At 39.0% G+C, this 69738-nt stretch overlaps 9 protein-coding genes across 17 annotated transcripts; 3 read left to right on the plus strand and 6 right to left on the minus strand.

Moving 5' to 3' along the window:
- Positions 1-8341: 8341 nt before the first annotated feature.
- On the minus strand, positions 8342-9534 carry LOC116256995 (uncharacterized). Its single transcript, XM_031633564.2, has one exon. It carries the CDS (start codon positions 9375-9377, stop codon positions 8592-8594), a length of 786 nt encoding a protein of 261 aa, XP_031489424.1. The 5' UTR covers positions 9378-9534; the 3' UTR covers positions 8342-8591.
- Positions 9535-9619: 85 nt separating this feature from the next.
- Positions 9620-11090, plus strand: LOC116256996 (uncharacterized). The gene is made up of 2 exons (XM_031633566.2): positions 9620-9749; positions 10640-11090. Exons 1-2 carry the CDS (start codon positions 9647-9649, stop codon positions 10927-10929), a joined length of 393 nt encoding a protein of 130 aa, XP_031489426.1. The 5' UTR covers positions 9620-9646; the 3' UTR covers positions 10930-11090.
- A 4108-nt stretch (positions 11091-15198) lies between these two features.
- On the minus strand, positions 15199-17464 carry LOC116257056 (uncharacterized). The gene is made up of 2 exons (XM_031633669.2): positions 16661-17464; positions 15199-15787 (listed from the first exon to the last, which is right to left on the minus strand). The coding sequence occupies exons 1-2, from the start codon at positions 17237-17239 to the stop codon at positions 15575-15577; spliced, it is 792 nt and encodes a 263-aa protein (XP_031489529.1). The 5' UTR covers positions 17240-17464; the 3' UTR covers positions 15199-15574.
- A 1242-nt stretch (positions 17465-18706) lies between these two features.
- On the minus strand, positions 18707-20460 carry LOC116257055 (glucuronoxylan 4-O-methyltransferase 1). Its single transcript, XM_031633668.2, has one exon. The coding sequence runs from the start codon at positions 19773-19775 to the stop codon at positions 18876-18878; it is 900 nt and encodes a 299-aa protein (XP_031489528.1). The 5' UTR covers positions 19776-20460; the 3' UTR covers positions 18707-18875.
- Positions 20461-20468: 8 nt separating this feature from the next.
- Positions 20469-29028, plus strand: LOC116257987 (alpha-ketoglutarate-dependent dioxygenase alkB). The gene is made up of 7 exons (XM_031635032.2): positions 20469-20603; positions 20686-20852; positions 22168-22529; positions 24964-25099; positions 25251-25317; positions 25402-25523; positions 28520-29028. Exons 1-7 carry the CDS (start codon positions 20494-20496, stop codon positions 28657-28659), a joined length of 1104 nt encoding a protein of 367 aa, XP_031490892.1. The 5' UTR covers positions 20469-20493; the 3' UTR covers positions 28660-29028.
- LOC116257988 (uncharacterized) lies at positions 28964-30225 on the minus strand. The gene has a single exon (XM_031635033.2). It carries the CDS (start codon positions 29648-29650, stop codon positions 29105-29107), a length of 546 nt encoding a protein of 181 aa, XP_031490893.1. The 5' UTR covers positions 29651-30225; the 3' UTR covers positions 28964-29104.
- A 5038-nt stretch (positions 30226-35263) lies between these two features.
- LOC116257869 (uncharacterized) lies at positions 35264-36114 on the plus strand. The gene has a single exon (XM_031634875.2). The coding sequence runs from the start codon at positions 35550-35552 to the stop codon at positions 35847-35849; it is 300 nt and encodes a 99-aa protein (XP_031490735.1). The 5' UTR covers positions 35264-35549; the 3' UTR covers positions 35850-36114.
- Positions 36115-39049: 2935 nt separating this feature from the next.
- LOC116257098 (chlorophyll a-b binding protein, chloroplastic) lies at positions 39050-40951 on the minus strand. The gene is made up of 4 exons (XM_050078941.1): positions 40791-40951; positions 40500-40682; positions 40178-40215; positions 39050-40057 (listed from the first exon to the last, which is right to left on the minus strand). Exons 1-4 carry the CDS (start codon positions 40844-40846, stop codon positions 39462-39464), a joined length of 873 nt encoding a protein of 290 aa, XP_049934898.1. The 5' UTR covers positions 40847-40951; the 3' UTR covers positions 39050-39461.
- A 1938-nt stretch (positions 40952-42889) lies between these two features.
- LOC116257275 (uncharacterized) lies at positions 42890-53011 on the minus strand. 9 transcript variants are annotated; one of them, XM_050078575.1, is made up of 13 exons: positions 52583-53011; positions 51007-51148; positions 50790-50901; positions 49810-50011; positions 49480-49718; positions 48164-48275; positions 47903-48041; positions 46424-46569; positions 45667-45830; positions 45184-45498; positions 45016-45071; positions 44628-44830; positions 42890-44550 (listed from the first exon to the last, which is right to left on the minus strand). In XM_050078575.1, the coding sequence occupies exons 5-13, from the start codon at positions 49621-49623 to the stop codon at positions 43199-43201; spliced, it is 2631 nt and encodes an 876-aa protein (XP_049934532.1). In that variant the 5' UTR covers positions 49624-49718; positions 49810-50011; positions 50790-50901; positions 51007-51148; positions 52583-53011; the 3' UTR covers positions 42890-43198. The 9 variants fall into 9 exon arrangements, with proteins under 9 accessions (XP_049934532.1, XP_049934531.1, XP_049934530.1 ...); XM_050078574.1 differs by having other exon boundaries at positions 49480-49714; positions 50766-50901; XM_050078573.1 differs by having other exon boundaries at positions 50766-50901.
- Positions 53012-69738: the final 16727 nt, after the last annotated feature.

The following is a 69738-nucleotide window of genomic DNA, read 5'->3' on the forward strand; positions in this document are numbered from 1 at the left end:
CTCTTGAATTTATAGTATATAATTGAATTATATATCACATCAAAAATATTCTAGGTTCTTTCTCAAGATTTATGCTACATTTGAGATCCAAAATCTATGTTGGTACAATTGCATGCTAATAAGAATGTAAATCTATGTAGTTAAGATCCAAAATGTATGTTGGTAAAATTGCATGCTAATAAGGATGTAAATCTACAATAGTTCTCATGATGGTTCGTGGCTTTGATCGCCACCTACCTCCATCTAATGAGGATGTAAATGTATCAGATTTTCTTGAACACGATTTAAATGGATCTGGTAAAGAAATTCATGTCTGATTACTAGTCAGATTTTAACATGATATGCAGTTCCCGTTTCATCTATCGATAGAGATCCGACCTAATTTTATATCAATTCAGATCTTATGCGAGTCTAATAATCTGAATCCAGTTTAAAAAGCAGAGTTTGAATTTCTGAACCCTTGCCCGTAATAATTTGAGACAATTTAAATGGATCTGTTAAAGAAATTCATGTCCTTTTAACAAATCAGATTTCAGATATGATAAGCAGCTCCTTAAGTACTGAATCCGGGAATGATATATGTTCATCATTCAATAAATGGTCAAACTTTTGCTTGAGGACATAAATTAGCTTGTATTTTCCCACTCTAATTACTCTCTCTCTCTCTCTCTCTCTCTGAGTTACAGTCAAGGACAGAGAAGTGGATTAACTCAGTAAAAGAATCAGCTTATGCAGCCAAGGACAAGAACTGTGAGGCTGCACAGCAAGGTGCCCAACAGCGTGCAGGATGTCTCCAACAGGTCCATCTCTCCCTAGCTCCTCTCCGGCTTCTTCCCTTTGTCATTCACCCCTTTAAAAACGATGCACGCTTCATGGGGCGTAGCGTATCTGATTGGGTACACGGTTCTATACAAAGTGCATCGTTGGTTCGATTTTCATGGGTACCGTTCCCCTATAAATGTTAGGATCACGACACTTTAGTTGATCAACTGTGTATCGTACTCTACCCAGGTTCTAACGCAGCCCAACACTCTGGGGGCAAGAGGAAGAGGGGGTCCTTCAGACCTCTTTTCTTGACAGTGGGTTGTTAACCTTCTAGTCACCGAGAAAACTGTATGTAGACTTAGACTTCTAATCTACCTCATTTTTTCAATAACCTAACCGTATAGATATGATTTTAAGAATGATTTAATTACAAACTTATATTAAGTTAATCAATTTTTTATTTTAATTGTGTTTTTGTATTAGTCAAAACATTAATGAATCTTATAACATTAAAATTTCAATTTTTTCGCGCAATTGGTGCTCTTGGCACAATAACTAGTGCACCATTGTATATTTGTGTTCACCTTTCTCTCTTTAATGAATGAAATTTAGTATGCACAAGAGGGGAGTGGTAGCAAGATAGTTAAGGTTGTCAGATTTGTCAAGATATAATTTCCTTACATGTGCGTGCATGGGTTGTATGTTCAATACTTTAACTATGTCATGATATTTGATATCATTCAGTCTGCAACTTCAGTGTGGAATCATTTACACTTTTCATTTTCTCTTTTTGTACATAAATTTACAGACTGGGGAACATACTGGCAACATGCCACAGGAGACCAGTAGCGGGTTGAAGACTCCGAGTTTATTTGACATGTAGAGGGAGCCGTCCATATCAGATTGCTCTCCATTCCTTTCTTTTTTTTTTTTTCTTTCTTGTAGGGTCCGAGGCTGCATTGGAAGCTTGAAATAGAGACAATGCACCATCAACTTGGTGGGTGGGCCTCACCTTCATAATGCCCCTCATTTTGTTTTCTTTCACTAGATATTTAAAGGTGCTTAAGAGACAAGAACTCTCTTCTTTCTTCTTCTATTTCTTTGTACTTTTAGCAAATAAAAAATGTAGCTAAAGTCATGAATCAATTCGCTCATTATAAATCAGTCAATTAATATATATCTCTCTCTCACACACACACACACATATGCACGCATAAGAAATTACTTAGTTGGTCATATCAGATGCCTGGTCACTAGTTTGAGAATTCAACTTTGTTTGTCTGCCTAATAGGTAGAGACTGGTAGGCGGTTAGTTTCTGTCTCAAGTATCAAAAGTGTCAACATCAAGTGCTCGAGAAAGGAAATCATTGATATGCAGGGCCGAGCCAAGGGGGGCCTGCATGGGCTTGGCTCCACCTCAAAACTTATTAAAAAAGAAAATTTACATATAAATTGAAAATGATATTTCGACCCATGCCAAAATTTAAGAACTTTATTTTGGCCCCCTTATGAGAAAATGTCTGGCTCAGCCCCCGTTAATGTGTAAGTTGAGAAATGCAATGAAGAACTGTGAGACAACAAAAGTATAACATATACCTTTTGAGAACAATGGGTTGGATGAGAGTTTCGGCTCTTTACAAGACGGGAGGTCTTCCCTGGTCACCAAAAAAACCATACTCAAAATATAAAACAATGTTTAAAACCACACAATATATGCAAAGGAAGAGGGAGAGAATAAAAGAAATTAGATTGAAAAAAATATATATTATTCAAGGCACGGTCTCTCTTCATGAATGCTGGCTACTGACCGTTCAATGAAAAATGAACAAATTAAATTAGTTTAGTTGACTACGAAATTAACTTCTGATCAGTCCTCTTATCAAGCTCTCAATGATGTATTGAGATGCTTGGTGGGGGCTCCATTGCCATCCACTCTGATAGGACTTCTTCATAGAGAGCTGAAATTTTTGTCAATGCACCTTTTCTCCATTGCACTCAAGTTGGAGAAAAATATCTTCCGATTCCACACATACCCATCGCCGACAGGAGTACTGTGTGAAGAAACACAAGGAAGAATTCAAAGGAATAATAAAGAAAAGAAAAGATCTCTAGACCAACTTGGGGATTTCAAATTCTGCTGCACCATGAGCAAAAAGAAGCTAGGAAACAAGAATGGAAACATTATTCAAGACGTGGGTGAGCATCTTAAGGATACAAAGGCGATCCCAATGTTGGAAAGATGCCAATGGTTTCTTCTTTCCTCCCTCTGAAGTTATGACACCATTAATGTTTTACTTGAGAATGTCTAAGCACGAGCAAACAGGAGGTAGAATTTCGAACTCCCAGGAAAACATTAACCAGCAGAAACGCTAGAATCGATGGTTGTGTTTCCGATAACGATCTACCAAGATCTTGGAAAGGATTCAGAATGAAGAGAAAGAACTGAGCAATCTTTCAACAGGATCATCAACTGTTTTGTATGCGAAACACGACCAACGTCAAGATCTCCCGGCGAGAGTTCAGGAACTTGACCACGTCTTTCCGTGGCGTCCAAACATGTGATTAAGAACAAGAAGTTGACGACGATGCCGGAGATAGGAAGGAATGTTCTTTTTTATAAAAGAGGGCCCTGAGAGAACCTTTCTTTTTATGGAGTTGGGCAATTCAAGATTCTAACTGTTGAGCCTTTCTGCCGCTCGCTTTTGAGGGGATGATTAGAATTGCTTCAGATTGGGCTGCTCAGTGGAAATATCGTTCCGTCCATATCACCACCACCACCCAAATGCAAATAATGATTCCCTTTGTTTCAGTATCAATAAGAAAAGAAATGAAGATATATAAGTCAGCATGCCCCACATGAGATTCTTCCATAATTTGAGTCCTCCCAACTTCAAAATATTTAGTATTTATTTGCTATATATATATATATATATATATATATATATATATATATATGAAGAGAGAGAGAGAGAAAGAGAGGAGGTCAAAGCCTTCAACCATAAGATTTTTTCCCCATCACTACTACCCAATGTCATCAGTCAAATATCCTACCTCGCCTAGAAATTTTTCATTGCAGGGGTCAAACTATAGTTTCAAAATTTTAACAAAAACCGAAATATTAATTTATATAAGTTAAACTAATTTTTTAAAATTTTACATGTAAAATTTTGAATTTATATACGTGTATGTGTTGGGGCTGCGATTTGTTGATTTTTGCATCCGAGTTTAGATAGGAAAATCTTTTGGCCTCTTACAAGAAACTATGTATTTAATCACTATATATATGAGGAGAGAGAGTGACAGGCAGACTGAAATCCTACAGTGAGGAATTTTTTTGAACCTTTTTCTCTCTCATTCTCTCACCTATTTTTCTCTCTTCATCTTCTTGTTTGATTTTTTTCTTTTCTTTTCACAATTAACGTCTTCACTCTAAGATCAGTGGATTCTTAAGAGTTGAAAGGAACTTGAAAAGTCTGTCCCATTTGAGAGATAAAAGTATGATAACTATGTACAATGCTTATGAGCCTTCCGAATAATTTGATTGATAACTCATAAACTTTATTATGTAAAACTATTCCGGCAAAGTTAAGACAACGATTATCATTCGCATTTTTAAAAAGTAAACTTTACAAATAGCAGTACGTTGTTCATTGGCTCGCTCCCCATATGTACAGTTCACAAAATTTAAAAAAAAGAATTACGCATTTTAAAAATATAAATTAATGGAACAATTCACAAGTGTTTTTGGATGTATTGAACTTTCCAATTGAATCCACCAAAGAGAACCTTTTGGTATGATAGGGCCTTGGTTATATTGACATTAATATAAACTTGTACAGGTTCTAGAAAGGGCGGCGGAGCTGCAAAATAAATTATGCGTGTGGGCAACTGCCCACATAAGCCAACAAATGGCTGCCTAAATATTGCCTCTTTTCTATATTGCTTTGTATATGGGTTGTATGCAGAATAGATGTGTTAGTTGTGCGTGCACTAACACACACTAGTCAAGAAGCTCATTTGAACAGCCACAGCTTCTTCATGCTGGGCTCACTAATCCAAGCAAGCCGGCTCATGTTTAGATCATTAACTTGTTGGACCAAGTTGAGACATGGACTAAACCGGTCTAGGATATTAGCCACCTGCTTCAATTCTCAGCTCTACTTATAGACTCAAAATCTTGTTAAACCTGTGCAGCTGAACGTTATCCTATGGTTTAGTGAGTTATTAATTTTTTTCTTAATTTTATACTAGTTGTTATATTGATAGGTTGCATATATATATTTTCTTTGTCAATAATATGACTTATACATATATATTATGAAAATTGAAATATGGCTGCTTCTGGATCTTGCTGGAGATTTAAAAAGTCGTGGCTAAATTGTTATTAAAAAACACTATAAAACATCGTTATACCATAAACCTTCGGTAGTGCTTTTAGTGACGGTTTATAAATATTTTGTGATGGTTTATAAACCATAAATTCTCTCTCTCTCTATACCACATTGTTATACCATAAACCTTTGCTTTGCTAGTGCTTTTAGTGACGGTTTATAAACCATAAATTCTCTCTCTCTCTCTTTCTCTTTCTCTCTCTTAGGGGACTTCTTGTCCCCAAATTTTGCTATATATTTCCATTTTATCGGTTCTCTCTCTCTCTCTCTCTCTCTCTATATATATATATATATATATATGTATATATATATATATATATATATATATATATGTGTGTGTGTGTGTGTGTGTGTGTGTGTGTAGAGATCCCGGACCGTTAAGTCAGGGATAAAAACCAATTGTTTAAAGTTTTTGTTGAAAATTAAATTTTAAACAAAATCAAACACCCTTTTATGATTACACAAATTAATTTGATATCAAACATGCTTTAGTTTAAGTTGTTTTTATGAAGGATGTGGATTTCTCTATCTTCACACTAATTATAAAAATACAATTAAATTTTTAAAAATGATAAAAATTTAATATATGTTTCTTTATCAACTTATTCTTAAGATCATATATGTAAGGTTAGATTGCAAAAAATACTAAGCATAAACCATTATTTTCCATTGTCCCTATTGGTAATGTGAAAACATAAACATTTGCAGAGAGCAGTACAGTCCTTACAAGTCCAGGGGACCCCCGAGATAAGGTTGATATTAATGCTTGGACCAGGTAATAATGCAAGCCTTTAATGTGAAAGCCTCATTGCATGAAACCATTGTTGTCTATGTCAGTGAAACCATGAAACCATTTTGTTGCAAAAAAAAAAAAAAAAAAACATTTTTCCTCCTTCTGGTTTTATTTTATTAGAGGCATCATAACTTGTCGAGCGCACGCAAAGCCACGTGGCGCTGAATTTTAAATTCGCATCCGAATCGATCTGAATCTGACTTTTAAATTCACAATCAAATCCAAACTGGATTTGACTATATTGATTCTCGTTATTCAATTAAACATTTATTTAAAACAGAATCCGATCGGATGTCATTTCTTTGGTATGAATGATGTAAATTTTTTCCTCGTGTATTTAAGGCATTTTGATTCGAATCTGATCCATCGACATCTCTACTACAAATAATAAAAAAATAAGATTAAAAGAACAAGAAATTGTTTCTTTTAGCAAAAAGGTTTTAAAACTTTTTAATTTTCAATTGTACTGAACCTGATTTTAACCTGACCCCTAATATATTGTTCTATTGTCAAAAATAAGTCGGGGTTGGCAAAACCTTATCAGATTATGCCACGAGCAATGTGTTCTTAAGATCTTTGACCAGCTTGAAACTAAAGTTTTAAAACCACTTCACCAACCCCTGTTTGTGGTATTTCCTTTTCTAGGAAAAACCTGCCCTTTTCCTTCCGAAAGAACCATTTTCAATATTAGCCAGCTGAACTTTTGGGTTGTGTTTGTGTCCAAGGAGCAGTGGCGGAGCCAGGATTTTTTAATCGTGGGCCACTTGCCTTGGCAACACAAATTTGGGGTGGGCACTATATATAATTTAAGGGTCATAGCCATGTGATGTTGGGACATTATAATGGAATTTTTGAATGGCTGGCGTGGGCAGTGGCCCACCCCAGCTAACAATTAGCTCCGCTACTGCCAAGGAAGAGAGCTCCGATACAAAAACCCGTAGTAGAATGTATTTCCGCAGAATGCAAGTCCCAGCTGCGGGCGTCTCCAACGGAAGGAAGGCTCAAACAGTGTTTGGGGATTGTTTTCTGCGAGGAAAGTGGTTTCCCTTGTTTGGATTTTCACATTAGGGCTGTGGGAATTGCTTCACTGCCAATGACTTTAAAATAGAAGTCTTTCCATTTACAGACATTCCAATGGACTCGGTTCCTCAGAGTATGGAAACTAGGTTCAAACAAACACCTGAATTTCCAGAACTGGAGCTTCTCATATACGTTTATGGATTGGATATGGATCAGATATAGCTTTTACTGTATCTGACTAATGAGGTACTGCTTTCAGCCTGGATTCAGATTTCGAAATGGAAAATGATATGTGGATATTGCGTAAAATCGGTCCGAATGTCTATCATACTGGACTTTCATTAAATTCGTTGAACAAAAAGAATCCATACTAAATCTGTTTACTAATCAGTTACGGATTCAAATCTGATTACTCGGATCCGATTTGATTTTTATATGCAATTAAATTATATTGGTTATGAAAAATGATGTAGAAGAATCCAATTGGCACATCCATATGGCATATTTTTTTTTCTTAGATTTTTATTAATTGTCATTAGAACCATATCACTCGATTTTTTCAGTTTTCAAAAAAATCTATTGATCAATTTGATTCTCGCGCACACTATTCATCCAAGTTGCAAGTTGTAGATGTACAACATTCTAATGGATCTCCAACCATTTGACGGGTCCATAAAAATTGGTCAAATTTGAAAAGTAGACTTAAAGACTTAGACAAGTTGACGTCAAGGCCGTCGGCCAACCACCATTCTCTTGGAAGACCAAAGGTCAAACAAGTTCAATTTTTTGATCTTGTTTTGTCGATTTGAAACCCGTCCATACAGCTCTTACAATGGCTAAATCACCGGGTCCAGAATAGGATGGAGAAACCCCTTTCTCAAGCCAGCGGACTGACTTCGGATCCATAACCGAATCCAATACACAATATTTCTGGTTCTAAATCCCAAACCATACACCCCAATCACTCGAACCCGAAGATTTAGAACTTGACCAAATAAAGGAATCTGGATTTGGGTGAATAACCAAAACAAGCATACGAGATCCAGAGAATGCCCAATGAAAGAGATTAATCTTCTAACTTGGGAGAGGGGCTTAAGCAAGCACCGCCTTCCACGTCACCCTCTTCCATGATTCCCCCGCGAAGGATTATTCCTGCAACCACTCCATGAAGCATTTTACACGAAGGCGCCTCACTTTCAGTAGAATGATAGAACACCGGTCGATCTCCAGAGGCTTTGTCAATCAACCCCTTAATCCAAGCTAATCTGCTGTCCGAATCGGCGTCCCGATACTCCGTCCCCTCGATCAGTGAAATTAGTTACAGAGCAAGAAGCAAAATGTGCCACCCATGGAAATGGGGAAAAAAAGGAAGTGTTGGAAGGCTTTAAGCTTGATATTTACTACTGTACAAAGATAAAGAGGGGAAAAGAAACCCTAAACCCTAAGTGCCGGAAAAGCACAAAAAAAAAGGAGATGGAGCTGGGAGGTTGGAGATGTTCGCCGGAGGGGGTGCCGTGTATTTCTAACCATAATTTATATATTGGAGAAAGAGAAAGAAGGGAGGAAAAGACAGGGGAAAAGGAAGGAGCGAAAATGACGGTACTTTTTCCCAGTACCGGAGTTCAAACAGCCCATAAACGGGAAGCAAAGAAGCCCATCACGTCCGGAACAAGCTTCCTCACCAAGCTTCGGCCAGGGGACGGCGCCGCGACCCTCCGGGCGTCCCCGGCGTCGTTCTCCGCCTCAGCTGCTGCATCCCCCCGGCCTTCCTCATCGTCCTCCACAGCGCGCTCCTCGGGGGGGCTTTCTCCCTCCATCGGGGGCTCTTCCTTCACCAGAGCGGTCGGCGGAGGCGGATCCTCGCGCTCCGGCGCGGAAACCGCGTCCGTGACGGCGACAGGAGCGACATCGGAGCCCGAAGAAATCCAGAACGACCGATTCTTGCCCGAGAACCTCCTTCCCTTGGCCCTCTTCCCCGCAGCAGCCGAGCCCTCGGCCTTGGCGAGATGCTCCTCGAATGCTTCGATCACGTCGTGGATAAGCTCCCGGTTGGGCGAGGCGTCCCACCGGATCCAGAAGCTCGTGTAGCAGTCGAAGCAGCCGCAGTCGAACGCCGGGCGGTGCTGCTGGCTCCGGCGCCACCTCCGCTTCTCCTCCTGCGCCAGCATCGAGCTCAGCGACCGCGCGATGAGGTACGCCAGCACCTCGCGGTCCTCCATCACCATCGCCGTCGTCATCGCCAGGATTGCCGCCGGCAGCACCTTCAGAATCGACGACGCATCCGAACCAGAACCCGAAGAAGCAGAAGCAGATGCCGACGACGCCGAAGAAAAAGCGGCAGAAGAAGAGTGAGGAAACGAAGGAGAAGGGTGTACCTTCCCCTTCGTCTTGGGGTACAGATTCTTCATTTCTGGTGGCGCTCCGCTCCTAAGCCCTATCCCCGCCACTAGAGGCAGCCCTGTAGAGAGAGAGAGAGAGAAAGCGAGATAAACCGAAGAATGATGCAGCTAGGGCTCCTCCGGCCGGAAAGCTCAGAAGAGAGAGAAAGATAGAGAGGGAGAGGGAGAGTTATTTTTTTTCCTATTTTTTAAAATATTTATAAATTTTTTGGGGGTATCGATTCGGGGGCGGAGGGGTGTAGGGTCTGGTTTTCGTTGGCGTACTCAGGGGGTTTGATATGGCCGTAGGGAACCGGAATGACCGGGGTTTGCGACCGGCTGTCTCCGGTGGGATGCGTGCGATTGGTCCGGGGATCCGTACTTCCTCGACTGCTGAGACAGGTTAATGATCGCCCCTCACTTTTCTCTTTACCTGCCGGCGGATTACCAAACCCCCCACCCCTCTTCCCTCCAAATGACCGACTCGTCCCTCCTTCTTCCTCTCCTTCCCCTCCCCTACTCAAGACGCGGTCTGCTCTCGACTCCCCGCGTTGACCAAGACCCGGTCGCAGCGAACCCCATCGCTTGAACTGAAGTAGGCGAACGCGAGCTCAGCTCTGCTCGACTCGACTCGGTGAACTCAATAACTCGAACGGTGTAGGTCCGCTCGAGCTCGGTTAAACTGAAAGACCTCAGCTGGATACAAGGAGGAAAAATCAAGTAAGGTCCCAACTTTTTAGGATCACTTCTAGTAACCGACCCAATGTTCACATTTTTCCGATGAAGTCCTGGGAAAGCTAACTCTCCCTTGGGAAAATAAGTTGGGAATTCGGTTTGTGTTGTAGCATGTGATCATTATTATAAGATGGGCACTGGAAGGGATGACCGTTATTAGAAAGCCCGTGCCAGTTTCGCAAAGTTTGAGCCCCTGTTTACATTAATTGTAAAAGCCCGTTCGTCTTTTTAATTTTTTTGGCGTTGGTGTGATGAAGGCGGTCTATAAACGGGGACCGCCTTAGGGAACCGACCTAAGCCGACCAGGTGTTTGAAATTATCCGGACCTTAGATTTTACCTAACCAATCGCAGTATAAGATTTTTTTTTTTTTTTTTCTGCCCGGATCTAATAGATGTCTGGTTTTCGTTTTCTGTTTGGTTTATTTGGATCTTGGATTTGGTCTGGATCCACGGATCGATACGTATGAATTATGACTTTAAACTTTAATTTCGCGCGTATTTAAAGTATGTCAATGTCACGCGTATTTAACTGAAGCTCATTTACGTCCAAATGCAGCTGCCAACATGATAAGGGAGAAGCATAAAGTACAAGAGGAAAGGGTCAGGAGCACCTTCATTATGGAGCAGCAGCGTTATGGTCACATGGCAATGGAGCTCAGTTGTCCTGTGGAACAGGGACAAGGGACCACCCCTGCGGGCAGGACGTGGCCTGACTTGGGGACTCGTCTTGTTCTTGGATTGGCCTGCAATCGACCCTACTTAATAAAGGAAACTAGAGGAGAAGAGCCTGGGTTCAGGTGGAAACTTGGGCTGGGTTCGACGTTGGCCATGGCTTCATTCCTTTGATTTTGAATTTCGGTTGACCTTGATTGCTGTCTCCGGGTGGAGCAATATGTAGTTAATAAATTTTATGTGTCTATGTGGGCAACTGCCCACACAAGCGGGATCAGTTGGATTTATTGCTGCTTGAGACTGGTCCATAGAGAAGGTGAGTCTTTTTTGTTGGATGTTCGTCTTTTATACATTTCATTTACAAGATTTGTTTCGGTCTCATAAATGTGAACATTTATATGATATATTATACAGAAGCACGACCTTGGTCCTGATAGGACAACCGCAGAAGGGAGAGAAAGTTATATTATCATTCAAACAAACATAAATTCGAATTAAATTACATAAAAATAATGAGAAATTATAAAAATTATTTATAAAACAGAAACGCGTACGGCATGTGGTACATCTACATTGGCCGATGAATCAAATCGAGATGCCATCCTAATTATTTAATTCGAATCCGCCAAATAGATTTCAACGATGCCGCCTACGAAGTTCGCTTGCTACGGTCTAAGTTAACAGGCTGAAAGAAGCGGCCGACCTTCTGTTCTTTTCCTCTCTTTTCAAACCGAAAATATGCTTTCCAGCTTCAATGACAACAACCAGAGGCACAGAACTTTCAACGCCACATGCATCACATAACTTTAAAACTCTTATTTGGCGATCAACAGTGACAGTCAAGTCTGAGCGTAATAGAAAAAACTTTTCCGTCCCCATTTGAAAATTTCTGCATAAATTCATACCACAGACAGAGAGAGAGAGAGAAAGAGAGAGAGCTACGTTGTTTACATCAGAGAAACAGGAGAATGATCAGACTGCACGTGAACAGCTGCTCAGTAGTCCATTAGATGTCAGAGAGAGAGAGAGAGAGTCACTGTAATACTCAACAGGAAGAAGAACACAAAGAGGAAGAAGAAGAACACAGAGAGAAGAGGAACAGTGGACTTCTGGCGTTAAAATTGCTCCATTATGGCTGTGCTGGTGATCAGTAATTAGTTGGTTGGTAAATGTGAAGGCAATGGCTGTCAGGAATAGCTGGAGCTTCCGCTCTCTTGTCTTGTTATACAGTATGATATGAAATGCTCTTCGTGTTTACCTAACAATGACTGCTAGTGTTTTCACTACATTGCCAGTTTTCAAAAACAAACCATCCCACCTACCACCAAGCATATGCGTTGAAGACTAAGTCCTAAGTGTGTGCAAAATTGCCAAGATTTTTTTGTGGGTTGGTCAATGTTGCGATCCGTTTGATTCCGCTGTTGTGTGGGACTAGTGCGGGCAACTGCCCACACTAGCATATGAAATCTTGCATTGTGATTAAATTAGACTTAGGTTCAGATAGGTCCAACTGCATGTAATGTCCGCACCAGACCTGAGTCAGTGCTCCACAAACACTCCTTCTTTTGACTTATCAAAATTTTCTAGCTCCACCATTGGTTTCATCATTTTTCTTTAAGGTCTTAATGTGCAGTTATTCGACTGGGTTAAGCTTATTTGCAAATCCAGCAAACATAAGGTTATAGTTACAAAGATTGTTTTCGGGTTTTAAATTGTATGTTTTTTTAGGGGATAATACGTCAAATCTGAAAAAATGAGAAAAATACAATAAATTAAAATACGATAAATTTTGAAAGAAAATGTTAACAATTAAGAAAAATAAAATAAATGAGAAACTAACATGACAACATCAAAAGATGGGTTGATAAACAATAAATAAAAATTACAAAATAGAAACAAGCAGTTTGACATTAACAAACATGGAAAAATGCCTAAAATGAAAAAAAAAAAACGTGTTTTTTTTTTCAAAAAAACTGCATTTTTTTGCCATTTCTTCGGCTGACTTATGTTTCACATTTTTAACGTGTTCTTTTTTTCAAAAAAAGTAAGTTTTTTTGTGGCATGCATAACATCCGATATTTATATATGTATCATGGTTATATCAATGTCAGATCCCAGTCGAATGTCCAAATTAATTAGTAATGGAATCTGAATTTTTTTTTTTTGCGAGATCCTCTTAATCAGTTTCGAAAACGAATGACTGTTGATTCTTATTTTTCAAACCAAAAATTCAATTCGATCCGACCAGCATAAGGTCCTTTTATATGTAATTGGATCGGACCAGTGTCTGGTCCAGATTTGGATACAAAATTGCAAGACGGAATTTTATCCAATTAATAATAAAACCTAAAATAAATTTGAGTTCTGATTTGGTTAATGGGGCCTTGGTCCCCATGAGATTTTAAAAACTTTAAAAATTTATATGTAAATCTAAAAAATGTTAGTTTAATATATATAAAAATTTTGAAAATTTCTATTTCAGACCCAGTTAAAATTTTGATACTATGGATTGACCCCTCCAGCAAAAAATTCCTGGCTCTGCCCCTGGATATATCTGATCCATTTATTTCAACCTGTCTAGTTTCACTGAGAAGCTCAAACAGAACAAATTCGATGGATCATCATGTGAGCATATCCTACAATATAATATTAAAAAGTCATTTAAAAAATAAATTTAAGAATATGTAAAAAATAATTAAAAATAAAAAAAAATCTACAAATAAATAGTTAACTCATGAATGGGCCATAAAATATAATGAATTTGTCACCAAGATTAATCAAAGTTCCTCCATCTCCATCATTTATCCTCTGGAAGGATCGGACCCTTTAAACCGGCTTGCCCTAAGAGAAAAGAGATCAAGGAGGAGACAATAATGGGATTCCCTTAAAGTTGTGCTCTCCACCTAAAAACATGATAAAATAAGCAAAGGTCCACGTTATGAGGATATACTGATTCTGTGCCAGACAATATAACATAGAAATATTGTTGGCAATATTCCTCCACTCACCAGATTCCCCTTTCTTGATCTTTCAAAAACACTTCCAAGGTGATTCCACTTTATCTTGAAATGTCAGACTTAAACCTCTTCTCTCTCTCTCTCTTTCTCTCTCTCTATCTATATATATATATATATATATATATATATATATATATATATATATATATATAACACTGTTGTTTATCTAAAAGTTTCAGAAAAATAGTATAGAAAAAAGCAAATGGGTGCACTCAACTTCTGCTCCAAAGGGCGTAGCATAGTTGATCTGACTAATAACGCATTAACAATGCATTGTCGGTTTAAGTATCGTCACAGTTGCTCTTGTGTGCCTTATGAGCGTGAAGCGCACAATTGAGGTAAAGGTGCTTTGGCTTTGGCTCCACATTGACACAAAGCAGCCCTGGACCCGAAAGACAAAGTGGGGAGGTGAGGTGAGACAGGGTTACGCTCCCAAGCAATGGATTTTTTTGTAATCCTCCTATTGACGCAGTGGCAGAGCGAGAAAAATTAATTGGAGAGGCACCTGGATGGACATCTATATATATGTATAGAAGCAAATATTAAATTTCTCAACGTGAAAATAAATAAATTTTAAAAGCTGATGTGGGCAGGTGCCCACACCAGCCCACACGTGGCTACCCCACTGCATTCACACACAGTGTAGTTAACTTTTAAATAATCAGCTTTGGACTTTATGAAAGTTTAAAGGTGTGTTTGATTCCTTACGATCCGAAGACCTGAAATCCACAGTTGTGTCAAATTGTGGACTTCTCTACCCGCAACGTACATTACAAGTACACTGTTCCATCTCAATTTGTTTCTAATTTGAATTAGGATACTTAAAACTGAAATTTTGATTCCATCTCAATTTGAAGAGAAATTATGATTATAAAATTTTCATTCTTAAATGAAAATTTCAAATTCGCACTACAACAAATAAAATAAACAGCGACAATTCTAGGTGGTGAATCGTAGTAATTAATCTCAACCATCAACAGTTCAATTCTATTTGCACTAATGCAACTTAATTTTTGGACTAATTCTTTTGATGTTTAACCTCTGATTATATTTCATCTCTTCCGCAAGTTCAGTAAAACCTATGATTCACGTTTCGAAAAACATGTAAACAATTTCAGCAAAAATAGAGTTTCCAATTATCCCGGGAGGAATGTTTCTGATTTAATAACTCCAGAATGATTCAGTTTTTATTAATTCGAGATACCAAGAGAGATATCTACGATCTACTACACTACAAAGAAATAGGACAATCTCTTCTATTCTGGTTTATTTTTTCTTTTTGACTATATGATTCATCTGAAGGATCTCATCTCTTCTATTCTGGTTTATTTCTTCGATCACAATTGAAAGTTTGTGACAAATGATAAAAAAAAACTTACTGAAAGCACATAACCTGGTGGAATGCCCCCACAAATGTCAAGAAAACTTTGTAAAACAAAGAGTTCGCTAATCTTCTTCTTACATCGGAATTACAAAAGTACAAGCATCTAAAAGAAATGAACTTTTACAATCTCCAGGCAAATAACAAAAGCAGTTTAAAGTTTCCAAACTTTTCATTTAACCGCTTGTCCATGTGACCTGTAGCAGCAGGATCCAAGCGGTAAACGAAAATAAGACCTTCGGACATTTGATGCTTTTGCTGTTCTTTCAAATTTGCAAACATTTTTTTTCCAGTAATAACTGCTGGCAACGCGCACCCATCACAAATGGCAAACAATAAGTAAAAAGAAAGGGACGGAGAAGGAGGAGACCGTCGAAGACCGACGGAAAGATGAGGAAATGGGGAGGTTGATCATTAGACGTCAGTCTGTCTTCTTCTGGCCGACAGAGGCAGCCGGCGGAGAGGAGGGGCGCCGGTCCTCGGCGGTCTTGGCGAACACCTCGTCCCTCTCCTTGAAGTATCGGTCGAAGGCCCTAGGGAGGAAGCGAGGCACGAGGAAGCCGAAGAGGTTGATGGAGAAGTAACCCAAGTTCGCCACCGAAAGTCCCCGCCCGAACCACAGCCACGCCAAGTCCTGCACCAAAACCACTCCTTAGTGAACATAGCGCCACCGCCACCAAAACACCGCCGCCGCCGCCGCCGCCGCCGCCAGCACCACCACCAAACTGTCTACCCTACGTTTATTCTAGAAAAAGGACTAACTTTTACAATTTTTTAGATAAGTGAGATTTTCTTAAGAAAAAAAACTATCAAGTGCGCGCCGTAGTAATTTAGTGGTAAAAGGTGATACTAAAAAAGAAAAAAAAACACAGCTACAAAAAATATTTTTTCTTCCATTAATTAAACAAAAAAAAGCCCTTATTGTAGATCAATTTCATGGAAAGTGTAGTTTTTACTAAAAAAATCTTTATTACAAATTACAAGCACGAAAAAAAAAATTCCAATCTATCATTGTACAATTAACTTTTCTCTCTTCTTAAACTTACTAACATGTCACCCCATCTGAAAATTGGTGGACAGATTTGACCTCAAGGCCTCATTCAGAATGCACGAGGGAAGGGTGAGTTCAACAGTAGGGACGAGCATGTCAACAACCCATAAAGTAGGGATAAATATGAAAGATGAACGAAACACGAATTTCTTTGCCAATAGACCATAAATTAGTGATGACTAATATGAAAAATCCCATACCCTAGGCCTGAATTCGAAATATTTCCCATAAGACGGGGACCATTTACGAAAGAACCGTTCCAAAAGGCCTCTCATTTTCTAGTTCATCAAATTTAGGTGATATTAACCTGCCACGTGTCACTCGATTACGATCTCTAAAATTAATATGACTAATTTTGGTGATACGGAGTACCACATGGCTGGGACCTCGGCCGGATCCAAAATCCAAATCCAGTGCGAGAAAGAAAAGTGAGGATCCGGATCCGAGATGCCTCACCTTGATGACCGAGTTGCGGGGGAGGGACTTGCGCGTCCAGTCGTCGGCGACCCAATCGACGATGACGAAGATCCGGCGGACGGTGTAGAGGAGGGGGACCATCGCCCTGACGGGAGCGGAGAAGAGGGAGAAGCCGGAGATGAGGTTCTCGGTGAGGATCTGGCAGGAGAGGAGGAAAAGGTGCGGGGTGGCCGACCGGACGGCGTGTTCGTCGCCGCGGGCGAAGCCGCCGAGGACGTAAGCGAGAGGCAGGAATAGGCCGACGGTGGTTCCGACGATGACGTAGAGCTGGAAGAGGCGGGAGCCGCGGAAGATCTCCTGAGAGGAAGAAGAGGAGGAGCGGGAGAAGTTGGGGAAGGCGAAGCGCGAGAGGATGAGGAGGTAGAGCGTGGTGAAGATGGGGAAGGCGAGGTCGAGGAGAGGGATGAGGCCGCTGGCGGAGAAGACCATGATGAAGGCCACCAGTTGCAGCTCGATCACGCGCAGCGACCCCATCACGCCGCCGACGCTCTGCACCTTCTTCGTCTCCGTCGCCGACGGATCGCTCCTCGGCGCCACTGCCAGAGATACACCAGACATCTTCTTCTTCTTCTTCTTCTTCTTCTTCTTCTTACAGATCTTCTTCTTACAGAGGCACACAGAGAAGTTTGCAGCAAACGAAGAGAAGAACCAGAGGAAGACGAACGGGGGAACTGATGAAAATCAACACAATGACGGAACGACCCCACTTGAACGGATAAATTGCGAAAGTGGTGTCCATCAATTTTTTCTAAGTGACGAAGCTACCCTTGTTGATGGGATGAAGTACGGGCCACTGACGAGATCAGCGCCTGTCATTTTGTTAATTGCTGAGGCAATTGTCAGGTGTTTGATGTTCACTTGGCAGGGTATTTTGGTAAGTTCAATTTTTTGGTGCATCAGGACGTGGCGTTGTGTAAGCTAGATGGGTTGCATGCTCGCCACGTGTCTCCACGTGTTTTAAGCGGTTCGAGCAGCTGAATGACTTAAATGCCCGAAGGTTATTTAAAAATGCCGGATATGATATTTGACGCTGCATACGTTGGGTTGACCGAGTACGGCCGTTGGGTGCTCGGTTCGTTAATTTGACGGGATAGAAAGATATCGCGTTAAAATGATATTTATTTATTTCCTGAAAAGGGGAAACTGATTACCCAGTGAACAAATTGGGTCTCCATGAGATTGAACGAAAAAGGGGTCTGGATTCGGATCCGGATCCCGATAATTTTTTAGCATCATAGAGCCTTACCGTATTAACAGAGTGCCTTACCGTATTAACAGAGTGCATGAAGGGATTAGAGGAGAAACTAATGGGCTGTTCTCTTTAATTTGTTTGCACCATGTCCATGCCCAGCCAGTTGGAAAGGAAGTCGAGCACGATCTTACTCCAAGTTTTTGTATCACAGGTTAATGATGTTCAGTATCATTACAAAACGTTGATGGTAGTAGATGTTTGTACATTTATAGTTTGAGATAAAGTATTTGAGTGAATAAACCTTCATGGTAGTAGATGTTTGTACATTTATAGTTTGAGATAAAGTATTTAAGTGAATTAACCTTGATGGTAGTAGATGTTTGTACATTTCTAGTTTGAGATTAAGTATATAAGTAAGTAAACCTTGATGGTAGTAGACTTTTGTACATTTCTAGTTTGAGATTAAGTATATAAGTAAACGTTGATGGTAGTAGATGTTTGTGCATTTCTAGTTTGAGATAAAGTATATAAGTCAGTAAACGTTGATGGTAGTAGATGTTTGTGCATTTCTAGTTTGAGATTAAGTATATAGGTGAATAAACGTTGTCGGTAGTAGATGTTTGTGCATTTCTAGCTTGAGATCAAGTACATAAGTCAGTAAACGTTGGTGGTAGTAGATGTTTGTGCATTTCTAGTTTGAGATTATGTATATAAGTCAGTAAACGTTAATGGTAGTAGATGTTTGTGCATTTCTAGTTTGAGATCAAATATATAAGTGAATAAACGTTGATGGTAGTAGATGTTTGTGCATTTCTAGTTTGAGATAAAGTATATAAGTAAATAAACGTTGTTGGCAGTAGATGTTTGTACATTTCTAGTTTGAGATTAAGTACACAAGTAAACGTTGATGGTAGTAGATGTTTGTACATTTCTAGTTTGAGATTAAGTAAATAGGCAACATTGGAAAGTGTCTAATCTAATACGTAGATTACGCTTAGTTTACTAATGATCTGCATGGGCATCAGAATTTGAGCAGAAGACACTTGAAACCGAGGCCTTAATCCGGAAATGCCAGAACCTTCCCTTAGCAGAGGCCAGGTTCTCCTCACAAAGGAACTCCCAAGAGTACCACCTCTCCACCGTCCGATCAACATCATGAACAACAATGTCCGTCACCTTGGTCAAGTTACTCCCCATCCTCGCCAGCACCCCTGCACTGTATATGGCCGCCATCCTACCGGCGGCGTCCAGCCGGCTGCCGTCCGGCCCATCCACGACCACCATGTCCCATTTCCGCTTATACACCTCCCTCGGCAGCCCCCTCATGGCCAATTCGCACTCTGAGTCACGGAGTGTGCCGCGGAAGCCACACGCCGCCCTGCCCCTCGCGCGCCGGAGCAAATCATATGCTTCCGCGACCAGCTGGCCGTGCTCGACCTTGTGGATCCGCAGCCCCTGAAACCTCAACCTCGCCACCTCGACGCTCGACATCTCTTCGAGGAAGACGGTCTGCCCGCCGGAGTTTAGGGCCGCGAGAAGGGGGGCCTGGTGCCGCATGCCGAAGACGAGGAGGTTCATGGGTGTCCTGGTGGATATGAGCGTGAGGAGGAAGCAGAGCTCCTTGTGTGTGAGCTGACCATGGGCATATGGCAATGAAGAGCTTTGGTGGGTGATCAGTGTATGTGAGATGTTGGGAGGGAGGTTGGTGCAAGTTAGAAGGGGTTTGGGGTGGATGGTAGGAGGAAAGGGCGTCTTTGAGGAGGTTTTGAAAGTGATTCTGAGGAGTCTGAGGAGGGAGAGAGCAGAGAGGATGAAGAAGAAGATGAGAAGCGGGAACTGGAATTTCCTTGAAGGCATTGTTGGGGATCTGAGAAGGAGAAGTTGCAAGCGCTTTGAAGGCATTTTTTGTTGAGCATCTGATCAAGATGGTAATGGTTCATTTGTTGAGGCTTTGATCAATTTATGAGTTGTTGTTGTTGTTGTTGGGCATTTGAGTGGAAGTGAAGGGAAGTTGTTCTTTGGGTATTTTCTGTTGCTTCTTTTTTGGGGGTTTTGCTTGAGAAGGTGGTGAGCTTGGTGGTTATGATCTACCAAACTGCAGAGGAAAATATTACCAGTTTTTTGTTTTTAGTCTACCATTGGTAGTTGATTCCTTGGCGAAATAATACAAATCTCAGGTTGAAATTCTTTGAGTAAGAAAGCAGATCTAATGTGGTCTTGTGCTCTTTTCTTTTGCGAAGAGAGTTTAAGCTGTTTGACATATGATGACCAATCTCAGGTTTCTTTTTAAAATAACCTCTAAGAAGCTAAAAAGCCGATTTATTGTTGTTGGATTTTAAAAGTTGATCGGCTGAGACTGATTTTGCCCATTCAGATGCCATATTAGACCGACTGCGATATCTATACACGGACGCCTCCATAATTAAAATATCTGCGATATTTTGAATGCATATTTCACGGTCATGTTTCCCCATCTCGGTTGAGACGAATCCGAGATTCCTAGACGACGGGGGACGACGAAAACTATAACTTCCAGTTTCTCGCGGGAAGTTAACGGCGATTTATTTGTTATTTGACGTTTATATTGTCCCGGAGCACGAGAGGGAGAGGGAGGGAGAGGATGGCTTATGGCGAGGAGGAAGGGGAGGGCGGGAACGCGTCAGAGAGGACGGCGTTCAGAGTTGCAGAGAAGAAGTACAAGCTCTACAAGGACCCTCAACCCAAACCCAGGCAAACCATCTTCTCTCTATCTCTATCTCTCCCTCTCTCTTTCTTTCTACTTCCTCTGATTGATTTGGGATGGATGTTGTAGGAAGAAGCAGCAGTGCCGTCCCCACCACCCGCCCGTCGATCTCTCGCAAGTCACGGACTTCAGGTCCGTCCTCGATTCCTTCTCGTGCAATGGAGTCCTGCCGCCAGGAATTCGAAAGTTCCCGGATGATTCCGGTCTCTCTGTCTTCACCTTCGATGATCGCCCTGGTACGGGATTGCTAGAAGACTCTCTCTCTCTCTTTCTCTCTCTTTTTTTTTTCTGAGTTTAGTTGCATTCAATGATAGGGGTTTAGGGTTCGACCTTATCAGGGTTGTCTAATGTTTGCTGTGTCTCTTTACCTGATCAACGGTCGCTGATATGGACTTGCATTTTGGGTTCTGTTCTTCTTTTACTGTTTATTTGTTGTCTAGTGGGAGTTTCTTTCTGCTTCTCTAGTGGTCATTGGTGCAAGAGTGTGTGGGAAATGTGGTTCCACTCCAAAGTACTCTACAATAAACTCATGGTGCGAGCTTCATTCGAACAATTTGACCTCGTTTCTTGAATATTACTTCTTAACAGGACAGTACTGGTCAGTGGTCTGCTGTCTAGTAGAATGACATCATCAGGTTAATCTAATTGCTGTGACCCAGATGTGTGTTCAATGTGCTCTGTTGCTGAGTAGTCACATGTTGGAGCAAATAATTCTGTTTGAAGATCATGCAGTTGATTGGCAATTGAGGAAACATGTTACCAGCTAAGTGCCGGGGTGACATCTATTGGTCTTGATCCAGACCAATTAAGAAATTTTGAGGATGGATGGTTTCTGCGAGAGATAGTGGTCACTGTACACCTGTAAGGGCCAGAAAGTATGTATATTGTACACCCATGTGTATATGCTTGCGAAATAAAACAAGATGTGCTGATGAAAACCAAAATACAAGTGCTTAAATGTGCTTCTTTTATTATTAGTACAATGCAAAATTTCAGAAAAAGGGAAGCTGCTAGTGGAACTAGTTTCATAAATATTTGTTTCTTGCTAAAGAAGGGGAAAGCAAGGGAATGATATTTTACCAGTAGTAAGTAGTAACAACAGTAACAAATCGAGGCAAGTATTTTGTTTTCCTGTCTTTTGTTCCTTGGTAAGTTTTTTCTTTCTATTGTAGTTACTTTTATTGCTGATGCCTCAGTCATAAAAGGTTGAAAGCATGAGAAAACATTTCCAATTTGTTATGTGGAAAATGTTGGTATATTTTACTGTTTAAAATTTTTCATCATGGTCCACAGCTATCTATCATGGTGTGATGTTTCAAAAATAGTTTCTCCACTGGCATTTGCTCGTTGAAGGCACATGGAGTCTGCGAGTTTTAATATGGAGCGTTTCCTTATTAATATTTGTGAATTTCTATTATTAGTATCTTCTTTATTTGATGCTGCTAGTCCGCTCAATAATCACAAACTTGTAGTATGTAACTGGTCTTCTATTCTGCTATCTCTGGAAGACATTGTTCATGCGAATGACTGGTATCCTTTGATATGTTTTAGGTTTTTATTTTATCCTGGATGCACTGAGTATAGAGGAACAACATCACTTGGTGAGGGAGAGCTTAACCCAATTTCCTCAACCGCCGAACAGAACTAATCATAATGCAATCTACGGTCCAATTTACAATTTATTTGATGCACACAAAGAAGGAAAGGTCTTGGTTGAATTATGTAGTCCCAATACAAAAGCAATTGATGCTGGATCATGCTTGGATTCAATAGATTCAAATGCTTGTAGATGGGTGTTTGTAGAGGAAGGCCATTGCACAAGCAAGGGGAGTCCACATAAAAAACTTCCAGCATCTATGCTATTGAGGAAGTTGCGGTGGAGTACTTTGGGATTGCAATTTGACTGGTCCAAGGTTAGTAAGGATGTTATGTTTTCTCTTTATTATCGTGTTCTCGTTACGTTTTTTATTGATGTCGGTCACATCCTCTCTGCATATACTATCTTTCCATCACCTATATGCTTTGTCATGAAGATTCTCCACTTTGACTTCCACATCATTTCCCCTGCTCTAAAAGTCACCATGAATTCCAAAAAATTTGCAAGATCCTCATAACGGAATCTGTGTCCACTTGACATAGCTATGCCCTTTATAGGGGATTTTAAATGTATCACAATCTTGTGCATTTGGAACCAACAAATGGCATAGGAAAAGTATTGTAACATCATTGCAAGACATTCCCAGTATTTTATGAGAAGTATGTTGGTATATTTATGTGTCTTGTTTCTTTCTTTCAAAGGTGTAGTACTGCTTGTAGTAGCGGTCCTTATATATCGTATTAACAATCGAAATATGGTCGTAAGAAAAAATCTCTATTTGATGGGGCTTCTTCCTATACCTATGAATTCCATTGGACCCAGAAATGATACATTGGAAGAATCTTTTTGGTCTCCCAATATCAATAGGTTGATTGTTTCGCTCCTGTATCTTCCAAAAGGGAAAAAGATCTCTGAGAGTTGTTTCATGGATCCGAAAGAGAGTAAATTTAACTAGGTAAAATGATGTTTTAGTAATGATAGAAATTGAAATGAATAATTTAACGTAAGTTTTAAACTATAAAGCGAAGATAACGTAATGATAATGTAAAAGATACGGAAAAAACGCAAAAACTTCATTTGGAGCTAAGTCACACAGGTACGTGTGATTTGCTGACGTACCCATGTTGGTACGGGTACTGAGTATAATTCTTGATTTGTCTAACCAACGTTTTCCCAACACTTAAGAATTGAAATCAAAAGCAAAGAAAGCTTAGGGATCGTTGCATAGGTATATACCATAGTTACAAAAAATGTTTTTTTTTTTTAAATTTTCAAAACACATTAAGAGTGCGAAAAATAGTCAGAAGAAAAGGAAAAAAATGTGTTTTCTTTAAATGCCAAAATGAAAGAAATATTAAAAAAAAGGTTTCCTTAATTTTTTTTTGCAGTTTTTTTTTCTGTTTTGGACTTGTTTTCACATTCTTTTTCTTTTTTCATGTATTTTTTATATAGTTTTCCCCTATTTTTTGCATTTTTTCCACGTTTTTTACATTTTTTACTACCACATTTTAATTTTTACATTTTACTGTTAAACATTGGCATAAATATCATGATAAATATTGTGACATCAAGGGAAAAGATGAAAAAACAAAAAAAGTGAAGAAATCTTGAATCTTGATATTTTGAAAAAACGTAAAAATACATTTATCACGTTTTTTCCCAAATTTTTTCGCATTTTTATAGCAAATTTTCTCGATTTTTTCATTTTTATCCTTTTTAACATTAATATCATCATGGATCCAATTTTGAACTTAAACTAAATCAATTTTCATTATTTTTGTCATCATTAAAACATTTTATTTATCAATTTCATCTAGTTTTATTTATGTTTTCTTATTAGTTTCTCATTAATTTTATTTTTACTAAAGCTTACGCTTTTTTTTTTTAAATTTTTTAAGTTTGCCTCAGTTTTCCTGAGATTTTTCTGAGAAAAAACTGGTTTGCCAAAAAATACCCGAGAAAATCTCACCGTTAATATTTTTGACAATCCTTTTAATATCTTCATTTTTTTCAATTGTTTTAAAATTTACTGAGTTTTTCCCAAAAGAACAACCCTGCATATTTTACCGGAGAAAAACCTGGTTGTTGAAAACCTGTAAACGATGTTTGTAACTATGGTAATACTTGCATTTGCAGAAATGTAGCAACCAGACAAGATATAATTGTATGAGTACACATGTTTCTTATTGAACTTTTATTGATATGAGCATTATCTTTCTTGTAATTCTTTTAATAACCTGTCATGCTTGCATATTGTTTATGCACGAAACCAGAAGAATATCATTTTGTAGTTCGTGAAGGAGTAGATACTAGAACATGGAACACATGGGCTCCTGAGTTTGTTTCTTAGGAATATTGACAAACATAGATAAAGTTTAATTACTCTTTGTGGTAGCTTTGGCTGGCTTGTTTTCTTCGTAGGGCCTCCAGGTTTTCTTCATTGGGTACATGGAGTTATCAGATATGAACTGTTTAACTTCTATAGTCTGGCTCTTAAAATTTCCCTGTCTTAGCTGCTGTGAGCATCTAAATCTGGTTTGTTTTTTGTAGAACTTAGGCCAGTACATATAGGAGTTTTTTCATGTCCGTGCTTTTTGTCTTTTAATAAATTCATGAACATTATTCAAAGTAAAGGTAAATAAATTGACCTTGATATGTTGTTTACTTGAAGATGTCCTTTTATCCTTTGTTAGGCACTTGCATTTCTGACTCATCTGTTTGCCATCTTTGTCAACCATTTCACTATGTAGCGTAGCTATGATGTTTCTCTTCCACATGGCACTATTCCGGACATGCTAGCTGAAATTGCCAAGAGACTGGCTAGATTAGCCACGCCAGAGGATGAATTCCATCCAGAAGCTGCAATTGTTAATTATTATGGTCCTGGTATGTGTATAATTTGAATGTACTTTGACTGCTTGTTGTTGAAATGTCAGAGTAGACCTGCAGGTTTTCATTCATTAAGTTTAGTTTTTTCATGTCTTTAGTGGCATATTGTAAGCTTTATTATCTAACAGTTTCTGCCTTATGTGATTAGATGATACCCTTGGTGGTCATGTTGATGACATGGAAGCAGATTGGAGTAAGCCCATTGTAAGCATCAGGTATTGCTGGATAGCATATTAGCCTGTTATTGTGTATGATGATTATCTTTTGGGAACCTAAGGAGAGTGTGTAATTAACTGCAGTCTTGGATGCAAAGCTGTTTTCTTGCTGGGTGGGAACCACAGGGATCACCCTCCAATTGCAATGTTCGTGCGGACTGGTGATGTTGTTCTTATGGCTGGGGCAGCAAGGGAATGCTTTCATGGTTAGTAATTTTGTCATTTGGTTTCTGTTCATGATATTTCATTAGGTCTGCTTTGTGCTATCATATGGGGCAGTTTTTTCACATAGCGTTGTGGTATTCCTTACTATATTCCTTACTATTATTATCTGAAACAAACTGGTATTCTGTGGAAATTAATTGAAATACTGCATGAATTCCATTGCTTCAGGTGGAGGATATATTAGATATGTTTCTTTGTTTGCTGATGTGAACACAAATGCATGTGACATGGAAGAGCCTAGTTTAATTTATATGTGTGTATGAAGTAGGAAGGGAAAAGAGGTGTAAGATGGTGATAGCAGTGGTGGAGATGGTAATGAGAATGAGGTGATAATGGTGGAAGAATGGCAGTTGTGAAGAATGTGGTGGTGGTGTTCGTAGTGGTAATGTTGGCGATTGTGATAATGACATTGGTGGTGGTGATGGTGAAGAATGTGGTGGTGGTGTTCGTAGTGGTAATGTTGGCGATTGTGATAATGACATTGGTGGTGATGATGGTGAAGAATGACAGAAGCAAAACTACTAGACACAAAATTTTGCTGTTTGAAAAAATACAAAGAGAAAAATTTTCTTATTGATGTTGAAGCAAGGATGATTTATGCCATCTCATAAGGTAGTCTTGTTATATTTGGTGTATTACAGCTGTTGATTCCTTGATAGTATTGAAATGAAGTAATAATTTGTTTCTTTGGTGTTTTTTGGGTTTTATTCTGTTGTTCCTTTTCTTTTTGAGCGGTTTCGTAGGGTGGAGGCAAGGAGAATAAGAGCTGATGGATAAGAAACCAATCCAGTGCTTGATGAGATTCGTGATAAATTCTGGATCTTCAAAAAATCCATATAGATCTTGTTTCTTTGGTTGGTCATGTTGCTTGTCAACCATTCATCCGGCATGTATCTGAGTGATCAACTGTCTATGTTCTGTTAGCCCTCTTTGTTGAAATTTCCTCTAATATTTTTTTTTCTCCATGAAATATGTTTCACATTAGAATGTGCTGCTGCTGATGGCAACTAAATGTGATCCTGCACTAACATTAGTGGACTATATCAGTTCATGCACGCCTATCATTGTGCAGACCATATCTGAATCTATCAGTCGAAATCAAATTCAAAAACCAAATATATCATGTTAATAAATTGAAAAGAAACACTTTAGTATTTCAACTGAAAAATCAGATATTCTACTTCTAACTTCTTGTAGATGCCCTAGGCACATATGTGGAAATCAACTAGCTATGTTCTGTTAAACCTCTCTGTAACTCTGTTGAATATTTCTCAGATTTTTTTCTATTTTTTCTGTCAAAGATGTTTACCGTTAGAAATACATGTTCCCCTCATGACAAATCAATGTGATCCTGCCCTAACAAGAGTGGACTTCATACCAGTTCATGCACCCCTTTCCTTGCACAGGTTGATATTCTGACAACCTACATATGGAAAACCTCATTCTAAATGTTGTGGCCATTGTTGCTTTGATAAACTGACATAAACTGACAAGTGTATTGGATCTAGTTCCGCTTTGCTTGTGAAGCATGGGCTTCTGATGTTGGAATATTGGCCTAGATGTTCCTCTGTGTTTGTGAATTGTAATCAATTTAGTTGCTCATTATTATTCATTGGGATATATTCCATCCTCAATTAGGAATGTGGGGTTTTTTTTTCTGCTTTCCTTGTTTCCAGCAAGGAAAGTATACGCACCAAACTTCAAGGTGCACAGTTGTAAGAACATGCTGGATTTTATACTTTCTATTCACTTAAACTGCTATGTTTCTTAAATATACCTGGACTATCGCCTGGGTAACTTGAAGCTTAGGCTTTATGATCCTTTCTAAAAGAACAGATCAAGTACTATATCTTCTGAGTCTTTGGAAAAAAAATAAAAATAAAAAAAAGCATAATTGTTAAGTTGTAAGAAAAAGTAGGATTGTCAAATCTGCAAAACCTAAATGAGAAAGAAAGAAACGTGAGATCATGCTGTCTACCTATTTGCATGAGAGAGGAGGAAGAAGAGAAAAAAGTGGATTTGTGGGCTTGCGGTGCAGCAGGTATATAATCAGAACTTGTTTTTCTCCATTTCTTCTCTATTTTTCTTCTGCTGCCATGATGTTTTTTCTTTTTTCCTTTCTAATTTTTGAATGACCTTTCATCTTCTCCTTCTCCTCCTCCTCCTTTTCCTCCTGCCATCTTCCTTTTTCTTGGTCTTTTGAGGTCATTGTTCACCATCCCAATTTTTCTTTTGGCTTCTTCTTCCTCCTCCTTCTATCATCGTCCTTTTTTCTTTAAAGTGACCATTCATCTTCCGGTTGTTCTTTTTCTTCCGCTTTTTTTTTCTGAAGTAACTCTTCCAACTTCTTCCCCTATTAATCTTTAGCATTGCCTTTTATTAGTTTCTTTCTATTGTAGCGCTTAAAGTGCCTACCCCCACTTAGGTTTGCCTAGGCTCTAGGATCTGTTCAATGCTTAGGGGATGCTAATGCTTTTAAACATAGCTCAACTCTTTTAACAACGTAGCTTAACAGAAACCTCAATCCTGAATACCACTTAAGGCAGCATCTAAAGCAAAAGAAGAAATGCACAGTGACTGGTTATTCTCCTTTTATGTTGCCTTTGTCAAAGATAGTCTTGATTCTTGAATCTTCTCATGGATCTGGATTGCCTTCAAGTCTTTGATGCAAACAGTTTATAGTTGTCTTACAAATTTCTCTTCCTTTTGGCTGGAAGGATTAGATACCTCAAGCTTGGATGCTGACGTGTTGCTTTCTAGGAGTTTTATTTTTTACTCCTTTTCTTACTTTTCTTACCATATACCTTTCTTGGCCTTTTGGCTAAGATCAAGTGTAGTGTGTGTACTTTGCCTATTGTGGATTCTTTTCATTTAAGCTGATACAACTGGCTTTGTGCCTTATATATACCATGATCACTTCAGTCTAGTTTGTACTTTTGTTTTCCTGATATACCACTGGTTGTGTATGATGTTGCAGGAGTACCACGGATCTTCACAGATGAAGAAAATGCAGACGTTTCTGCTCTTGCTCAACAATTTCCTAGTGCAGATGAGTTCTATTTCAAGAATTATATCCAAACATCAAGGATCAACATCAATGTTAGACAAGTTTTCTGATTCTACCGTCACGAGAATACAAGATCTTGGACCTCTGAAATCTATGATCTCAAAACCAACTAATCCTTTCTGCTTGGTCATCAAAGTTATTGTTTCATCGTCAGCGCTTTTCAGGAGAAGCTGCTTTATTCATTGTTTCTGATTGCTTGGGTACAGTTCTTGAACAATGAACAGAAAGACTTAAAAAGGCTCATGTCTTCCGTTGCCATCATCAGTGCCTTGATTCAGGAAGGAAGACCTGTCCATGGATCATAGCAGAATTTTCAGAACCTCTAGACAACATGATGTGACATTGAAACAGATAAAGAAAAATAAGACCGTAATGTCCAGTTGCACACTGTTTAAAATTTAAAGTACATATGATGATTACAGGAATTCCTAGCAAGCCCTTGATTTATGCTCTTTCCTTGAACATCTTGAGATTTTATCATATGATCTCTGAAGACTATACTCGAAACTGTTGCTGACATGCATGGCAAGTCATCTCCATTCCATTGGAATCAACATGTCGAGTAGCCTTATCCTTCATCCCCCGTGCTCTCTCCATGTCCTCTGCTGCTTTCTCCCACATGTGCCTTGCACATGCAAATTCAGACTCTGCCAACTCCATTTCCTGTCTAGTCAACTCTCTTACCTTCTCTGCATATGCCTTCTCCACAGCAGCAAGCCGTAGCTGCTCCTCTGCTTGTCTTTTCATCGCTTCTGCACAACATATTTCACTCCTAGCTTCATCATATCCTTTCATATTGTTCTCAAATCCATGTTCGCTGCCTCGACGGAGAAATGCTTGGTGTCTAGTTGGTCTAGCTGAAGGGCTGTAGCTGTTGACAGGTTGGGGAGAGATTGAGAGTTGCAGATCAGTTGATGGAAGGTTGCTGCATCCTGGAGTGCTGCCAGAGAAAGAAATGCAATATACTGATGGCGGTGGGAACTCAGGTGTCTTACCTGTCGATCTTTTATCTGGCAGGAGTTGTAATTCTCTCTGATCCATGTGCAAGAGCTGGAACAAAGTGCGAAGGGGCTGTTAGTGTGCATGAATAGCCGATGGACTGTGTGCCTATTTGTATTGAGCATGCCGTGTTGGTGGTGAGGTAGGAAGAAAGAAGCGGTCACGTTGTTTGTTCTCTCTTTTCCAGGCTAGATGGGGTTTTGTTTGAATTGCTGCTTGCGTGGGAAGGGAAGTATGGATGTATAATCATTACACTTGCACGTGTAGGTTGGTTTGCTCCTTTTTTGCCTTTTGGGATGCTTGTGCGTAGGCCTTGAGTTGTCGGTCTTAGTACTAAAGCTGTACCTTTTGCAGCCAGGCTGAAGGGGCAGCTGGGTCTAAACACTGTTTAAACTTGTGCCACCAAAAGGCTTCTCCGGCATCCGTATATGAGTTTCTCGATCTTGATCTTCTTGCTGGATTCACACCTCTAGACATTAAATCTATAAAGTTCTGAATGCAAATGGGTTTGGCCTGCAAAAAAGTTTGGGATGAAAATGATGCTTCAGTTGGCCTTTTTGGTGTGAGACAAGACGTAGTGTAAACATCAATTTGATGAATGATGAAGGGACCTGCTGATTTATGAGCCTATATCGTTAGCTTTGTCATCTAACTCTTGCTTGTCAAGTATTGATTTTTGCAGGCAATAATTAACTAAATCAACAAAGTAATGCATGGTGTTTCGTTGCTTGTTGGATGACGATCCAGAACTTCCCAAATATACCAAAATTTGCAATCTTCACTTCTGTGATCCTCTTAATCGGATGGTGTCCCCAGTTTGAACTTTCATCCTTTGTTTCTTGAATTAAGTTGTGATTGGTCTGATCATGTCTTGCCATGTCTACTGGCTTCTTTTTCAATTCCACTAGAGACCCAGTATGCAGCTCAACACATCAGATATAATTGGGCCAGATTTTGCAGATTCCCCAATGTCAGCAGTGTACCAACTTTTCTTGCCCCTTTTTTCTTCTCCAGATAGACCAAGGGAATCAAAACTGAAGCCTGCCTTGTAGGATCAACATTCCATATGGATGTTAAAATACTATATGGTGTAATTGTGATCTAGAAAAAAATTCAGTTGCATGATTATTTCATGAATTTCTTAAAAAGTTGACATATACTTTTGGATGCTCATTCTTGTCTGCAATTGGCTGTAGTTATGCAGATATGCAAGGAAACCAAGTGTTGAAGTATCACATGAACAGGTGTGACACTAATAATGCAGATCACTGAACTCGGTTTTCTTTAAGCTGGTTTAAAGCTAGGCAGAGGCGTCTTATTGCACAACTCATCTGTGCCTAAAGCTTCTGACATGTGGAACCCCACCTGATATCCCGTCCTACATCACATTCAAGGCCCTGTAACCTTGCCTATGCAACACTATGTCTACGTAGGTGGACCTTGAAACAGTACCCCAGGTGGGGCAGGTGGCAGCGAACCAACATTATTCATGGACTCCACATCCATCTTTCATTTGCATGTTTGGGCAACTAGTTGCAGAACGGGTCAGTGCATTATGGGACCATGAGGGTGGTGGATCAAGACCAAGGAAAGTAAAAGCCGTGCTCTATTGAAATTTCATTGTGCACCAGCCATTAGCGAGAGAGAGAGAGAGAGAGAGGCACATGCCAAAGGTGCAAGTGGACTGGTTTGCTTGTGGGTGGGTGGTGGGAGGCCTTATAGTCAAGTCCTACATAAGCAGGGCGCATACATCTTCAATCTTATTTTTATTTGTTTCTGGAGAGCACTAGAGGGAGGCCCACTCTAGCAGAGCCAGAGAAGCGAGAGAGACTGCTTTTCTCAAGGGAAAAGGTGGCGTGCTGGGCGTGGACATGTGCTCTGCCTGGTTCCCAGATGGGGTCAATCTTTTTTCAGGAAGAGGAAACACTTAAAAGGATGGGTCGCTTTTGGATGTACAATCATATCTTTATCATGGTCTCCCACTAGCAGCCACATATCCCATCTCTGTGCCCAACACCAAGCCACCAAAAGCCAGTGTTTGGCTAACACAATCAGACCCATCACCCCCTTCCTTCTTTCCCTAAGTTTGCAGCTACAACCCGATCAGTCAGTTGTTCCACACTAGGGCTGGCTAGATAGATGCTACATTGACCATGCATTGCTGAATTAGTGTCATTTTTTGTTGGTATTTCAGAGCAGCAGCTGGCTTGTCTTAGGAGGTTGCTCAAGGCCTAAATCTTTTCTGAAACCTTCAAGGTACAAGCATGAAAAATTCTGTCTTTGGGTAGCTGTGGATTCAGTGGACTTCTGCCCAGGTTATGTTGACAGATAGACACCACAGATATTGAATTCTTGACCTTCTTTAACTTGAAAGCCTTATGCTTAACCTCCAAGACAGGTGAACAAAAGCGCTCATTGTAGAACCATTACATGCAGATTAGATTGCTTTCATCTATTTGAACCTCCCTAAGCCTTGCTTATATATATATATATATATATATATATATATATTATATAAAGGAGTGATGTGGAGAGACCAGCAAGGTTTAACCTACCATGACAGATTGAATTTATGAAATTTAAAATGGTGCATCGCTTTCAAGCCTCCAGACAGGTGAATAAAGATGTCATTCAGGTTAATAGATTTTACGTTCCAATGCGTGCAAATTTCTTTTCGAGGATGAAGTTTTAATAAGGAGAGTTTTACCTTCATAGAAGTTATCGTTTTTCAACCTTTAGTGTTGATGGTTCTTCTTTAACCATTCTCTTGCAACAGAAGGCCGGGTTAGGAAGTTTGTCACCTGAAGCTGTTGAGTTAAACTTGAATTACTCCAACTAGCTTTCTGCCCTACAGGAAATCTCAAGAAACACTAGGACCCTAAATAAAAGTCTCTCGAAAACCAAATCCAATACGAAGATTCTTTGCGCTTCAGAAATGATTTCGATTGAGATGACACCAAACTCAAAGTTAGCACTTGGGCACATACATTTAATTCTGACCATGTAAATGTATAGACATCTCTTTTATATTGTATGTTAACATATTTTCTCTATAAAATAGAAAAAAAATGATTATCTAGTCAGGATGCACTAGTAAGACATATCAGCCGTCGGATGCATCCTTTTGTGCATTGACAGCCACTGGATCCAACAGATTCTTCTTCTTCTTTCATGCAAGTGGGCAGAACAGTATGTGGCCCAGAATCACTAGTTCAACATCCTGAACTGTTTCTTCAGTCCTATGCCAATCATCTGGCATCATTTCAAAATTTTCAATCTGAAATTGAAGAATCTTGGAACTAAAGTTATGTATCCTCTATGTATGTTTCATTCTGCATGTGAAAGTGGCCATGGATGCTCACGGTAGAGGCATAGAACGCTGCATTTGCATAGTTGTATTTGCATGCATAGCTGCTGCATATATGGTTGATGGTGTTTTTCCAAATAGCGAATTCAGGATCACAATTTCCAGAGCAGCAAAACATGGCTGTTTTGGTGGAATATCTGTTATTTCGGAAAAGGAGCATGAAGAAGACTTTTCTTTGATCTGCATGACCAAAGTATAGCTAAAACTTTACTCTGTAATCTTACTGTTGTCTTTCTCCCATTTGTACGATGATATATTAAGGTAGTACATGCTCTTTTGTCAATTTAAGCATCAACCATTCAATCTGATTCTGATCATTTGAAAGCCTACAATCTGAATATATACATACATATATATTATGAAACATGATGTGTGGAAAAGATAGCTTTTTCATCTAATGGTTTAAATTCACATAAACCGAAGCGGCAGGTGGAGCAAGTCAGTTAATTTTTCTTCTTCCAACATATGGAAATCAAGGCAGCACCATTGTGGGAGAAACATGAATGAGTCCGTGGCCATCTTCCGCCCACAAACGTGGAAAGGAATCACAAAATTGTGGAACCTAGTTCACATCTGTGGAAGATAAGCAAAAATATTTGTAAATTTTTTTACCATGGGCAATTCATTTCTGAAACAAGAAACATGTACAGAATGATAGGCTCAGTGGCCGACAGGTCAGATCTGATAGTGTCGACTCTATCTTTGGTCTGGGTCAGATGGGACATGGCTTGGGCAGGATCAGATTCCAATAGCGAAATTCAAAGTCAATAAGATCTATATGTTTTCAATTGCATAATGAGTCTGATAAGGCTTGCACACAGCCAGAAAGCTGTGCCGGAATCTGGTGACTCGTTTGGCCTGAAAGAATACTGAGCGCCGGTTGACATCTGCAAAAATTAAACTAGCTAGGGATCGTAAATTTTTAGTTTTCTTTGATAAGCAAGCTGGGCAGCCAGACCATTGCCAGTTTGTGCTAAGAGGCAGACCACAGGTATTGAGTTCTTGACCGAAACTTAGTCTCTCTCCCTTAAAGAAGAAAGCGGGTCTTGTATGCTTCTTCCCAGACGGCATAAACTTGGGGAAACTTGTCTCTCTTTCTTAATGAAAAACCTGCTTCTGTGAAGCGATTGGCTTGTTCTCAGCACTTCCTCATTTGAACAGGCCTGGAAATTATTTTGTTTTGTTAATACACATTATCTTTTGCTATATTAAGTGTATGTAATTGCATGACTCTCTGCTGATATCTTGTTTTAATCTTGTCTATATATAATTATCCCATAATTTCTCCTATATATACGCTTCTTCTGCTGTTAAAACGATTTTCGCTACGTAATGCGATCATAATATTTTTCAACCCTCAGCTTCTCTCATCACTTTTTTATTTCATTTCTTTTCTGTCATTTCTTCCCTTTTGAATAAGCAGAGCCGTTCAAGGACCACATCTTTTGATCAGAGGTTGATATTAGGCGAAGTTAATTACCTAGACCTACACCAGTGAACAAAGCCAAAATAAGCCAGTTGGATTAGGCTGCATATCTGAGAACAAATCACGTCCCAAATTGAACATATTGTTCATGTTGGATTTCATTAACAAACCTGAATGACATTTAGTAATTAATTGGCATTTTTGTTTCGATCCATTGACAGCCCTCTGTACTGATACCAGTCATACAACATGGGCATTGGCCTTCTTCAAGCTAGAGCCCAGTAATCACCTACAAATGAAAAGAACAAAGCAAGGGGAACTAAAAACATTGGTAGAAGTGCTGATTTCTGGAAACATTACATTAGCATAAGCAATGGAATTTTGAGGACTGGTTAGAACTTAGAAGCAAGAACCAAATTGGAAATGCAATGACACATTGTAGAAATTAAGGAAATGCTGTTGTTCTCGCTTCTATATATATGATCATCCACACTCTTCTCTTGGTAAGAAACCACTTTTGCCTTCTGGGGTGCGAGGGATTAGATTTCATGCGTTCCATGCAAAGCACAAAACACAGGTGAATTCATCATGGTCAATTAGATTTTTCCTTCACGCCATCGGAAAAATAGCAACTCCCCCAACAGTATGTCAGCTCTTTTTGTCTAAGAATTTACTACCTTATTATGAAAATTCATTCATGTGAATCAGACTTCAATAATTCTTGGTCCGTTTCTTTATTCGTTGCGTATAAATTTGAATGAAGCAATAGGCAAGTATGACTGAAATTTAAAAACTAAAAAGATCAAGCAACAGAAAGAGAGAAAATAGGAGAAGATACATCGTTGTTGTGTTAAGGCAAGAATCTTTGCTTTCCCAGCACACAACGATCCTGGAAATATCACACATGATTCCAAACCAGAGGGCCAGTCAATATTGGAGGATTCTTCTCTCTCACTCTCTCTGTAGCGTGTGCAATTTGACTACCAACCACGTCGGCACGACCGTCATCCTCCGACCATCTCTCTCTCTCTCTCTCTCTCTCTCACTCGCTTTGATATCAAGATGAGCCTCCGCCTTCCTCTCCTAGCACCACCAAGAGTCTCTAGCTATCTCTTCTCTCTCTTGGTGAGGCGACGCCGGAGAGAAGAATGGGTCTGATGGTGCTGACCCAATTGGCGACGGGGCTGGGGGTGCTGGCCGGAGCGATGCTGGTGAAGTCGGCTATGGAGCAGGAGCCCATGGCGGGAGGGGAGCGAAGGCCCCGCTGCCCCAGCTGCAACGGCACCGGCCGCATGAGCTGCCTCTGCTCCCGCTGGTCCGACGACGACGTCGGTTGCAGGACGTGCGCCGGCTCGGCGCGGATGCCGTGCAGCAGCTGCGGCGGCACCGGCACCGGCCGCCCCATCCCCGTCACTCTCTCCGTTAGAAGCAGCAGTCGGTCCCCTTAACGAACGCTCTCCTACTCTCAGCAACCCTTTTCCTTTCTAAGGGAGGAAAGCACAATTGCCTGCCAACGAAGTTGGTGCCAGTTTTAGGATCTGAATTCTGAAAGAAGAAGAATAAGAATTAAGAAGTAGTTGTATATTGAAAAGAAAAGATTGAATGGTACAATTTAGTTGATGCCTTTTTCTTTTGCTTTTTGCAAAGAAGAAGAACAAGAAGTAGTTGTATATTGAAAAGGAAAAGATTGAATGATACAATTTAGTTGATGCATTTTTTGCTTTTTGCATTTGTTTGAGTTTTCTTCCTTCTTGAAATGTTTACTAGGCGTCTGACAAAGTATTTCTTCAGTTGAAATATTCGATGCTCTATAACGGTGGGGAAGTTTGTGAAAAGAAGGAAAAAAAAAAAGTTTGGAGCTCAGAACTCCGGAACTTTTGGCAAAACTGTACAATAACTTCCATGAAACAGAAAATTTTCTCTAGAACTGAAGCAGTTTATCGTGTCTTAACGAGATTGTTCAGGCAAATATGTCGCAGAGAGAATGAAAGAATCGGGTATAGGCCTCGGCCGTCAAACAGGCATCTTTGAAAATTTTGATATGCGATGAAGTATTCATTCTCAGACCTGACTTCGCATTGACAATCCAGGATTTTCTACTTGATGTTCTAAAGTTATCACCAGAAAGAGTCTTCGGGCAATCAAACACGTCGAGTTACAATTATATCTGAAAAAATGAGATCCGGTGATATAACTCACAGCCTAGTGGTAAAAGTTTGTTCTCGTGTTAAAATTAATCTCTAGCTGCAATTTTCAAGTGGAGTGGAAGATAGAGAGAAAGACAGAGAGACTTCGGATATATTTAATCTCTGGGCAAAAATATCTCCACTATGGATCAGACATTTCTATAGAGATAGGTTGGTTGCGTTTGTTTTCCTGAGATGTAAGATTTGATTTTAGCATGCAAGTCAAAATCAGATGTACTTTTTGAAGTTGAGGAAGGACTTCTGCCGTTTTACGGGTAGAGTTGAAGGCTGATTTTCCCTTTTGGCTATAAAAATAACGATACATGTATAACCTCCATTATTCAGGCAAAACGTTTTTCTATATTTTGTTAGAAAAAACAAAGAAAGAGCTTTTGTGTGTTTGATGAAAAAATATCACTTTGAAAAATAATGAATTTTTTTCCAAGAAGATAGATGCAAAAATATCTTTACTGCCTAGATATTTGTAAGAAAAAAATGTTTTCGGCATATGATATTGCTCATCTTTGCTCGTTCGCAGGATGTAAATGGGCTGAATAATTTGATTATTGATCTATTTTTTAATCTCCGTATTTGAATCTGGCACGATTCTGATACCCAACTGAAATCCCATAAAATTTCTATCAGATCACATATAAATGTCGGCATTTATGCTAGTCAGATCCAAATTAAGTTACAAAGGTCTAAATTTGAGTATGAATCTGAATCTGGTTACATAGAATCTGATATGATTAGTCCAGTATAGAATAGAATATGGGGCACCAATCCGAACCGTTTGCATCCTTCTTATTTGCGCGAACCATGCCCTTGAATTGGGCAGTTATTTTTTTAGAAAATGTTGAACAAGTTTACAATGGCAACATAATATTTTAGTGCTTCAATATCTGGAAAAAGCACATTTAAGAATGAAAAAAGTTAAAACATATATTATGTGCTTTCTATTAATCATGCAATTGATACGCTAAAAACAGCCATGAGCTTCTCTAGCGGATCATAACCTGCCACCAACAATATTCTTAGATGTGAAACCCTAAAAACCATAAACATTAACATAAAAGCGTATGAAACTCAAGAATATATGACAATCATATTTTCTCAAATCCTTGGACACATATGGCCCCGTTGGGCAACAGTAACAAGCTGTTAGTATCCATGAATCTACTTAATATATGGGGTAGATTCATAAAACATTGTGTTATCATAATCATGCAGCAACAACTTATTAGCAACAACTTACTACGGTTGCCAAACATGCTCTATAATAATGGAGGCATTTGGTGACAAAAACATTGTGTTTTTTGGAACACAGTTCCTTCTGAACAGACAATTACTACAACGGACGAAAAATTTTACAACACTTTTCGGCATCCGACGGATGATCTGAATTTTGTACATATTTGAAATTGAATTTGCCTGAGAAGATCATAAAATCCCAAAAATTATGTCACAGATATTCTAAGCTTTCTCATGGTGTCGTCTTTAGAAGGCTTGGTGGTTGGATCTCACTCTCACTTTCTTGTTATTAAAAGAAAAAAAAAGAAAAAAAGAAAATCAGAGATATAACCCGAATCTTGTTATATCTTCGTGGTGCTACTTTGTAGCATGGTAGGTCACTATTGTCCCCTAAAAAGAAATCATGTTTAATGCGTTTTTCAGCGAGACCAAATTGCATAATTGTCGTCTTCATTCTATCAAAGACATCAGGAATGTTGTTAACCAATTTTCTGCCAAGCTGAAAATTATATCTCGAGATTTATTTGTTTACCATATCTTGAGTCATTCCATCTGCGGGAGAGACCAATTAATGTCGCATTTCTACCAATATCAGATTCCTGTTTGAAACGTCGAGTCAATATGTAGGACATGGAATATTACTGCTTTTAATTAGTATTCTCTCAGCTATGAAGGTCGTTTAAAATTTTCTCGTTACTTTAAAACATTATAGATGTCACACATGTGGCTCTTTTTTTTTCAAGAAAATGTGGAAAAAGAGAAAAAAATAATGGCATGTCAAATTGAAAATGTCACTTTTTTGGTAGTCAGAAATAATCTTTAGTATATTTTAATATTGTTATGGCTTTTAATATTTGAATAACTATTTTAGATGTTGATCAATGTTTTTATAAGAAAACTAGTAGATTAAAACCCATTTTTTTAGAGTTTTTATTCTTTAATTTTTATAACTTTAACTTCCTCACATTATCTTCAGAAGGATTAACTTCGTGATCAATATTCAAAAAAAAAAAAATCGCTTATAAAAACCCGAGATAGAGACTATAAAATCAGATCCCTGTTCAAAGCATGATCTGATCTATGTAAGGCGTCGATCTTCCGAGTATTTCTTCTGCTGTTCTTGAAGATTGATATTCTTTAGGTGTTGAGCTTGAACGTCTGTGGTGTGTTTTAGGTTTTTTCTAGGTTGTATATAATTTGTGTTGGATAACTAGAGAATAAAGATGCTGAATTTGATAGAAGAAACCAAATTTTTTGTACACTACACTGACATATTCAAGATCCAGATTGGAAGCATAATACAACCCAAGATTACAATATGGCGCAGAATTCTTGTGCAACGCTTTCAGCTCTAAGATTCAAGCCCATGAGTGTTACACAGCAAAACCTCTCTCTAGGATCAACTGCAGCAGCACAACTCCCTTCTCACTTGGGGAGAAAGCCTGTAAAACACAAACATTTTCATTCAATAGAATGTTCGAAATAGATGGATGAAGGACAATATAGACAAGCAAAGATTTTACAGTACATGGAAAAATAACAACATAGAAAAGGAAAGACCCTCTCTCTTTCGAGCCTTTGCCCATGGAAGGTGATTCATGTTATGAACAATCCATTCTTCAATCATTTTTCAAGGATGCGGGAATGACTGGGTAAAGAACATAGAAAACTCCTACATGATTGAAATTTATTTACAGTACTTACAGCAAAGATTGTGGCATGGCCGGGATCTGCAAGGTGGGCGAAGAGATTGTCGATGGGTCCGGTGCCGGTGTAGATGGCCTGGAACCAGGCACCCATGACGGCCAACATGGCCAACCTTCCATTCTTGATCTCCTTGGTCCTCAACTCCTTGATCTTCTCAGGGGAGCCAGAGCCCCAACCCAGGGGATCAAACCAGAGGCCTCCTGGGTAGCCAACATCAGTTCCTGTGAGCTTGTTGTTGGGGAAGATTGGGTCCTGGTTGACGCACCCAGGCTTGATGATATCTGCCCATCTCCTTCCCTCTGCCCAGCCTATGAAGAAGAGCTCCACCACAAAGAGGGTGGTCTTATCTGTGAAGTACTCCTGCTCTCCAGCAGTGTACCAAGATGGGGTATTGAGGATGCCTATCTTGGTGAGAAACTCAGGGATGAAGATTCCAGCAGCACCCAGCATTGCCCATCTGCAGTGCACCAACTCTGCCTGCTGGTTCCATCTCAGACTCTCTGGGTCGGACCCTGCGCATACCCATTTCCAAATTCAAGGATGTGCAAGAGAGAGAGAGAGAGAGAGAGAGAGAGAGAGAGAGAGAGAGAGAGAGAGAGAGAGATCTTTATGCCTTTAGAACAGTCACTCACCAAGGCCAAGAGGGTCGAATCCGAAGTCTCCAGGCAAGCTGCCATTCAATGGGATATCATTAGAAAGTATCACAGTTGATTTCAGTAGAGAACTATTGTTTTACCATGATACCAGGATAACTATTCTTGAAAGAGTTAATTTAATGAAACAAAAAAGACTTCTAAAAGTAGATGAAAATTTACGTATGTTTTTACAGTGTGATATTCGAAACAATTTTTACACACCTAGGCCACGTTAATATGTTGTAAGAAACATGAATGTACAATCTTTATCACCAATAACACGAAATCAAAATGGTGTATCGTTGTAGCGGTTTGTTACCTTCCATCGAGCCACTCTGGTGGTGTGCTACCAGGAAACCAGAGCGGTCTACCTGGCGCAGCCTCGGCGTTCACGGAGAAGGCACGTGCGACCACCGGAGTCGCCAATTTCCGGTGTCGGAGCGACCTTCCGGCGAGGAAGGAGGCCTTTGTTGCTGCCAAAGAGTTCCCACTTTTCTGGGAGCTGGAAAAGGAAAGAAGATCACACAGAAATGCACATCAGTCGTTGTGTTAAGAGGAGAAACTAAGCTTTTTGGGTGACATGGGTAGAAGGGCAGAGAAAAAGACATGCCTGGAAGCGGAAACAGCTACAGCGGCGACGGCGGAGGAGGCACAAGCGGACGCCATTTTCTTTTTCTTCCTAGCCCACCTCCCTCTTTCTCTGTCTTCCGCTTATTAGGGAGCGCAGAATGTCTGAGAGAGATTGCCTGTTTGTTAAAGCATAGAGGGGCTTATCCTTTGGAGATAGGAATCAGCATCCTGATTGGCTAACGCCAGGCCAAATGGCAGCAGCAGAATCTAAAGTTGGCTCCTCAGCCTCTTGCTACACGCTGACGTGTTTGACAGAAATCTGGTTAGAGAGAGAGAGAGAGAGAGAGAGAGAGAGAGAGAGAGGATTTTAGAATGGTGGGCCACAAAAATTCATGAGGGTGAAATTAAAGATCTTACTGAAGTTATGAGGTGGCCAATATGGAATGGAGAAAATATTCCATGAAATTTGGGATGCTGTGAATGTGTTGGAGTGTGGAGCCTAATTCATAATGGATGGCATTTCTTTTGCCGGTTTTGCCTTAATCTCATGTTTATGAGGATGTAGTTTAGGCTTATATTCCATAATGTTTAATGTTTATGTGACAGTGAAAATTATTTTATATGGCGGCTGTGGACATAAGAAAATATTGTCTTAAATCTAGTGTGTTCTTTCTCTTTTTCTCTTATTTGGATTTATCTTGTTTTGGTGCGTTAAGAAAGAGTAAAAGAGCTTCTGACGGGCTTTTTTCCAGAATAAATGGCCGCTGGAATCATGACACCTGTAGAGATGAAGATAAGATCTTTAAGGTTCATTGATGTTGAAAGAATATATCTTCTTTTTACGTTGTTCAGAAGTACTCAATTTTCGGGCCTGGTTTCAGAAAAGAGATCCATGTTTCTTGTTTTTGCGATACATGTCTTTTGAGTTTTGCTGTTCCCTGTTTTCTCATAATGTACTCTAAAAAGTAAAAAGAAAAGATTCAGTTAAGGAAATTATGTTCATACCTTTCTTTAAGTAACAAATAGTTTTTAAGTTGAAATAGGACTATAAAAAGTGTTTATAGTTTTATGCGATTTAAAGCACTTTGCAGTTGTCAGCAAAAGTTAAGCATGTATCAGAAAAATTTTAAATATCAGGTCGCTTTTTTTTTCATACAAGAGTACTCCTGCATGATGGTTTGTCTTTTTGCTGCAAATAGATCCTTATAATTGATTCATATAAACTTGTTCTTGTGCTCTAAGTTCACGCTGTTCAGCAAACCCATGGTTGTGGATTGTTTCAATTGATGAATGTGCCAGAGACACATAATTGTGCATTATTTCAATTTGAATAGAACACTGATAGATTGATCGTCCTTTTTGGTAAGTTCTATAATCAAATTGCCAACAAAAACTCTGCCCATGTGCCCATGAGGATCCGTTTAGGTAACATAAGCATTTGAATTACCAAGAAGAACTCTATCCATCTCGCTAATTAAGGGATTGAACTTGACACCTTCAGCTCTAAAGAGGCAAGAGCCCCACACATGGGGTTGCATTGCCTCATGGAGAAGATCAGGCAGCTTTTACACAAAACTGAGCTGTACATTTCTTGATTTTCTAATATGAACCCATTGGTTTTCTGCCAGTTTCCAGAAGAAAGCTCACGTTAACTCCGTCATTTTGAGGGAGGTGATATTTTTTCGGGTATTTGTGGGGCCATGAAAGCAGCAACCTGTTTAATCTAATGAAACTTCAGGTTGTCCTATTACTACCATTTGTTTTAATTTAAGGATGTTTTAAATTTGAGTCTGCAGATAATGTAAAGAGAACAGGTGGCCGTAGTCCATAATGAGAAGATTCATAAAGATAAGTTCAGTTTTTCGAGCCCCAAGGGCATTGGCGTAGTGAAGTTAGGCTTCAGTCGTTAAATGGAGACCCGAGGTTCAAGCTCTACCACTATAGGGTTTTACGAACTTAGAGCTGGTGTGAAATTCAGATGGTCGACAACCAGTTCCATGAAGCTTGCTGTTTACTGCCAACCAAATAACGATGCATGAAATCACCAAATCTCTTGCTCGTCTGTTTATGAGCAAACCTTCTTTTGTTCATATCAGTGATCAACTCTTGCGTAGGTTGCTTTACTAGCCCAGACTATCGTTTCCATGTTCTCCAGATTTGTGACAGCCAGAAAAAATCTAATATGATACACAGCTCAACAGGATTCCTTGCTCCAGAAAGGCAAAATGAAGGGGCACGAATAGAGGGCATCAGCCTGATACAGAACAAGGCCTGCAAATAAACTCAAAACATAGGTACAACAAGGGCCGCAGACTAGCCCGAAACATACTACTGCTTCTGCAGGTGCCCACAATTTGGGATGCTAGTTACCCTAATCTCCTCTGATAATAAGGATGTTGGGATTCTTAAGCACCATTAGAGGAAAGAATCTTCCAGTTGACCTTTCATCTACTGAGCTATTAGAGATGAGGCTTCCGATTCATCAGAGGATCCAAACAAGGAGTCCTGCGCAGCATTGCTGGGACCAACCCCTTCAGTAGTTCTACTTCCTGGAAAACTAGCTTTCGCCAACTCTCTTAGCTTTATCTCATTTTTGGAAGCAAGTTTGAGTCCCTTTGGACTCTTCAAATCCGCTGTTCTCATCTTTTTCTTCTTGGTGCTTGAAGAGGTGCCTCTGGGGATTGATCCTAAATGAGCCACTGCTGCAATTTCTGGCAAGGGAGTTGACAACTGAAGCTGGTCATCAAGAACTGGTGAGTCTGGAAGGCACAAAGGAACCACAGTTGCAGACGACGCACTTGCTGTGTCAACATGCATTGGGCCGCCCCTTCTGTTCCCCATCTTTGGCCCAGGATTTAATGGAACCACTGGGACTAGACATGTTTTTGGTTCAGAGAATTTGCGGGAAACAAATCTCGACCAATACTTCCTTGGAAGGAAAGGAATAACAAGGCCTTTTGCAACAAACCTCATTCCTAAACTAAAAGAAGGATTCTCAGATTGTGGAAGCCTTAGCAGACACTTGATCAGTGCATACCATTCATTCAAGAGCTGTCCTATAAAGCTCATCAGAAACAGGGCAAGCATCCAAATACCGATCGCCTTTTGGTCTTCTAGTTTGCGAGTCCGTAGATTGTAGAAAGAAACTCCAAAAATACCAGCTTCACACAGGAGGGAGACGCTCTCCACCATCTGAACTCCCCTACTGATGTAGGGCTTCAGCAGAAATAGGTATAGGAATTGCAACATAGTGAAACTAAGGGCCAGAATGCTTTGGTGGCGCGAGGCCTCGAGTGGATAGGCGCCAAAGACAATGCCGAGAAATATTCTTCTGATAAGATCAATAACTATGTACGCTGTGTCAGCAGAGCCAGAAATCCTCTCTATAGTAGGCAGAGGAGCATCATTGTTGCCATCATCAGAACTTATGGCCCTCATCCTTCCAATGCCACTGCGGTCACTGGTGACCCAGGTGGGGACGTTCCCAGGTTCACTGTTCTCAACAAACACCAAGGTCGGAGGACCTTTTAAATCCTCAAATAGAATCCCGAATCTTGAAAGAAAAGTAGATGGCAACCTATCCATTTGACACCATTTCCCTATTGTATGTTTCCCAGCAATTGCATCCAAGAGACGGCTATGCCATGTTACCTTCTCGCCGTTGTCAATGATAATTTTCTTATATTGTACGAAGTTCCCAATGAATACTGCAGTTATCATGAAAAGGCAGATTGATAGAACAAGTGCAACAGGAAGAGCCAACAGAAGCGCCCCAACAGTGATTCCGCCAGTCGTGCCCCCTTTTGTTATATTTGAAGTTAGTAAATATCAGCGCAGGAGAAGAATTTTTAGAAAATTGTAGTAGAAGAGTCCATACCTCTAATAACAAAAGCGGATGACTGGCATAAACAAGGAAGCAAGATAATCATAAGAAAAATTTCAAATCTTGGAAGGGAGAGTTCCCCTTTGGCTGATGATCTTGTTCTCCATTTTAGCAAGAAGAGTATCAATAAGTGCAGCAGAACTAAACTACCACCCACGGTACCAAGCCAGAACATGTTCTTCTGGAAATCCTGCCATCTATAGGGAACAAGTCAGAAATTTCATAGGGGCCTTGACGTCTATAATAATGGTGGACCATATATAGGACACAGCGTGATTCATTTGTGTGTGTGTGTGTGTGTGTGTGTGTGTGTGAGAGAGAGAGAGAGAGAGAGAGAGAGAGAGAGAGAGAGAGGGAGAGTTTGGGAAGGGTCATGGTTTACCCTGTGTAATTGCTAATGTTGCTTATCACATTGGCTGCAGATAATGGCTCCCGGCGCTGTGCAGAGGATAGAACATCAGAATAGTGTAACAAATTTCAAAAAAGCACACATGCTTATCAATTTGAAAAGATAAAAACGGAAATAACAAAATGATAACAGGCTACCAACCAGAAAATATGTAAAGTACTCGGTGGAGTTGAGTAGAAGACCATAGTTTATGAATCGGGTTCCAACATAGCCATCTATTTCTCTATCATTAAGAGGTTGTTTTGTATGCCAGTCTCCATATGTAATCTGCAATGAGTCAGCACCTCCATATGGATACTGATGGTAAACCTCTAGAGATGTATCTTCCTTCTTCCATGGAACACGAGCATGGGGAATGAGCCACCTGAGACCTTTTACAGTATGAAAATATTCTTCTGACAACTCTGATGAAAGCCAACTCGATAAGGCAAATACTTGCAGGTGTCCAACCATTCCCTACACAAGTTCTCATGATTTGAATAATGTCAGCAAAGAATTCACGCTAAAATAATTTTGATAACCTCAATTTTTCTTTAGAATTCAAAAGCTGCTGGGATATGGAGATCCAATATGACATAACTGAATGATTTCATTGAAACTAACCAGTTGACGTTTGAAACTTACTAGAAGATTTCTAGATGGATCTGCACCTGCCAGCTCCTCAATCAATGCACCTGTAGCAGCAAGATTTGCGGAGGCCAATGCAAGAGAAGTAGCTGCTAAGGAAGTTGCTAAGAAGCCTACAGTCACGAATGAATACAGCCCTATAGAGACTGAAGGTACAATATCTGCAGAGATTGGAAGAAGGAGCAAATGAACATTGACTAGCAAAAACAACAAGACCGATAATTAATTGTACTGGGAGTGTTTTACAACAGATTATCAATTCCAATACAATAATAAGTCAAAAAATTTAACAGAGATGCTGGCATCTATCATGTGGTGTATCGGTGCTTTATTAATTTTTGATTGGTGTAAATTGACAAGAGCTTCTTTGACCCATGACGTTACCGTAGTCTAGCACCATGTGAAATTTATGATCCATATCTCAACTGACTACCAACTTTAGTAGGAGAATGTTGTTATATTTTTATTACTTTAGAGGGCATGCAATTTCTAATGTTTCTTGTAGTGGCGGTCCTCTGATGCTTCTCGTAACAGTGTCCAAAGGCAAAGAGTTTCACGTGGGTTAACTCCACCATCTCTCTGACAACTGAGTGAATCTATAATTGATGATGCACATCAGCATCCACAAACGTTTGAACTAAGCTTGATAAAATCAAAATGAAATTGGAATTTCGTCTTCAGACAACCAGTTATCAAGAAGAAAACATTTGTGTATGACGAATTATCAAAACGTAATCCAACATTTATTTCTTACCGAACATCACTTTCAAGTCGTTGGAAGCCAAATTTGTATTTCCAGAGATATCATTTGCTTTTCCTTCTGGGACAAGTATAGATACAGCATTCCCAGGTTCCCCCATAATAGTTATTAAATAGAGAGCTTTTGAAAGCTCTTTAAACCTGCAAATGGCTGAGACAACTTAAGAATTTATAAACTTGCCAGCAAAGACCTGCATTAGGAACTGTGCAGTCCTAAGACAATTTAACTTAATATACATATGTGTGTGAGTGCATGTATGTAAATGCATAGCAGATTTGTTTTACTTGAATGGACACTTAGGAAAGATTGCACCATGATCTGTCAGTCTAGCAACAATAAGTATGTTTTTCTAGAGATCCCATTTGAGCAGGATTTTATCATTACTATTCAGCTGAGGAAGAAATTGTCTTTTGGATAATAACAGAAATGAAGAATATTTTACAATGATAGAACATCGGCACAAGTGAATTGTCACTACTACTTTAGCATCGCTATTACTCTACTGGTAATAGTTACTAAAACAAACCATTTCATAATTAACCCCATCTATATATCTTACTGAATTGCCATAAGGATGAAAAAGGACTGCAAGATGCAAAGCATAAAAGAGTACTTCAATGTTCGAAAAATGTCATCCTCATTCTTTGAAAGCATTCTGCACTGGACACACACAATTCTATTGAGTGGATGAAAGGAGAATGGCCATGAGTTCCTGTAAGCAAACAAGATGGTTTTTGGGAGCGTAAATGATGTCTAGCAGATTAAACGACAGATTTTAGTAGCTACAGAAATTGTACTTATTTAATTATCCCTTACATGTTTATGTCAGTTGATAGTCATATGGCTAAAAAAAAAAATTATTTGTATAATTGAGATATCCTGTCATAATGATTTACATAGCCAACAAGTTTGTATCTTCCTTGGGGAGGAAACACCAAGCCATCAGTCTGTGGTTGGCCCTGACAAATTTGCCTTCAACATTTCGTGGAAGTCTTCTTTTATTTGTTATTTTTTATTGTATATAAACTTCAACAGATTAACTAGTCATATTATTGATTTGATAAGAAAATAAACTTTTCTAAGTCTGGGCATGATATATCATCTGTAACGTATTAGATAGCCAGCGCTATAGTATATTTTTTGCGACAAACGATGCGAATAATTGCAATTCTGAAATCGCAAGCACATGGCAATGACTAGGAAAGGCAGTGACGAGTTGGGGAAGGCAAGCATGCAGAAGACAGCCGGCACATTGGATGCATGAGATGGAGATTGTATCCTAGTCAGATAATAAGGCAGTCAGAAATGGACTCGTAATACTATTCCATCCGAGTTTCTGATAAATTACTTTACCAGACGTTTCCCTGTTGGTGAATAAAGAAGACATGCTAAGTAATATCAACAGCAACAACAATGATGATATACCATACCAAAACCGATTGACACTACAAGTAATTATTTGTATGCACCTGCCTTGCAATTTTCCCCCCACCCACTTGTATCCCAGTACAATCAAATCCAAACACACGCTTTGTGAACTCAACCATCACATTGACGATAGGTTCTATAGCTTTTCCTAATGTACTCAGCTTTACCTCTGGCCTTCTTGAATCTGCAAAACAACCATGTGAAAAAAATAAACATTTTCTTTCTTTGTGGTTATCCTTTTTAGTAAATAATACAAATTAAATGGTTAAATACAAAGCTAAGCAAGCATGCAGAGTATGCACATACCATAGAGGAATATTAAAGGCAAAACATAGGACACGGCAGCACCTGTTCGTCCAATAAGAGAAGAAGACTGGAGCTTGATTGTGATTATCTCAGATCTGGACACATTTTTTAGCTACAAAAGCAGGTTTTGAAGCGTGTCATTTTTCAGTAATAGAAATTCAGATCCAGTTCGCCAGATCATAATGTAAGAAGCTGACAATGGCGTAGAAGCTGACAATGGCGTGCCAGCTGAAGTGTTAAATGTACATAAGAAAAGATTGTGCATGAGATATAAATTCGAGCAACTGATCCGACAGCAAGCCATTCTGATTGATCATTTGTTTCCTTGGCAATTTTTGCACTCTGCCAAATACTAAGTGCACAAAATTGCAGACTGATAGTTGAATCCAGCCTAGGAATCGTTCACAGTTTCAGGGATCCGTGGCAAAAGGCGATTGAACTATGACATGCAAGTTTACATGCATGTAAGCAGCTAGCGGTTAATGATCCAGAAGGTTTCAGAGATTACATTCGTGCTAGCAGCTAAAGATAGTGAAGGTAATTAATGATGATTGATGAAAACAGTGCCATATGAGGCACAGTAAATGAATAAATCTCTTGATTCACTTTCAGTCCGGGAGATGCCCAAAAAAAATCTTGAGAATAAGCAAAAAAAACTTGTGAAGCTTTCTTATGCCCTAGGAAAAAAAGGGAAATTCATTTTGAGATTAGTATGTTCTGGTTAAGAAATTGCACTAGCTTATAAAGAGTGCAAATGTTGCTTTCTGGTATTTGTGCTTGTACCATCTAAGTTCAACCATAGAAAGAGTTTCTGAGGTATCTAGCTCCTTTTTCTTCAATTGTCATGGTCATGCTTACATCAGCTAAGTCCATTTCTTCATGTGCAGAACATACGTGCCCAACTGTAGAAAATTATGCCATTTTTCTGAAGATGAAGTGTTATCAGATTGCAACTAACATAATTCTGTAGACTACAACAAAACTTCCATTAACAGAGTGTGGGCCCACGAAAAACCACTTTGATGCCCTTATCTAAACCACAACATAAAACAAATACCCACCCTCAACTCTATCAGGAACAAGTAATTTTTAACAAAATGGTCTTACACTAATCTTTTCAAGGTTGTGGTGTGCTTTAGTTAAGGGGTCAGCATATTCATCCCTCTCATGCTAACCAACAGACTTCTGAAAAAAAAACAATCTCTTCTCTCTATATTCTGTGTGAAGTCTTAATGCTTAAACAGTTCCTATATGCAGGAAATAGAAGAGAAAGAAAATCAGTATTACATGAACTAATAGAAGTGAAGGTTACTTACCCGAAAGCCAAATCGCCTATTTCCACGGCTTTTACAGTGGATTGGTGTGGGTCGACCTACAGTGGTTCGCAACATCTTTAATATGTCCTCTGTTGTGTTTACTATAGGATCGCTGAAGTCCAAGAAAAATTTCAGGTCATCCATTTGGTTAGTTGCTAATACAGTCCGTGGGATCCCATTGATCTCCAATTTGTAATTAGGAATGACTGTCCATAAACTGCCGAGCACTGGTCGTCTGTCTACAACGCACAAAGGAATAAAGAGTATTCATGAAAACAAGGGCAGATACCAAAGACAGGCATTAGAAGGAGAATGGTGAAGGTTACATACCGAATCGCACAATGAAATGTGAAACATTTGATCTCGTAAACAAGTTTCCTGCCTGATCAGAACAGAAGTTATCTGCCAATTCAACCACCACACGTCCATACTGAATGCTTGTTGAAAGAGCAATAACCAATCTATATTTGTAGTCTGGTTTAATTGCTTGAAATGTTGATGCATCTAAACTGGCAGGGCCGTTCACTTGTACCTGAAAGCAAGAAGCATACAGCGGAACAATCAACCAATGCTTACATAATTTGGAAAGGGGAAACTGATAAAATTGACACAGCAAAGCCGCATATTATCCCGTTTTCACAACCAAAGCCAAGTAAAGCAAATGATGAATCATTAATTTTTACGCGCACAGCCTATAGATCTCTTATTCCTCACACTCGCTTTTTCCCTGCTAGTGGCTTTACTTTTAATTGGATGATTGAACTTTTTAGTTCATGGTTACCTGTTCAAGCTAGCATTAAGCGTTTATCCGTTTGCATATCGTAATCCAGGTACACGCTTGTTGATTATTTTAATGTTAGATTCCAAGCATTCAAATTGGTTGATGCCTTATTGGACTGCTATCTTTTCTGATCATCCGTCATATGTTATACCCATTATTGACAATAATTGTCAACTAGTATTGGTACTATTTTTATTTCCTTCTAATCAATTTCAAGGTAATCAACGCATAAAAAATGTTTCATTAGTTACTCCCTTTGTAAAGAACCAAGATAAACATAACTCAAAATGAGAGTTGAACCCTGGCGGCTCATCTATCAATGCATGTACACTCTTTCACTTGTTTCTTTCATAGATTTTTTTCTTGCACAAGCTCAATTGCTGTCTAGTTAAAGTTGCAGACTTGCTGTTTCAACCATGTCCTTGTGTCTACTGATATTGAACAAGAACTATAATAAAATCCTATTAGTTTGAGTTTTGGTCAACATGGCAAACAAGAGACTTACAGGGCAAGTCGAAGCATTACACACCTAAATCCACCTCCACCGGTGCAGGCCTCAGTAAAAGTAATGTCGATGGAGATATTCTCAGCATTTGTAAAGCCAGCTGGACTGGAAAGTGAAGCAGTTGGCGCAATGGTATCTGCCAGGATGCATCAAACAGAGAAGAAAGAAGAGACAAACAGCTGGAGTGAACTTCTAATTTTCCAACATAAATAGACAAAGATAGCAAGATCATTGCTTTCACCTATGAACCATTTGTAAGAAGTAGAATTTATTTCTCCAACTGAGGTTGCAGTTTTCAAGTGCAGGACGTGATACTGATTTGCAGTCAAATTCTTCAACGTTAGACGCCCAACTGGACAAGTTTTAAGAGGCTGACCGTCAAGCTGTTGAAATGAAAACCAGACGTAACAATGAGAAGACCAGTAAGACATTTAACGTCCATATGGAGAGCACTCAGTTACGAATTTGGAGCAAGGGATGCCCCCTACTTCGTTTCCAATGGCGGAGCCATAAAAAAAAATTTAGGGGAGGGGGACACAGTTATTTTCTTTTAATTTTTTTTCGGGGAAAGAAGCCTTAAAAATTTTAAAGATTATGTCAAAAAATTTGAAAGCATTTTTGAAGTTCTATAAAAAAAATCAGGTGCGGCCTGCGGCCCCCTGGTCACCATTTGTCTCTGCTCGTGTTGGTTTCTAATCATGGCATCTAATGCTAGGTGATAAACCATAATTATTTAGCTAGCTAGGAAGGTGCAACTCCTGCACACTACTTATCTCTGCTTATTTTATTATTGGTAAAACCGTGACTTTGCCATTGTCACATAGTTGAGTGAGTGTGCAACTACCGCTTCAGTCGGCCACTGATTTCTTAATGACACTTTTATTTTCGGATGTAGATGAACAGATATAAAATACAAATACGCCCTGAGACCGGAGTTGATTGACTAGTGGAACTGCTTCCAGAAATATCTGCAACTCATTTTCCTAATCACATTTGCTATTTGAAAATATAGCAAAAAATGCAAGAACGGAGAGGGTAAAAAAAAACGCACTCCGATGGATTTAAAACTAGCTTTTAAAGCATCTCATGGTATCATAGTTATGTAATGATCGTTTCGTACAGTTTTCTTGACGTTTTCGTTTCCTGGAAAACCAAACTCAGAACTTTTAATATGGGGAAGAAATTTGGTTCCAAGATATATAGCTGAAACAGGAACATGACTACCATATTTAGGCCAGATGGTTCTCAAGGAATGATTCAGAGAATCTTATATTAACTATCTGAATAAATAAAGAAAATAATATAGGATTCTACAAACAAGTGTCCCTGCCATCTCTTTCATTGCGCGACTTTTACATAGAAACAGTCACTTACAGAAATGCCCGACGCCAGGTGGTGCCGATTCATCAGAATATTGGATGGTCCTACTTCTTTTCTCTGACCATGCTGGGAGCTTGTCACCAAGCTCTTCCGTGCAATGTAACTCCAAAAGCTTTAAAACGTAAGTCGAATAGAAAAGAAAGATTCATGGTTTGTGGCTGTTTTGCGAGAAAAAAAGTAGAAACCTCAGTGATCTGTACCAACAGATCAGCGCATGTTTCTGGTTAAGGGTAACATCATTCAACGAAGTATCACGAGTCGGCCTGAAGGCTACAGTAAGAATCTATGGAAAGTTCAGGCTACCATACATGACTGAACAAGTTTGGGGAATATTACTTCCACCATCACATGAGACGATAATCAGTCTATCAAAACTTAATTTAGAAATTTCAGAAATACAACTGAGAGAGTTTATAGAAGAGCGACAGGCACGTTACCTTACAGTTCAAAGAGCAGTCACTCTTGGAACATGGATTACCGCCATACTTGTCCAGCAGGGAGTACTTGAAAATAGCATCAGTAAATCGCGTTCTAGCAGGTGGAGTGCTGTTAAAATGTATGAAAACAGCCGAGTCGCCTCCCTGCAAGCATATCGACATCACCAAACACGCCCAAAAATGAGAAAACCTTAAGAAAGCCATCACAGAGTGGTTTCTTCAGCCTCAGAAGAAAGATAACAAGCAGGAGCTAGGAAGCCAGTAGACAGCACGCAAAAGCCATCATTTTCACCACTTCGCACAGCCAACTCACGAGCTTGACATGGTGAACGATTACCACCACGGTCAGAACATCAATGAGCTCCATAAATATGCGCTTGTTGCTCATTAACTGTCCATGTCAGGCACAACTGCTCACAAGCTCAACCGATCAAATGCCATTTATTGTCTAGTGACTGTCCTGGATATGGCACCACAGGAGACATCATGGTGGCCTTTTTATGGTAGAAAAATGAAAGTAGGCCCTAAAGCCTGGCTACACTTCACAGGCCTAAATACCATGGTGGCCATTGAAGCCACCTGTTGATTAAGTATTAACAATGGTATTGCTGCCAATTTTACGGAACAGAGGCAATTAAATTCTTTTCTCAACAGGTAAAGTATGGTTCTAACAGAAAATTTAAATATCTAGAAAACATGGCAGGAATTGTTGGGAGGTGCATCTTCCAACATGACAAAAGATTACAACTGGAAAAGTACTCGCTCAGGGAACTGTCTCCCAAACAAACGATGGTCAACGGAACAAGATTAGGACTCAGCAAGGCATGATCTGTCTCCGTTGTCTATACTCAGATTGGTCTAGTCAACTGGACTAACTCTCAAATGGGGCATGATCGACTTAGTAACCAGTCCATTTGGGCGCAGAGCACGAGCTGCTAGTCTAGGAATTTGGTGCCAAGCAGTAAATCCATGAAATTCATGTAGCCCGACGACTGAGTCTGAATACCTCGAATCTAGAATCTGTAGGCTAAGATAGAACCATTGATTGGTTCAGTCTGGTTCTGAATCACTGAATGAACTATAAGTCAACTGCCTCATGAAGCTGCATGATTTGTACCCAATCAGACCCAGTTATTTGATCAGTTTATGCGAGTGGATTACAGCCTTTCTGCTCACGCCTAGAGTGGAAGCATTTTCCAGGTTGGATCTGATCAAACTGGTCTCCCAACTCAAGGCCTCATCATGCGGAATCCCTTGTCCAGACTTCGCTCTCACAAACAACGCATGCCGGTGAACAGGGTGCCAGTTAATTGGCTTTCTTCTCTCTTCTTTTTTGCTATTAAAAAACATCCAGTGGCCTGTACTTGAGAAAAATGTCATAATTCGATTCATACTAGAAACGAAGAAGAAGTTTGGCGCCTGCCAATTGCCTAATATGGCGGATGACAAGATATTTTAAAATCGTCTGTAGAAGCACCTTACAAAGGAAAAAATGGCAATGTTGATGGTGCAGCCACTGTTTACGTTGTTTTTTAACAGTGAGTTTACAGTATTTAGTCATCCAACAACATTTGAAAGCCGGCTGATATATATATATATATACTCATGAACTCAAATATGCTAATACCAAATGTTGATGAAAAGTTAATGAATAAAATCTACCGCCGACAACAGTCTCGACAGGAGCATTAGTGACAATTTACAATGCAGCAGCAGTTCATCGTGATACCTTTGGCAATAGTATATGGTGTTTTTGGTGACATATTTTTTTATTTTATCCATCCAACAACATACAGCATCAAATAAATTTAAAATCTTTAAAAATTTGAGCCGCTGAAAGTTGCTGGATTTAAAAAAATCCATTCGTAGGAACCTATTGCAATAAATGTATTAGCAATGCTTTTCATTGGACCACAGTTTTTCAAGGCTTTTGGCAGCAGTTTTTGAGATTTCTCATAACGAATTAAAAAAAAAAAATCATTTGTTATGTTTCAATTGCATCCAACCTTATGCTATGTTAAAAGCACCATGAATAATTGCTAAAAACAACATGATATATCATAAATTATCGTTTATGCTCACGAGACAGCTTTTCTAAATGATAGATTTTAAATTTTTAACCATCAACATCTATTCAACAATATTAAATATGTCAACCGGTCCTAAACAATTGGATAAAGACAGATATCTACCTAAAATGTCCCTGAAAAACATCGATTTGTTAAAATTTTATTAAACTAATGACTAAAGCATGACTCCGAGAAAGAAATTAATTTCCCGTATTCTCGTGGTACACGTGAGTGCTGTCCTATAGATGTCCAAACTGACACAGGCACCGTTTCATCAATCAATAACATCAAGCTATCCAGCAAGCCCCTTAATTTCAGCCGTCCATTTTGATTACCCAGATATGATTCTTCTGAAGCATCACAGTCTGAGAATTATTCTTTCTTGTTTTTCTGGTCTGAGTCTCTTTTAAGGCATGCCAGAGCGAACTTACCAGTATCAGTATCAGGCCATCAGCACCATCGACATATCAGCCGATATGCATAGTATTTAATGAAGTTAAAATAATTAAAACTGTTAATAAAATGAATAAAGAAAGTGATCCAGAGCTTACAGAAACCCGCATCAGCGCACTGCTGTTATGGTGCTTGATATGATATTGACAAGACTGCATAAATGCACTCATGAATAATATTCACTCACAGTTGCTGAAAGCAATCTTATGAGCGGAGTTGACAGTAAATGAAAAGAATGCAGGAAGGGGTGCGTGATGATATTGCGGCAGAAAGGCAATTAATGGTTTGGAAAAGTCGCATTCGGGCAGACTATTAAATCGAATCTCGAGCAGGACTCGCAGATTCTGAGTCAGTTACGAATCGGCAAGAAAAAATATTTTGAGATTTATTTTTTGAAAAATAAATCGAACATATATAAAGCATATAGAAAATGAAAACTCAAAAATAGTTTTTTAAAATAGTAAAAGGTAACACACGACGCCACTACATGAGTGAGTTCTTAATAAGTTCTCTGAGACACAAATGTGCCTTAAGGTCCTCTGGCTCTCAAACAAGTTCTTACCATATATTGCCATAGTTTAGCAAAGTATCACTCGCACAAATTTTTCTATTTCTATGTTGTCTAAGCTTATAGAGTAGACCATATTGGCTTAAACCTCATAAATTTTAAAAATTTTAATATAATTTGTTGAAGTTGAATTAAAAATCATTCAGGGGATTAGTTAATCTTTTCCAAAATTTGCTACATATACAGAATAATTTTATGTGTCATCAGTATTAAGTACTCTTTCAATTACAAAAAAATCTGATTTACAACTTTACAATTACCACGCTTCGTTCTTATGTGAAAGTAGAAGAGATGAGAAACATAAAACACTCACTGGTAGCTTCCTAAATTGCCAAATAAAATAAAATCCAGCCCATACCCTCTTCAATTGAAATCAATGGGAATACATGACAATTTTTAAATTTTAGTTTAATTTTAAATATATACACTATTACGCCAAAAGAATATTGTAAAAATTAGTTTCTATATAAAAAATTGTAATTGTGATCCGATTCGCAGACGATCACGACTCAGATCACAAATATAAAATTCAACCACATCGATTTGCAGAAACATCATCATCATCATCCTTACGGCCGCGATCGGGCAGAAGCACATGCCTGTGCGTAATAAAGAGAGAGGAAGGGCAATAATGGAGAGGAAGGGCAATAATGAGTTGGTAGATAAAGTAGGTAACGGCTGCAAATTGGGAGAAAATGCGCCTAGAAAGACTAAAACGCTTCCGCCTTCGAGATGAGCATACTTTTTATGCCAAGAAATGATTAAAGTGAAGAGAGCACAGGGGATGAGAGTGGGAGACCCTTACTTCTTTCTCAGAACTTCTGACTCCCATCGCACAGGAGTCGCCAAAATTTTCCACGTCCCCACGACTCTGTAAAAGGGGTTGAAGAAAAGGGGTTAGGGTTTTGATTCTCTGCGCTTAATTAAACAAGAGAAGAAGACAATAAGGAGAGACAGACAAAGGGAGAGAGAGAGAGAGCAGATACATCCAAGGATGAACGGAGCTCAAGAAAGGCCGAAAATCTCGAGTCCTTCTTCGGTCCTCCGTCTCTTCCTTCCGACTCCAACTCTGAAGAGAAGAAGAAAAGGACGAAAGGAAAGCAACTACGGAGCTGCGCAAGATCCAACTCCTTTGTTTCTGCGCCGAATTGATTCTCCGCGTTCCCTCGGATCAAGCGGAGGAAGGGCTCCGATCCTCAGATTCAGGCGCCGTTTAGGGCTACAAAGAAAACCCCTAGCCGCCTCCATTGAGGCCTGGATGGCGGGGGAACAGGTAGCCGTTACCCAAAATTCGCTTCTTTGTTTTTTCCGCCTGAATTTGGCGGGACATTCAACGATTTTTCAAAAATCGAAAATTTCGTCACCGGTCCAAACCATTTGAACTTTTTCCCTAGAGGGACCGCCATTTACGGAAAATACATTCACTGCCACTCTAGTTTTCCACTGAAATTGTTGGATAGAGGCTTCCAGATATTAAGGAAAGCAGATTTTTACTACATTTTAATACCCCATTTGGAGCAAGAACTTTTTCTTTCATCCTTGTCTTCAAGTTTCTTGATTGAATTCAAATTTTTCATGAACGAAAAGTAGTGGAAGATTACTCGTATGATTTATGCATTTAATGACAAGCATCAAAAGACAGAGGCGTGAATAAATAACAATCATATAGGCATTATTGAGTTCAACTTAGCTCCAACTTGTTTAATTGAAACCGAAATAAGAAAATATATTCAAAATTTGGATTAGTAAAAGCCGAAACTGGATAATCTGTAAGATCCAACATGTTCATGCATTTGCATTCCAACTAAAATCAGAGGATTTGCATCAGAGTTTAAGATTTGTGGCCAAGATTTGCATCATATTTAGTTCTGAAATTCTTCGCCATTAAAATTAAGGATTAGGATGATGGAACATCGAAATTAAATTCAAACCTTTAGAACCCATGCCATGTGGTTTTAGAAACGAAAAGGGGTCCTTGAGATGCATCGCGGTGGAGCTGGTTATAGGTTATGGTTGCTAACAAGAGGCCATGCAGGGGCAGAGCAAGAAATTTTCACGAGGGGGTTGATTTAAAGTTTCTAAATTTTGACTAGGGCCGAAATACCATCTTTTCAAAAATTTTATATAGAACAATTGAAAAAAAATATTCTAAATAAAATATAAACATTTTAATATATTCATTAAAACTATTTTCATATTAAAACATGATTCAAGTTGTTTGTGTGGAAAATGTGGATTTTTTTATTATCAAAATGGTGATGCTATGGGGGGCCGTTCATTTTTTATTATAAAAATACTATTAAAGTCCAATAAATGATCAACCTAATATATGTTTTGCATCAATTTATTCTTAAGATCATATCAGTAATATCATATTAGTAAGGATTGCAAAAAAAGAAGAACACTTTAAACATTAAAAGGCTGGTTTTACCAATTTCTCTGGCTCTAGCTCATTATATATATATATATATATAGAGAGAGAGAGAGAGATGTAAATAAATGTAAACGGTTGCTAAACACATCATATATAAACTATCGTTAATGCCCATGCGGCTAAAGGTTGATTTCTATTCCCTTACATGTACAAAAGTATATGCATGTATATATCAGGATGTGAAGTTCTTGTGTCATTAGATACTTCGTAGCAGGTGCATCCTTGGACAGTCGGTGCGGCTGGCCGCCTCAGGTGGGCTCGGTGTGGGTGCCAGTTGGTGGCTCGCGCCCACATGGTTTCTGACACGGCCAATGGTCACCTAGTGGGTAGAAGATGCTGCACTGGATTCAATTCAACAAGGAAAGGCCCTAGAAGATACTGCTTATTTTCTTTCATTGGGCTGATTGCTGGAGGTTTTAGGTCACCCTCCAGGTAAGTGAGCTATGCTCGCTAGCACATAGTTTCAGAGCTAGAGGGAATCCTACATCTGAAACTTGCCCACAAAGCAAACAGCTTAAAACTTATCCTTTCTAGTTTCTACCAACTTCACTTCATGATGTAAAATGTATCGACTGTTACTTGATGAACTTATCCAAACAATGGCGGCTAACAGACTTCACAGTCTGAAAACTACGCGCTCCATCGCGTGATGGAGAAGAATGAAGAAACGAAGGATGTGCGTGTCTTCTCTCTCTCTCTCTCTCTCTCTCTCTCTCTCTCTCTCTCTATATATATATATATATATATATATATATATATATATATATATATATATATATATATATATATATAAGAGAGAGAGAGAAAGGAAAATTACATAGCGAGTCTAACTTTTTAGAATCAAATATAGGGTCCGTGATTATAAATGTCATTACGTCTTTCATATAGGTACTGTTTTTAGCATCAACTTTGAGTATAGGGTCGAAGTCAGAAATTTTTCATCAAAAGGGTCAAATTAAAGTTTTTAAATTTTTACTAGGGTCAAAATATCATTTTTTTAAAATTTTTACAAACAATTGAAATTTTCCAAAATTAACAAATAAATTTTTTAAAAAAAGTTTTTTGAGGTAGGACCAGGGGCCATGCCGGCTTCACTTTAGCTCCGCCCATGTCTAAACATTGCTTCCTACTTTTGGTAGGAGGAGGAGCATAACTATCTAACCAATTGACCAAGAGCCAGTGGCCGAGCCAGAAAATTTTCGCTGGGTTATTAACGGATCTATCGCTCAGGAAAATGAGTGATTGCGGCGTACTGACTCAAGTCAGGTGTGAGCACGACATGCTGTTAAACCTAACTGAACCTAGGCCCATCTTAATCACAATGCAAGATTTCAAGGACTAGCATGGACAATAGCCACACTAGCTACACAGTAGCACCACTACTGCAGAGAGCAAAGGCATTGGAAGTTGTATCATAGTAGAAATCCAAAAGGCATCAATCCAAGTAGCCAAATGTGAATATGGGCAATTTTATGAGCAAATACAAGTAAATATGCGGTAAGTTCCATAAAAATTAGGAAAAAATCTCTTTATTTATAAGGGCCAAATATTTTATATTGTGAAATGTTCATTTGGAAAAGCGTCTCTTTTCTAATAATCTTTCACTACAGGTTTTCACTTTTTACCGGCAACCATCAATAAGGGCTTTGTCTTAATTATTGCCTTCAAGCCGAGCTAAAACTTTAGAGAGCACAATATTCTTTCGTCTTCCAACATCAAAATCCAAACTGATGCGCCGGCCCCATTTTGAAAGTTGCAAATAAAAAGGGCGAGTGAGGACCTTACTTGGACATATGATCAAAAGCTAGGCACTCAAATGGGAAAATTTTCCACTTGATTTTATTTTATACACAAGGCATCATTCAGCACATTTACAACTCACGAAGATTTTTTTGTTCTTTTGTTTTCTTCAAAACAGTGCCTGTGCCAGTAGTTTCCTCTACTTCACCTACTCATCAGCTGTTTCTACAAACCAGCGACACCATCCATGGAAAAAAACCAACAATACAAGCCATAGGTCTTGGTCTTTTGAAAGAACATTCTTGTTAGACCATCAAATATGAAATGGAAATTGAATGCATGACATCACTGCATTATCCATCACCAAGACTTAGTGCATCATCCCCAGCAAAATGGCATTCAAGTTTGGTATCCATTACGGTTTATTTTTAAATGGAAATCTTTTATATATATATATATATATATATATATATATATATATATATATATATATATATATATATATATATATATATATATATATATATATATATAAACTTCTCTCATTAAACAAGTGCCCTTCCAGCCAATTTTTCTGGCTCCGCCACACTATCCAAACTGATGGCGGAGCTATGAATTGTGGCGACAATATCACCAATACTTAAAATTTTGAGCTATGTTTGGTAGCCTCGGATCTATAATCCCACCTCGAGCCACCCCAACCCGATACCACAAATCTGTGGCTTTTATAACCTAATGCGGATTTTAAATGAACAGCTGTGAAACCCACTGTTTGTTTCATCAGTGGGTTTCACCTAATGCAGATTGGAGATCATATCCGAGGCTATTAAACATGGTGTCGAAGACTGGTCGATAGCCTTGGATTTCAAATCCGAGGCTGACCTAAGTTTCCTTTTTATGTGGAACCCACGAAGTAAACAAAGACCAAACTTAAGATCCTCAGTATGTTGCCAAAACCTCATATCTGAGGCCTGACTTGGTGGAAAAGCAAAGGTGAGAGCGGGTTTGACATCAAATCCTTAGATTTGGGATCCTTGGTAAACAAACGCTCTCGTAATATATATATATATATATATATATGTGTGTGTGTGTGTGCACGCGCACTTGTATAAGCTTTTCCAAGACTAGGAGTGCAAATGTACCCTATCTCTTGTTTTATGATACGTGATTCCACTAGTACAGTGGAACCCTAATTACTAGTAAGGCCCCATTTGATGCACATGAAAAAGACTGTATATCGTGAGAATTTTATCCCGTTTGCACGGTTTTCTCCTGCTTTGTCAAACACAGAGAATTTTATCCTATGTTTTTCATTGAATTTAGGTTCGACTTTTTTCCATGGTAATTTTTACCGCCCAGTGCATCAAACATTACCTAAATGAAAAAGATGTGGGAAACAATAGAGCAAGCAGGATATTTAAGCAAATTTTTTGCAAGAAATTACCACAAGTGGGATATTAAGAAGCAAAATTTGAAACGGGGAACCGAATTTTGTAACAAGGAAGCAGATTTCCTGATAATTATGCCGTCAAACGCGCTATGATAAGAGTTGGACTATATATCATATTGCATCATTCATAGGACCATGGCCGGATTTATCTAATATTGTTTTGTCGTTGGCAGTTCATTGAAATGTCAGCTAGATTTTATGCAGTGGTGACTGTTGAGATCTTTAAAGTTCCTGGTTGGTGACTTGTTCAACGTTTGCTTTTGAGTCCAAGCAAGGTGAGCTCAGGGTCACACTTTCTGGTGCAAAGCCTTGACTTGCTGAACCACCAAAAAGGCATGGGCCAGGATAAGTGGCTCAGGAGGTTGGTCCATATCACATGCCAATGCAAGGTGGACCCAAAGTGGTTAGACCCAGCTCCCACCTAGAGGAATGTCATTAAAATCGGCCTGAACTAAGAGCTTCAATGGTTGGTGGGGGGTTGGGACCTGGTTTGGTAAACCAAGTACTAGATAATGAACCAGTTTCTTACTTTTTAATTAACAAAAGGTAGGAATCAAACAACTAGGCAAAAGAGATAACTTGTGCGCCGCCGCTGCGGCTGCAAATGGTTTGAATCTAGTTTGAAGTTGTTGTTCTTTTTTCTTTTTTATTATATCTTTGTCAATTCCGATATGACCTTTAACTACACACTATGTTAGATCAGCTTTAGTAGAATCAATACATCAATGAAGCAAACAGTGGATTCCACGACTGCAGATTTGAGATCGGCGTTAGGTAATAAAAATCATACATGGATCCGTAGTCATTCATAAAAATCTTGAGATCTAAAATCTCAATAACTCAATCGCTTTTCATCCATGGTTTAGGGAAATCAAACACCTCCTTAAGGTAGTGCATGTTTGATAGCCTTGCATCTTAGATTCGAGACTGTATAAGATGTTTGGTCTAAACAAACTGAGGATCTGAGTAGTGTTGATTTTAAATTCACGTTACACGAAAAACCATAGATTTAAGGTTGAATGAGACATGTAGTGTCTGACCTTAGGTGGTGTATGTTTCACCATGGGTATGAGATCTGTGGTGATTTGAGATCACACGATCTCGGATCCATGGATTTAAGATCAGAACCCCTCCCTCTCTCCTTTTTCATACCTTAAATCCATGGTTTTTTTTAACCTGTAGCATAGATTTTAAATTCATGGTATTGAGATCTTTATTTTAAACACACTTTTTTATGCAGTCTCTTATTTTAGATGAGATGCTATCAAATACAACCTTAAACTTACAGATCCACGTGAAACAAACACAGCTGATATATTTAATTCCGCTGAATCTCACCCTCTCCGCGATGATGCATATAACCAGCTTCGGACAAATTCTACTTTTATAGTCTAGTACGCTACAAGAAACGAAGTCCCTTGACATGCCGGCAGAAAAATATCAACGGCCAAGATATTTGTTCCAATCTGCTACAGCTTCAGCCGCCGCCAATGAGTCGATTTCTTGTAGTTACACTTGAATGGCATCAAGCACCCGAGGTTGGTGGCACCCGCAGTAAGCTGCTAGACAAGTTGGGCAAGTGGAAGCGTTCTAGAGAGTGGAAGACTGCTTGGACACTTAGTTGAACTTTGTCTCTCTCTCATTAGTCTCCATGATCACTATCAGCGGATGGGAGATGAGACGCGGAAAGAAATGTTTTAATATAAAATGGATTGGAGAAAGCAAAGTGGAAGCCAAACACAGCAGGAATGCAATAGGGCCCTATCTTTTTTAATTATTAACATAGTTGTTTTTTTTTTTTGTTAACTTTTACTCTAAAGTAGTCATCATCTGTGAATCTTTATCTGTTATCTTTTGATCAAGCATTGTGCGCTCTAGCTAGAACTCTTACCTGCAAGCACTTTTCAGTTTTCCCTCATCAGTTAGCAAGTAAAATATATAAAAATAAATATTCTCTCTCTCTCTCTCTCTCTCTCTCTCTATATATATATATATATATATATATATATATATATATATATATATATATATATATATATATATATATATATATATATATATATATATATATATATATATATATATATATATATATATATATAGCGCTCTATGTAGCAAAGTGTACATTAATTTGACAAGTTACATGCGTTTGTGTAAAAGAGCATGTATGTCGTAGTTTCTAATAAATTAAAATAACATATCGAGCGACTGGTTGGTGCATTTTTAAAGAAGAAATCTAAATGCATGGTATGCATGCTATGAACATGGGGACCCATCACGTGCATGATTTGATTACATGAAGCTTCTGAGCTAGAAAGCACCAACATTTTGTTTTTCTTTTGTTCTTTTTGCAAGCCGTCAAATGTAGGCTGGCTCCAGCGGAATGAGTCGAGTGAGTTTGAGTTAGGTTTCTATGAACTTGACACATACATTAAAAAGACTCCATTGTTGATGATTTTGGACCTTTGTAGCGAGCACATTCCAGCTCGACTCAAGTTCAAGCCGAGCTCAAGCTAGTGAACTCTAACTCGGCTCAAGTTCAAGCCACCAAGCTTGAGCGAAAGCCGAGTTCGAGCCGACCCAGCCAGCTCGACCTGCATGTACCAAAGATGCTTACAGACACACGAAAAGGTTTCTTGCAAACTATGTGAAATTGGGCACGTGAAGACAAGGCACATCATGGTCCAGTTGGTGTATTTTTTGTATCCTGTTGTCTTTGCAGGAATCCCTTTCCTTGTGTCAAGGATGCATACGTGTTGAATTCAATTAGATACGCAGCAATAGAAAATGATATAATATTAAGATTGAGTAACAATTTATATCTCCATATATATATATATATATCTATATATATATATATATATATATATATATATACTTACAAATTTTGGACAACCAAGCTTTTTTAATGGAACAAACGAAAGGAAGTGACTTATCTCCTCCCATGTTGTGGTGCACGTAGTAATATCAGCCAAATAACTATAGTTTAAAGGTCCTCAGGGCAGAGGCGGATCCAAGGGGGGCCGTAGACCCTGACCCTCCTTTTAAAAATAAAAATTACATGAAAATGTTAGAAAATTTTACTTGTTTTATATAAAAATTTCTGAAAAATAATATTTTAGCACCTGATAAAGTTTAGAAACTTTAATTCGACCCTCCTCGTAAAAATTTTTTGACTCTGCCCCTACTTGATGACATATCTCATCAAACACGCTGATTCATGGCGCATTGGAGGCACGTTTCTAGTTTGAAATTTATAGGAGGCTACGCTTTTGTATTATAAAGAGGGTGGGTCATACGTGCAAGTTGACGTATGTAAAGGTCTGACCATTTAGTATCGATGCAACTCTAAACCTTGAAAGCAAGGGGAAAAAGGAGGCTTAACTAGGGCGACTCTCGCACACCAAAAACTAGTTTATGTAGACTTCGTTAGAAACGGGCATTAATATTAAGTGGTTTGAGTATAACTAAACTTTTCTCAATATTCCTTAACTTTAAAGCATGTTTGATTGTCTGGCAAATCATTTCAAAGATAGCACAGCTTCCCATAATACTGTGGAAATTCCACACAGTTTCTGTCAACTCCTTTGCTGAATCCTTTTCCCAAGTTTCATGTGAGTAGTACTCCTCGGGGAGGCGTATGGTTGGCCATGGATGCTGGGAAAGAGACTTAGCTTCGCATTAATGATGGCATCTTCATTCATTTTAGGAAAATAAAGAAAAGATGTGGAAAAGTACAGACGGTCACAGTTTTCACATAAAAGCTAAATTTTCATCACAAGGGAAAAGATCTGCTTGCTCGTAAGTGACAATGGATGTGGAACCGTTCTCCACGGAAATCATTCGCTCATGTGACCGTGAAAATGAACAGCTGCGATTCAATGGCGTGCACTCTTCCACAGAGTGTAAGATGAAACTATATTTCGGGCAACTTAAATTCTTATTGGAAAGTGTTTTAAACAAATTATGCATGCATGCACATCTTAAACAAAATATAAACATGTCAATCTATTTATGGTCAATACCAAGCTACTTAAAACATGCTTTAATTCAAGTTGTTTTTCATGAAAAATATTAGATTTTCCACCATAAAAAATGACTGTATATGTTACTGAGTCATTAGTTTTTGTGCAATAATTTGATTTTTCTCCGACCTAAATGGTTTGGGATATAAACCCAGTTCCTCTCTCTCTCATATATATATATATATATATATATATATATATATATATATATATATATATATATATAGAGAGAGAGAGAGAGAGAGAGAAGCACGGCCGTGCATTAATTGTGACATTCATAAATTGACTATTTGTTTGAAAAATACTGGAAGGTACGTTAATGGCACGAGGAATTAAGATAGCGGAGCAGTGCAAAGTGAATATTTCTCACCTAATCACGTGTTCGTGTTTGGTTAAAAAGTTGGGACTTCCACTTCACTATCCCAGGTAGATGATGAAAATGAATGTCGGTTACTTAACATCTGTTTGCTACTTGGTGGATTGGAATCTCCTCACGTACGATCAGTCTATTTGATTTCAATAGTTAATCTACCTAACACTCATGTGATTAAGATGGACTTCCACTCAAACAGGTATGCGTTCATCTAATTCATTTGCACATAAATTCATGGGAAAATGGTGAATCTCTCTCTCTCTCTCTCTCTTTGTCTCTCTCTCTAGATTAATGTCTGGTGTCTGGTGCAGTATTTTACATCAACACAGCTGTTTGGGACGGCATTTTCTGGCGACATCACAAGATGTTGATCGATCAGCAGTAGATCTATCTACCCTTAAATCTCATTTTTTATTTGGTAATTCTTGTACTATATATTTGTTCCCCTTGAGACATACTTGTACGATATATAAAAGTATACAACTTGGTTTATTTATTATAATTATGCTACTATGACACTGTTTATGCCACTGAATTGCAAGATTTGAATATCCAATCGCAAACACCTGTTACCTATTGATTAATACTACAAATGTTACATCTTTTCATTCAGTTTGCAAAATCACATCTGAGAATCACATATAATCATTTAATTATGAGTCGTTTGATAATTATGTTAATGTTTTATAAGGTGTCACATGTAAAAATTACTTATTACTTGCCAAAATATAAGTTCTTTTTGAATAATTTCCTTTCAAAATAAATGTATACATTGTTCTTGTAACCTTTAATTCTTAATATGTGTGTTCCTTTTATTCCAAGATGCTGTATATAACCATGTAGAAGTACAACTACTTTTGACCTAATGTGGGTGGAAGCTTTTGAGATGGGCCCTATGGAGGCATTCTCCCATTTTAATTGGAGCTGGGAAGTGATGAGGTGAGAAATCCAGAGGCAGCACTTTGGCTGCCGCCTCATGATCTGTCCATATCGCCACGAACATGTTGTCCCGCTCCTAAAACAACTGTTGACCTAATATTCCAGTACTTTTCCATTTTCTTCCCTTTCTTAATTTCCTCCAAAGTTCATGGTAGTTGAGCTTCAATTGTTTTCTTCCAATCTGTTTGCCCACCAAGGGGGTGTTTGATTGCCCTCAGAAAAAGTTCCAAAGCAATTCACTAAACATCTCCTTCTACCAAACACTCCATTCATGAAGAGAGAGAGAGAGAGAGGCAGAGAGAAAAATTCGCTGGAGTGGCACCTGTTTAGAAACATTAATATCTAGAGAGCACTTATATATGTATAAAAGTAAATACTAAATTTGTTAATGTAAAAATAAAAGATTTTTAAAGAGCTGATGTGGGCAGCCCACATGTGGCTATGCCACTGGAGACAGAAGGAGCCCGACTAGGCTGCCCCACCCCCAGGTCTAATGTTGCTTCAGAACATGGTGGACCTATGGTACACCCTATCAACTCGAGTGCCGCCCATGCTACTATTTGCTGGTTCAAACCTAACATTCATAGGAATCGAACTGCCCACATGTCTTTTACCTGACCGACTGCTCGGCCATTCATAGGAATGAAACTGCCCACAGGTCTTTTACATGACTGACTACTCGACCAACCATGATGGTCCCCTTTTAAGTGTGTGTGTATGTTAGAGAGAGAGAGAGAGAGAGAGTCATTAATTGAACTACAATACAATGTCCTTAAAACTGCAGTTTGTGGTTTTTGGAGTTTGTTGGTGAGAGAGCTAGAGAGCATGAATTACAGGACTTGGTGATTAAGACTGCAGGACATAGTTGTTGGTGCTTGGCTTTATATATATATATATATATATAAAATCTTTCTTATGAACTTAACTGCACTTAATATATATATATATATATATATATATATATATATAATCTTTCTTATGAACTTAACTGCACCTAAACTTTGCCCAGCCAGTCGAGATGTGTGCCACCAAATCCCATTAGTGCTCCTACTTTTTCACCCACCATACCACTCAGCTGTGCAAGACTAGGGGAACAAAGGGATTGCACCATGATTTTGAATTGGAAGAGAGATTTTAAGAAATAGTAGATCTATTTAAAGCCTAAAATCTAGTGTATTGAAAGGAATTTGCCTTTTCTATTTGTTGATTCCTAGAGGTGCATGAATTTGATTGGAGTATTTTACTCCATAGATGAATTAGAAAAAGAACTCTTTATTAGTGCTATCTCATAATTTTTTTACGAAGAGAATGAATCTTTTTATCGAATCATATCTGCGGCAGGAGATCGTGATTTGGCGAATCCAAATTTGATCAAACAGCCCATGCCCAAACAATAGCATGCTAATTCTACTAAAATTTGCGGTTCCCAATTACTCAAATTTGCAGCTTTGGAGAACTTATTGATAAAAATTGTTTGATTGATGAACTGAACCATTCAGATGGAGTAGTCTTGGTTTCATTAACAACCGAAAGATGAAATCAATACAATTAATCAACTTGATGTTTAAATATTTCAAATGCACTCCAAGAAAATAAACATGCACATGGCTGCAAATTTTTGAAGCTAAAAATCATACTTCTCATTGAAACTTAAACTACCATCTAAAGATAAATTCATATGAAACCTTGCATTACATATCTCAAATGCAATCACACAATTACAAGTTCTTATCAGGCAACGACGCAGCCCTGGACCCTACAGATAAGAAAGAGAGATGAAGTTTGGCTTTTTGCCTGATGCGTCGTAATTCTCTTCCTCATCCCAAAAGATCTTCCTTTTGTGCGTCCCCTGCCGGAAGCACCGACACCAAACACGTGTCAGCCATATTTTCCGGCCAGTTCACCAAACGTCCATATCTTAGCCGTAGGTTGTAGCAAAAATGAGCCGCACCGGCCCTCTTTCCCTCACTTTCCCGAGTCCGGGCCAAGCCCCTCGACAGCTTCACTTGCAGGCTTCCATTGGCGAGATGGACCCCATGACCACGCCCTGCCTTATCTCCATTGTCTACACAAAAGACCGGCCGGACGTGTCCCCACGAAGATTTTCAGGCCCCATCCGAGATCTCCGGTGACCCACCAAGACCCGTGCCGGCCATCCCCACCGTCCGTTCCACACAACCAAGGGTCCGGATCTCACAACCAGCCCAAAAGCAGAACCATCACAAACCACCTCTCTCTATCGCCTGGTCCCAACAAAGGCGCCCTTGCAATTCCAGTGAGGCAGAAGCGGCCATTGTCGGCAGCTAGCCGCCGTATATACGTATTTCATAAAAGTTGAGCGGTGAAAACATATAGTTTCAGCGTATGAAAGAGATGAGATATTTTTTAAAATAGTGGAAACCTGTTTTGTTTTTTTGCAATCTACGGCTGAAGGTCGTCGTCTTTGCCGTCCTGCCCCAGTGACAGTCTGCCTTGGGAGGAACAGGAATTGTGTTCCCTCCCTTCCCCACCTTCTCTTTTGTTCTGGTTTGGTCAATTTCACCTTTGCTTCTACAGCCATTTACGGCTCTTCTGTTGCTTTTCTGACCAGTTTTGAAGTTAAAGCATGCGTCGTATGCTTCCCTTTTTGCTTTCTATCTTCCCTACATAATCCATTGCCCTGAAAATATTTTATTTACCATATGGTAAAAAGATGAAAAGTGAAAAGACTAACTTCTTTTGCTTTTTTGCTCTTTCACGCATGGCATGGAGATGCTTGATTTACCTTTGGAAAAAATTACGCATGCTTTTGCTGTCAAGTTCACAAAGAATCAAGAGAAACTTCAGCGCGCTTTGAAAATTTTGTAGACAGCGAGATTTACACATCCATGCTACTTGAAGTAGTGTTATTTGTAGAAATGAACCGTGATTACTGAATATCTCGATCTTATAATGTCTAGAAATGCCGAACAGTCAGATTCCCCTGCCTGCCAGAGTGCCTCAATTATTTCCAGTAACGAAGAACATGCAGCAGATTCTTCTAACGGATTGAAAACCCTTTTTGTGTGCATTAATGAAGAAGATCAACCACACAATTCTGTAATTACTTGTAATCTCTTCATCTCT

This window comes from Nymphaea colorata, chromosome 7 (genome assembly GCF_008831285.2).
Source record: "Nymphaea colorata isolate Beijing-Zhang1983 chromosome 7, ASM883128v2, whole genome shotgun sequence".
In the NCBI taxonomy this organism is placed as follows: domain Eukaryota; kingdom Viridiplantae; phylum Streptophyta; class Magnoliopsida; order Nymphaeales; family Nymphaeaceae; genus Nymphaea; species Nymphaea colorata.

Coding starts and splice junctions, on each gene's coding strand:
- LOC116256995 (XM_031633564.2), bottom strand. CDS start 9,377: ATGAAGAATCTGTACCCCAAGACGAAGGGGAAGGTACACCCTTCTCCT.
- LOC116257055 (XM_031633668.2), bottom strand. CDS start 19,775: ATGCCTTCAAAGCGCTTGCAACTTCTCCTTCTCAGATCCCCAACAATG.
- LOC116257098 (XM_050078941.1), bottom strand. CDS start 40,846: ATGGCGTCCGCTTGTGCCTCCTCCGCCGTCGCCGCTGTAGCTGTTTCC. Junction 40,683..40,790: donor GTAGCTGTTTCCGCTTCCAG/GCATGTCTTTTT, acceptor TTCCTTTTCCAG/CTCCCAGAAAAGTGGGAACT. Junction 40,216..40,499: donor CCAGAGTGGCTCGATGGAAG/GTAACAAACCGC, acceptor ATTGAATGGCAG/CTTGCCTGGAGACTTCGGAT.
- LOC116257869 (XM_031634875.2), top strand. CDS start 35,550: ATGGGTCTGATGGTGCTGACCCAATTGGCGACGGGGCTGGGGGTGCTG.
- LOC116256996 (XM_031633566.2), top strand. CDS start 9,647: ATGGCCGTAGGGAACCGGAATGACCGGGGTTTGCGACCGGCTGTCTCC. Junction 9,750..10,639: donor TTCCTCGACTGCTGAGACAG/GTTAATGATCGC, acceptor GTCCAAATGCAG/CTGCCAACATGATAAGGGAG.
- LOC116257056 (XM_031633669.2), bottom strand. CDS start 17,239: ATGTCTGGTGTATCTCTGGCAGTGGCGCCGAGGAGCGATCCGTCGGCG. Junction 15,788..16,660: donor CCCGCAACTCGGTCATCAAG/GTGAGGCATCTC, acceptor GTTTTGGTGCAG/GACTTGGCGTGGCTGTGGTT.
- LOC116257987 (XM_031635032.2), top strand. CDS start 20,494: ATGGCTTATGGCGAGGAGGAAGGGGAGGGCGGGAACGCGTCAGAGAGG. Junction 20,853..22,167: donor CACCTTCGATGATCGCCCTG/GTACGGGATTGC, acceptor GATATGTTTTAG/GTTTTTATTTTATCCTGGAT. Junction 25,100..25,250: donor TGTTAATTATTATGGTCCTG/GTATGTGTATAA, acceptor TTATGTGATTAG/ATGATACCCTTGGTGGTCAT.
- LOC116257275 (XM_050078575.1), bottom strand. CDS start 49,623: ATGGATGACCTGAAATTTTTCTTGGACTTCAGCGATCCTATAGTAAAC. Junction 48,276..49,479: donor ATAGGCGATTTGGCTTTCGG/GTAAGTAACCTT, acceptor CTGCTTTTGTAG/CTAAAAAATGTGTCCAGATC. Junction 45,499..45,666: donor ATCCATCTAGAAATCTTCTA/GTAAGTTTCAAA, acceptor GAACTTGTGTAG/GGAATGGTTGGACACCTGCA.
- LOC116257988 (XM_031635033.2), bottom strand. CDS start 29,650: ATGGATCAGAGAGAATTACAACTCCTGCCAGATAAAAGATCGACAGGT.